Below are 70487 nucleotides of genomic sequence, written 5' to 3'. Positions count from 1 at the left end.
TTTCCGTAAATGTGAAAAGAAAACTCCGATTAGTCTACCACCTTGCATACCACGATTAACGTCTAATGGTGTCCGTGGCCGCCATGACCTCCTTCACTGCCGTGGTCGTGCGCCGGGTGAGCGTGGTAATCCACGCCGAGGGCATATTCGATCCCAATGGTTGCGACAAAAGCAGCGAAACCAAGCGGAAAACCCTTGAACAGAAATTTCACCAACCGAACCCGATGGGTTGACCACTCTTTCGCATTGTAGCGCCACACCTCGTTCCGTAGCCAGGGATCCTTCAGACCACGACGGGCCAGAGCGCGTTGCGTTTCGAGCAGCTCCGGTGCATCCTCGAGCTTGTAGATGGAAGCATCCGGTACCTTGTACGGGGGTCCGTGATGGTGATCGTGACCGCCTCCCATTTCTCACCGAGGAGCCTTTGGCAGTTCTATCTGTGCGGACGAAAGAAGCAGTAAACAAACCCGTCGGATTTGCTGAGGTTACATAATTGAAAAAATTGATTTTCAGGCGAAATTGATTTTCAGATCGTCTCTTGAGGAATAGAGTTATCACATGAAACCGTTTGTTTTATTGCTATTAACAAACTTACCAGCAAACAAATCTGCTGGAAAATGTTATTTGAAGGATAAGATTTTTCTTCACTACACTGCGTGATTCCGAAAGAAAAAGGTTTAAAAACAATGAGAGACTGCACTGACTGTTGGTTGGCGATTGGCGAAGATCGGAATTGATTGTCAAAAGTGGTGAATAAGGTGATAAAGAAATAATAAATGAGAAACAGCAAAACGTCAAAAAAGAGCGATAAAAATTTGGGGGAAAGGACACTGACTTGTAAAGCGTCAGAAAAGTCAGGAAATCCTCGAGAATATTGCTGGGAAATATTTCAAATTATCAAATGGTGTTTGTTTTTTCGGTATTTTCAATCAAATGTAGGTAGGGTACTTGATCCAATAGTTGTGGTAGTACCAATAGTTGCGCTACTATTCATTATTAATGCATATTTTCGTAACCGTTTAGATTTTAGATAAAACAATTACATTCATTATATAAAACAGGTTTTTAGAAGTATTGGTAGTTAGACTACACCATTTAAAATTAAAGCATTATTTGCTAAAATGCCCATTTTCCAAAATCCAACGCGCAGTTGGAGCGCACAACTATAGGCGCTCATCTATAGTTTTGCTACGATGTTTTTTCACTTAGCAACCTAGCAATGTATATGGAATACCACAATTAAAGGAACATCAAACTTAATTAAGGAAACATTAGCGCAACTGTTGGTACAATATAATTGAATAGGAAAATTCATTTTTTCTTTATAACGCTTCTCGTACAACGAAAACAATGGTCTTGCCTTGTGACAAATACCTTGTATTTGATAAATTTATATCCCACAAGCATTAATTGAATCATATACCTCAATAAACAAGCAAAATGAAGTTATATTGTGCTTAGTAGCGCAACTAATGGATCATCTACCCTAGGTATAGGAAGTTTAGCTAATATTTTTTCTCGTTTTTCTACTAATAACAATTATTTACGGAAATTTATTGATTGTGTAATTTGGGTAACAGACAGGTTCATTATTCTTTTGTAGTTTACCCCACAATCCCTTTTAATTTGACATCGACTGTAAAAGTACGTGTGTGTTTGTTTTGCTAAACGTTTGACGAATTTTGTGATTTTTGTTTACCACTTTTTCGTTTCTCTCGTATCTGCTTCTTCTACACTGACATACAGTACAGTGGCAAAAGTTTTTTGTGGTGGTTCTTGTTTTTCAGTGTGGTGTGAAGGTGCGACCGAGCTGTTCCCTGCGAAAAATCACAAATTTAATCGTGAAAAAAAAATCAATATTTAAAAGAAGCGGTCACCCGCAAACTTTGCCCGAGCATGTCCTGCTGTATTCGTGGCTGCTGGTCGCGCTACGGAAAGGACAAGGTGTCCTTCCATCGGATTCCCCAAAACAATGAAGAACGTCGGAAGCGCTGGATCGACATCGTCAACCGCGGGGACCAGATTAATTACAATTCGGCCATGATCTGCAGCCGGCACTTCGTGGGTGGTTGGCCGGCAAAGGTGCACGATAAGGCTGCGATCAACTGGGTTCCGACACTGTTTCTCGGTGGCTCGGACGACTCGAAAACTGCGGGCAGTACGGAAGCGGCAGCGAACGGTAGGTGGAGAGCTTTTTTTTTTTGGTGTGAAAAAATTGTACAGTAAATTTAAAACTTGCAAAATGGCGTCGGTTTCAGAGACAAAAAAAGAGGTCATTGAATTTTAAGGTGAAGAAAAATTTCGGTCTCCCCAATCCGAAGGTGGTGTCTTTTGGGCGGTCTAGCTGGGTTGTACCCTTGTTAAGTGAGTTTTATTTTGCCCTACAAAATAGGTTCAGGCCTTAATACGGCGCATAATTTAATGAAATATGCTGGTAATAATTTGCATAATAAAAATAATTCATTAATTGCTTGTATGTGCGCTGCAAAGGCTATTCATTGCCTGTATGTGTAAAGAATACAATATATAATCATTTTATATGTTATATCGCATACATATATTTTTTACCAAAAATTGAAATCATAAAATGCTAATTTTATGTGCATATTTATATGGTTTCCTTGTGTGCCATTTATTCCGCAGAATGTTATTTCTGCACTATGGAATAGTTACTTTGAAGAAAATTTTAATTATGTAGGAGGTCTGCGCTTCATAATGTGCTATGGGTTGTTTTCTATACCTTTTCAAATTTTTTAAATAAAGTCCTAAATTTTGGTGACTCCAAAATTATTATTTAAAAATAGATGACATTTTTTCTGAACCAAACAATGAAACCAAGGTTAGTAATTCACCTTGAATGAAACAAAATTAAAGTACTCTATGAATAAGTTCTTGTGTTTTGCCAAAAACTTTCACGATTTTTTTTTTAATTTACCGTGAGATGCTCTAATTCCGTGCCGTTTAATACACCCATTACAAAACTACTGCTAAAAATGAAACGTCTTGGCGCAGTGTACTTTACTTTGAAGTAAGTAAACGGTAGCTGATATGTATTCAATAAAGAAAATAGCAGGTATTCTACTATAGGCAGGGCTTCTACCGATCCGTTTTTCCTACCGCAGTCACACCACCACGCATTCAAATTCACACCGTCTATTTAGTGGTGGAATACGAATACGAACGCTATGCATAACGCCACTAGCAGCTTGCTTGCTGCCCAGTCAAGCCTCCGTTTTGAACGGTAGAACGAACGCATTTTAAACCTTTTTAACATTTTCGTTTCGATCAAGTTACCTTTACCGTTTGGACATAGTCAAATGACTGGCAGTCACCACGCTGACGAAAAGCAACCTGCTACCATAGAATATATCGAGTATGCCTTGCATTATAGTCACCATAGCAAAGTTAGAAGTTTTTGATTATCAATTTAGCTTCCTTCGAATAAAGACACTATTTTACTTTCCTCGTCAGTGTTTAATTATTACGAAGGTAACACAACAGCGCTATCGTATGATTCAATACTACAAAAAAACAACCACTACATGTGCCTGGAAGAAATCGGTTGGACTCCGTTTAATACAAACGAACATTTTGCTTGCCTCGGACCGACGTCCGGGTGACAAATTATTACTGTGAGCAACCGATTTGGAGACAAAAAGAGAAACCAAAAAAATACATGTACTTATGCTTTCAGTCAGTTTGCAGTTTAGATCTGAACGCGCAAAGCGGCAGAACGACTGTTAGCTTTCCTTGAGAGGCCGCATAAATTATAAGACGGCAGTAGCGCAAGCGGCAGATTGACTGGATTCAAAAAACAGTCAAATGATCATTCAAAAAGCGCAGGTTGAATGCGGAAAGGGTACGCATTCACATTCAACTTGCGATCCCTTTCCAAGCCCTGACTATAGCAGCATGCTCTGCAACTTCTTGCCCCTTCGGGCAAGATCGTTCAGGACCAGCCAGGAGGGAAGTCTTGGGATTCACAAAAAGCTGCTCGCAAAGAAGGCTGATTCAAGAAAATAGTTTCATCACGCTCGTCAGTTTCTGGAACAGGGATGACGTCCTTATGAGGAGAAGTGGCGTCTTCATCTGGAACCGGTAGAAGAATTGCTTGCATCTCGGGGTCATTTGGTGCTGCTGGTTGAACTACCGCTTAATTCGCTTCTATTAGGATGCTCCGTGATAGTTCGACATGTGGTAGAATTTGGTTTATATGATACCGGATTAGCCTTAGTAGTAATTTAGGGATGCTTTACGCTCGGTGATCATACCTGGTTCACAAAATTGCGTGATGTGATTGTATCATCATCTAAGGCTCAAGTAGCACACAGATTGCGACGTGATTGTAACTGATAAGGCGCACTGGGGTTAGGATACTTTAACCTTAAACAATGCATTCCACAATTTTTCCTCTGCCGGGCGACACGACAACTGAAACTTTGGCTTGTATACTTGACAGGTTGAACGAACCATTATCAACTCCCTCCTATATGGGGAGACGCTGGTAAATTGAAATGCCGTCTAGTTGTCGAGGAGACGAACTCCTACGCCATCGTATGCTGATCTAGGGACAACTATGCCTGCTGCCAATGAAATTGGTTCCTCTACCGCTATAGAAAACAGTCGGTGTGCTTCGTCGCACCCTGCCTATCGCTGTCACGCATGAGTTTGTTGACAGTAAGCTAGCTAACTCTATATGAACCGCACAGATCGTGAAGTCAGAAGAACCTTCCATCGTTTCTCAACCCGTCTCCCTATAGCCACTACCATGGGATCAAAGTATTCTATACCGGTGTTCGTGAAGGGACGAACGAATGCTGCAACACATGCATACCGGAGGATTTACCATCGTGGACAAGCTTTTCGCAACTTACAACGTTGACAGTTGGTTTCGATGACGAAACCTTTGATGGTAGTTTTCTACGGTGATCGGGTGGTGGTGTAGAACTATGATAGAGCTATGCGAGTTGATGGTTCATCCTCCGCCTCCATACTCCGTTCTCCTGTACGCCACCGAAGATCGTTCTTAGCACTCGTCGTTCGAAAACTCCGAGCACTCGCAAGTCCTCCTCAAGCATTGTCAATGTTTTATGCCCGTAGAGGACAACCGGTCTAATACGCGTCTTGTACAAGGTGCACTTTGTACGGGGACTTAGCCTGCTCGAACGCAATTGCTTGTGAAGCTGAATTCAGTTCATTAAAGCTGGCAATCAGCACACCTCCGCCATGAGATTTACTGTTGCTCTGTCCAATACGATCACATCTCAAGGCGAAAAAGGCACTTCCGAGCAACTGTTAGGCCAGGTTTCCTTTAAAACGCTTATCTGGACTGGGATTTTTGAAGCTTCTTTATGTACATTCACACGCAAGACCGGGGCAACAACTGTTTGCTGGTATGAATGACGCGACGGTGGTGGGAAAGTCGGGACTACCCTGTTCTGTTTCTAAGATCATTGCATTTCGGTGTTGCATAGATGGTGATATAGATGTCGGTAGTCACCGGGAGTTGAGCGCTGCGTGAACCGAGTTAGAAAGCCTGATGTGATTAATTTATATATTTATAATTTATTCAAGATAAGCAATGAGATACATGTGACCTTTAAAATAACCAAGGAATCGCATTTTCAGCACCCATTCAAGAAATCGACGGTGACTCTGCCGACATCCACTGCTTGGTGCGAGGTTGCGGGATGTCTAAGGACGAGAATCCTTCGCTGCTATTCTTCCCGATTTCCCGGGACCAGGAAGAGCGCGCCAAATGGTTGCGACAAATCGGAATACACAACGATCCTTCCCTAATGAAGACCGACAAAGTGTTGGCCGTGTGCGAGTTGCACTTCGAAGTACGTTGGTACTCGTGCATTACAAGTCGCAAATTCCATGTGATTTACGCTTATTTTCTTTCAGCTATCCAAGGATCTTCTCAATTATGACGATGTCATTTCATTTGGCCGAACAGCGGTTTTGAAAGAACAAGTTAAACCAACACGCAACATTCCCCTTTTGGTTGAACCCAAAACTGAAATCCAAGAAAATGACCACACAGAACCAGTGGACAATCACTCAATCAACACAGACGTTTCCTTTCTGCTACAAGAAATGAACAGAAACAAAGAGGAAAATAACTCCGACCTGCTCGACCAATATCCCCAGCACCTTCAAACGAACCCAATATTGGAAGAATACGTTCAAGTCTGTCGATCTTGCCTGAGTACGAATATTACGAATTTGGTGTCAGCTTTTGAGGATAACCTAAATGAAATATTCTACCAATTCACCTCGTTAACCATCGACGAAAGTGCCGGAATATCAACGATGATCTGCTTGGACTGCAAACAGCGGCTTTTAGAGATGCACTTTTTCCGCGATAATTGTATAACCAGTACGCAGATTTTATTTCATCGACAGCAGAAAGCCTACGGTAGCAGCACTGCCCAGCAGGCTGCAATCGAAGATGATGAAGACGATCTTCTAGTTCCGATGCATGAAAGTCACCATAGTACAGACTATACCGCAAACGGAAGCTCATTTAATGAGTCGTTACAAGCCGATGATCCAGAAGACCTACTAATGCCACAGAAGGAAGAACTCACTACCGTCAACACTCCTACAACCAATCGGAATAATACTCGACCAAAAGTAACTCCACCAAAAGCCCCAAAAGCTCCGCAACAACCTGTAAAATCTATGAAAAAGCGCTTCAAGTGCAAAATATGCCACAAGGAGTATAACTCGAAGGGAGGAATTGAGATGCACATGGTAAGCACCACCGACCGCGGTAGATAGCCAAAACTGAAAATTACATGAATCTATTTTATACATTTGCAGTCATCTCACGAAGGCGACAATCCGACTGAGTTCACGATTGAATGTGCACGATGCCATGTGCTGCGTCGACCTGGTGATAAGCACAGCTGTCTGGTGGAAACGATGTACTGTCACGTTTGCGGGGACAAATTCCGCAGCTGGTCCTATTTGAAGATTCATCTGGCTAAAACGCACCGAATAAAAACGAAACGGCGCGAGCTGTTGCAGAAGCTGGCGGACGATAAACATGTCGGGGTCACCTCCAGATTACTTAAGGCGTAAGTATTTTAAAAGTTTATATAATTTGGGGTGTTGTAAGTGTTGTAACTAGCTATTGAGTTTAAAATACTAAATCTTTTCGCAGTCCTCCAATCCGCACCGTTGTCGTACCGCAACCGCAAACAGTGCCCGACCCGGATCCGGCGGAAGTATCCAGCGAAAGTCAGGAAAGTACAATCACTCCTACAAACAAAATGCAGAGGTGTTCGTTCTGTTCGGCAAGGTTCAAGCATTCCGCGAGCCTGGAGGTTCATATGCGGTCGCATTCTGCCGTCCACCAAACGCAATGCCACGAATGCGGTGAAAATTTTGCAACTTATCGCAAGCTGGAAAAGCACTTCGATAAGCATCCAAACGAAATACTGGGAGCTATGTACAAATGCGCTATGTGTGGCAACATCTACAGTCGAAGACAAACGCTACTGATGCATCGCCAGTACGTTCATCAGGACCGGGAAGTGGTTCAGTGCGGAGGATGCTCGAAACTGTACGCACACACGAGACAACTGGCGGACCACAAATGTTTCCCTAAACGGCAAGAACCAACACCTGCTCCAGCTGTAGCTACCACCAGTACCAGTGAAAGTGCTATCAATGGTGATTTTGTTATCGTTCGTCCAGAATCAATTCTCAAGGGAGCGTATACCGATGTTATCGATGCAGACGAAGATAGTTCCCCGCCCGTCGCCATGCAGGAGGGTAACGCGGATCCACTGCTTGGTTTGGGGAACGAAGAAGTAATCGACTTAGGATCGGACGATGAATCTATCCCGGAGCCGGCTTCCTACAACTGTACCGTCTGCGATAAAACGTTTGACAAATCGGATGTTCTTGACCGACACATGAAACTACACCGTATGATGAATGCTGCCAAGGCCAATGAGATTGGCCACAGAAAGTAGAGCGAACTATATAATAGGGGGGCCATGCTAATTTCTGGGTGGTCTAACATGAAGGATAACTTTACTTTTGTCTGACATATTTAAGTTCCAATCATCGGTATCGTTGCCTTTTAAATTGTACTGAAAAATAATAGGTATATATATATATTTGTTTAGGTTGAACAGTGATATGTATCATGTATTCAATAAGAATGTGATATATCACTTCTGTAAAGTTTAAAACTTACATTTGATAGATGACGGTGGTCGGATATTTCCCATTCAAGCAAAACTATTGTGAAAGTTAAAATAGATAACTTATTCTGATAAATGTTTTGTTTTCACTAATTGTCAGTAAAACTGCTCTCGCAAAACTCGTGACCCAGGATGTGGTTTCGTGGGATAAAAAACTGAAAGTGGTATTAAACTTGAATTTTAGTGATTTGTATGGTTGAACGAATTTATTAGCAGCTCATTCTTTCCACTCCACTTTGGCGGAATATGAGAAACAGGTATAAAAGCGTTAAAAACCAAAAACAAAGAATGCTAGAATCAAGGACACAAGAAAATGAAAAGATGCTTACTATTCTGAAACAACTGCAAGGATGTATGCTGGCTGATTTGACCGATATCAAACGATCTTGAAGACGATCTTTGAGTCTTTGACCCTTGGATATTTTTTTCGTGTGTAGATCACTACGCGTCCGAACGAAAATGTAACTTAAGTAGCGAACGGCTTTCTCACTTTGAAGAAGTCCGGAAAACATACAATGTTTTGGAATTGACCGTAAATGAAATTCTTGAACAACTTTCAACATAGAATAAATAGATTATCCGCCAATCAAATCCAACGAGAACGTTAGACAACTGTGTTTGGTGAAGGGTAATTCCCTGCTGCCATGCGAAATGACTACTCAAATGAGTATTGGTGCTCATCAATTTTTTTACAATAAAGTACCTACTCCAAAATTTTTCGAACGAGTAAAAACTAGGGGAGAGAGAGTACTATCCCTACATTTTTAATTTTAAACCTGATGCAAAGTGTATGTTTCGTGCAACTTCTCGGTCATATCACAATTTCATACCAAAACCTAATTTCCCCTTGAATTTTCATTAAGCACCAATGTGCGTTGTTCTGTGAGTTCAGTGAAAATGGAATACATTTGAATTGTTTTCCGTTGGTAGTTTTTCCATTGGCAGTTGGAGAGGTAGCTACCGTCCATCCAAGCGTATAGTCAGTTAGTAGCAGCATAGGACACGGGTAGACATATAATCCTAGAATCCTCGCGATATTACTGACCCGAAAACGGCAATCAACATATTCACTAGAATTCTCCCCTCTTTTTCTTTTTGTTTTCTTTCTAGTTGTTCGTCACGGTGACTCTCACGTTGGGCGGCGACAGTTCAATCGTAGGCGATGAGTCATCGCGGAGGCCGAATTTGGAAACGAACAAGATAGATACAGGAAGGGAAGCGGTCGAACAACGACAAGGATGTGATTAAGATAAGTATAAAATTTCCTCATACAAATGTAATATAGTCAAGATATAGGGGCGTCTATCGGGTCCGAGAAAAGTCAAATTCTGTCATTTCTTCTATCCCATCATCATCACTTCATCATCAACTCATTATGGTGCTAGAGTTGTCCGCAAGAACTGTTACCATTATCGCTAACTCTTCTCAGCCTTGGACAGCCTTTGCTCTAACTGTCCCACCTCGTGCTGCAAACGGAAACGGATTATACAAGTTTTCCCATTGCATAAAAAAGGCGCTAATATATCTGAACAACACTAAATATATCAGCAAATTTATATATTTTACACCATTTCCTTTTATAATGCCCAAACTTATCATTATGTCATCAAGAAAAATATTACTCTGTTGTCCATGGCCCATTGTTAACCGTTTGACGCATTTGTTGAATTTTATCTGTGGTGACAGTCTTATTACCCTTATCTACTTTCAAGTAGAGAGCGGGGTTTTCACACAACTGTTTAATGGCTTTCATGTCTAAGCATTTTTTGCGCGCACTTTACTAATTGTACAGTCAATATTTGCCACCAGTTATTTTCGGTTCGAAGGTGTTAATTATGGCATACGTAAAATTTTTCAACCGCATGGTTGAAGCCCCTTTTAAGAACCTTAATAGTTTAAAACAATGTTATATTGATCTATGTTTGGAATCTTCCATTGTTTAATGAAATTAAAGATCTCACTCACCCTAACTTTCTCCTCCCACCAGGGCTGGTTCTCGTCTGGTCTTCGTTGTCCTTTCGGATTCCAGTTAGGTACTTCTCCGCAGATCTCACTACCTCCTCTCCTTAAGGTTTGTCCGATCCGCTTCCATCTACGTTTCCGAACTTCTTTTGCAGTCGACCGTTGATGAAAACGACGATGGTGTTCCTCGTTGGACACCCAGTTGTCAGCCACCAGGCACAAGTGATACATCTCTGGAAGTTCTTGCATTGTCTTCGCCGGCCGAGATGTGCCACGTTTCGCAGGCGTACAGCGATACGGATTTAAGGTTTGAGTTAAACATCCAGATTTTGGTACGTAGAGTAAACTGGTTTTAGTACTAATTGTTTCTCAGAACTGCAAAGGCACCCCTGGCCTTCCTGATCCGTGTGGCTATATCAGTCTTGGTACCACCATCGGAGGTCTGGTTGGCTATCAAGATATTGAAAGGCTTCAACCTGCTCAACTTGTTATCTCGCTAAATACTGTAAAGTTGGTGGGATTGTCAGTATTCACTACCATAGATATAGTCTTTTCTACATTGATTGTGAGACGCACTGCCTGGGAGCTCTCGGAAAGGTCATCTAACTTGCTCTGCATATCGGTTCGGCGTTATGCGACTAAGACAACGTCGCCGGCTAGGTCGAGTTCATTTAGCTGCTCCATTGTTAGAGGATTCCATGGCAATCCCCGATTTGGTCTACTGTCAATTGCTTCAACTAATACCTCATCCAAAACGATGAGAAACAACAGCGGTGATGAGATGCAAGATGCAGCCCTTTCTAACAGCAGCAGTAGCCCTTATAGAGTGGGACAATACACCATTATGCAACAACTTGCTCGGGAATGTCTCGGACTGAGCCTCGATGAGATGGACTAGCTTACCTGGAACTCATCTACGTCTAAGATGTTTTTGTGAGATGTAAGATGCCCCAGATGTTTTTGTGGTTGACTCGGTCGATCCCTTTCGAAGTGAACGAACACCAGAGAGTCCTGATGGAGTTCGTTGGTGTGCTCCAATATAATACGGAGCGTTGTGGTCGGCTAGCTTGCTGCCGCCGAAGAGTAACTTTGATTTTCTCCTGGATCCGGTTGAGGATTACCTTACAGAGTATTTTAAAAGTAATAAAGAGCAACGTCATGCCACGCCAAGGGTCAGCTTAAGACATCTCGGCTGAATGCAGTCTATCCCGGTCATTTCATACTTTTCATTGCTACTTGAATTTCGTCCAGTGATGACGCCTCCGAGTTGACGCAATTAATGCGACAAACTATTGGTGCCACGCGCTGTTAGTTTTATTTATTGATCGCTCATCAAGTTTCATCCGAAATCCACTCTCTCCGCCCGCTACGCACTTTGCCGATGGTTTCGTCACTGGTCGTGATGAAGGCTTTCTTGATGCCGGCTCATTGCTCTTCAACAGCTTTGCCAGGTGACAGCTTCGAGGCTCGGGTTTCTAATTGTTCGACAAAGACCATTTACATCTCAAGATTCTCCAATCGGTGGACGTCTTAACGACACTGCACTCTTTTCTCCCGTCATCGAACACATGCGTATCTCAGCGATAACAATTTTGGCTGATGCAGATGTGGGCAATTTGGCTGTTCTGACCGTCACGGGAAACCCACGGAACCTTCTGTGTTGGTCTATGGGGAAAGTGCGATCCACCAAACTTTGTAAGCACCTCTCAGTTTTCGCTTATCATTCCTAAGCCATGGCGTCCCATGATGTGTTGTTTGAGTCAATCTTCGCGTTGGAGTTCCCAAGTGGATTTGGATGTCCCCCTTCAGGATGTTCTCATTCAGCTAGCTGTAGAAACTCTTTCTCTTGCAGGTGGGTAGCATCTGTTGGCGCATAGCACTGGGACTGGATTGCTGTAAGGTTTCTAACCCGTCTTCTGAATCTGGCAACGATTATTCTTTCATTTATCGGTTCCCACTTCATCAGGGCCGCATGTGCTCCTGGGCTCAGTAAGAATCCAGCTCCTTTATCTCGAGTAGCATTTTCACTTCGAATGCCAGAGTAGAGCAAGACTTACCCGGATAATGTCTTGGGTTCACCCGGCCAACGAACCTCGCTCAGACCCCGGGATTCCAAGCTTCAAGCGGCCAGCTTCCATTGCAAGTTGAGCCAGCTTACCCTGCTGGGTAATGGTCAGTATAATCCATGTTCAGATTCATGTCCGTGTTTTCATGCTACAGGTCGTAACCAACCCAAGGTACATTTTTGTTCCATAGTAACTTATCAAACACTTGGTCCATTGGTCTTAGTTTTGCAATTGTTGAACAAGCTACACTTAAACAAAAATGTTTGTTGGGAATAATCCAGATCAATTTCTTGTTTCATTTTCTGTAATGTAGAATTTTCGGGTATAGTAGATTGTTAGCCATCCCGCCGACCACTGTGCCCTCTTCCCTGTTTGCTTACGACAACCGAGGTTGCGTACCCCAGCCTTCATCATATGGAGGTAGAGATAGGAGTTAGTAAACAGAGGTTATGGATTTGCACATGTTCATCCTTTGCCAACCCGCATGTTTCGAAAACCGAGTGAAAAATTAGCAATATAACATTTAATTCATATTATGGAATGACGAAATTTTCTGGATCAGTCAAGTGACGCAGTTTGTTGTTTGAGAATATCGATACTCAGCAATGCAATTCTTTTGATAACTCCTTTCAAACGATTTATACATCAAATAAATTTGACGACTATTAACAGGATATCGAATCTAAACTTAAAAATTAGCGAGGAAATCAGAATCAAGATTGTGATAGAGGAAATGTGCTCGAATATGCCAAATAATTTTTGCGTGGGATTCATTGGACGAATGCACAACGGCAAATATAAAGTGTTTCAGGGCACTAAATATAACAATGCAAGATTCTACTAACGATTAAAATATGGTTAGGTAGTGCAAAGGTTCGTCAATCCGAATTTTCGATATCTGATGCCGCTTCATATCCTAGCATCTCGGTTTCTACGTCTGGTACTAGTAACGCCAATAACGGATCACCCATCCCTACGGATACTCCAATTAGCAATCCTACGTCGTATCATGTTGCATCTAACGCCGCAATCATCCCTGCCGATACTCCAGTTTGCAGCCTTACTTCGGATCATAGTGCACCTAGCGCAGAAGCCTGTACATTCCATCGCACTCCTTCTGTGTACTATCAGAATGTAAGGGGCATGCGGATTAAAATTGCTCCACTACGATTATTGTTGTCCAGTTGTGAGTATGATGTACTTGTCTTTACGCAGGCATGGCTTAGAGCTGATATCGACAACTACGAAATATTTCCGGACTACGTTGTATTCAGACCCATATATTTGGCAAGGGTTTGAGACAAATTAATCATTTTGTCAACGTGAATGGCAGGCTCTTATATCTTGTATTTACCAATCTCCCGGAATGCTTTGACATAATTGTGCCATCTTCTTCGTTGTTGCCTGTCGATTGTCACCACGCACCATTTATTTTACTACTTGACGAGGTGGACGCACCGATTTCGGACGACCGAAGTGAACAAATCAAATTCGACTACTCTGCATGTGACTACGACATACTGAATTCAATTTTTGCAGACGTGGATTGGAGTAATCATCTTTCTGCTATTGGTTCAGTCGACCAGATGCTTTTAGATTTTTATGATTTGCTTTTAGACGTTGTAGCTCGACACGTACCCAAAAAAAGACAAAGATTAACTTCTAATTTCAAGCAGCCATGGTGGACTCCTGAACTTCGAAACCTGCGTAACAACCTTCGTAAAATGCGGAACCAATAACGTGAACGTGAGGCAGAGTACAAAGCCGTTCTTTCTACAACGCACGAAAACTACCTGCAAAGGATTCAGTCAGCTGTCAAACAGGATCCTTCGCGTTTCTGGGATTTTATTAAAAAACGGAAAGTCGGTAACAATGTTCCTTCGTCCGTCAGTCTCGACAAAACAACTTCTCACTCCAGCTCGGAAGCAGCCAATCTGTTTGCCTCATTTTTGAGAGGGTATATAGCAAATCATCACCCGTCCAGCGACAAAACTGCGTCGCTCACATACCGTTCCTAAATATCAATCTGCCGCTTATACACTTTTCTGTAGACGAAGTTCAGAACGCCCTGGAAGATCTCGACTCAACGAAAGGACCCGGAACAGACGACCTGGCTCCAATTTTTCTGAAAAACTGTGCCGTTTCGCTTGCGTTACCGATTGCCGCCGTTTTTAACCGCTCACTCCAGGAAAGGAAATTCCCACACATGGAAAATGGCATCCATAGTTCCAATTCACAAATCGGGATGTCATAATTCGGTTGCCAACTATCGGGGCATATCCATCCTTTGCTGCGTTAGTAAAGTATTTGATAAACTGATTCACAGAACTTTGTACAGAGCAGTGGTACCGATCATCTCGAACAGTCAGCACGGCATGAAACATCGCTCTACAACATCGAATCTAATGTTGTATGTAACAGCGATATCACATGATATCGAACTTAAGCGACAAGTGGACTCGATTTATTTTGATTTTGCCAAAACCTTTGATACTGTCCCACATAATCTCGTCATCGACAAATTGAACCACATGGGATTTCCATCATGGTTCACTGAATGGCTAGGCTGATACTTGTCTGATCGCAAAGCCTTCATTAAAGCTAATTCTGTGCACTCCAAAATATTCTGCATATCATCTGGGGTACCCCAAGGTAGTGTGCTTGGCCCTTTCACCTTTATTATCTTTATGAACGACTCGCTGGAACTGCTTTCATCATCAAAGCTTTCTTTTGCCGATGATCTAAAAAAATTTCGTGTTATAGCCACTCCTGTCGACTACGTCGCATTACAAGCAGATATCAACCAACTGCTTATTTGGTGTGATGACAACGGCATGCGTATTAATAGCAAAAAATGCAAAGTAATTTCCTACAGTCGCTGCAATACTGTTTCTCTGCATCAGTACCGCCATCCGGGGTGAGATTGGGCCAAAAACCAAAAATGTTTATTTGTGAAAATTTATTATATCTATAGAAACTGGTGACCTAAATTCAAAATGATGATGAAAATAACATATTTATTCATAACTTATAATGGAACACAGATAATATTAGCAAACTATTTAGCCTAAACAGGGTTTCAAAGTTCGCGATTAAAAATACTCGGAAAAAACGCTTATAAAAAATGTCCCCTATAGACCAACCCAAACAAGAAATCTCATCAACTTGCTATTTTGAAGGTATATAAACTAATCATTTACAATGTATTGAAAGGTTATTATGCGTTGGATAAGTATTTATTACGAAAATAATATTTTTCGAAACTTTGTACTTTTCGAGCTTCACGGGGGTGAGATTGTGCCAAGCCATAATGATCGATCCAATTTGTGGATTTCACATACACAACAAAAATACGTCAGTATACACCAGTACACTCACATTCTTTACTATTGAGCACACTATTTTGACAGATTAGATTGCATCATCCATTTTGGAGCAAACAGTATTATAGGTCTGCTAAATAATTTAAACTAATTTTTACTTTTTCTCTGGAAATTTCAGATGCTTTGAATAAACACTGTAATATAAGACGAATATATTATACCGTGTATAAACTGTCAGTTTTAAGGACGGGAGAGGGGGGTGGGATGGGCTACATGTTCTGCGGCCGCCGGTTCTCGAACGAAGTAATGGTTACTTTTGTTAAATGATCAAATAGGTATGCCCCCTTAGGATACACCCCTTCATATATCTCCCCCTTGTTAACCCTAGAAACGCTACTGGCTATATAAAGGCTGTCCATTGACTACGAAATCATTTTTAATTATTTCAGACCTCCCCGGGTTATTTTCGTTCATACTTTTTGTATGATGCGTTGTTTTTGGTCGACCCCCTGCCCCTGATAGTCCACTCAGTTCATGGACGGCCCCATATGAACTACTTTATACTGATATTTATGTGTATTGTTTATAAACATGCTAACGTTCACTGTTTAGGTTTTTAGCTTAACTTTAAGTTTTTGGCACAATGTCACCCCCTAGAAGGGGTGAGATTGTGCCAAACTTCATGCACTTCCAGTAAAATTAGGTTTCATTGTAACTAAACCATCTCTACGGTAGTTGTTAATTGAACAATTTAGTACATATTGACAGGTTTGAAATCAACTTAGTTCCTAAATTGTGTGTATACTGAGCTAAAGAACAAAAACATATGCTTTTTTGGCACAATCTCGCCCCGGATGACGGTATATAAAATGGGATCGGATTATCTGGAACGTGTCAACTTTATCCGCGATCTAGGAGTTACAATCGACTCGAAGCTGAGGTTTAACGAGCACATAAGCCTAATTACTGCCAAAACTAACATATTGCTTGGTTTTGTGCGGCGACATGCTTCTGGATTCACGGACGTTTATTGCCGCAAGACAATGTTTTGCTCGTTTATCCGAAGTATTTTGGAGTATGCATTCCCTGTTTGGGTGCCTTCTGAAATAACACAATCCTTTGCGATTGAGCGTATCCAGAAGAAATTTTTGCGATTCGCCTTGCGTCAGCTGCCTTGGAATGACACAGTTAATCTTCCAAGTTATTCAGAACGTTGTCAGTTGATTAACCTGGAGATACTCTCAGCCAGACGAGTCAAACAGCAGCGGCTGTTTGTCTTTTATCTAATAACAGGAAACGTTGAATGCTTCGAGCTCCTGGGTCAGATGCGATGGAATGTACCTCCTCGGCGGCTTCGTAATCCGCCATTATTTGTAATTCCGTTTCACAGAACTAACTACGGCTATAATAATTGTTTTAGTTTTTGTTTACGGTCTTTTAATGATGTTTGTAATGTGTTTGATTTTACGATGTCTAGAAATATGTTCAGTGTTAGAATAAGAGATTTAAATTAGCAATAAGTTAGTAATCTGTACGACCTAGTCGGAGATGGTACATAAAAATTAAAAAATAAAAATAAAATGATTGTGTTCTCAAATAGTTTTTAACATATTATACACATTAGATTAGATGATCAACTGCAACAGACGAAGTTAGATGTTGTCTTATGTCATCGATTTTTTTTTTTGAAAACTTGCACAACTGAATGGTAGGTACCTACTGGAAATTGAAAAATTAACGTTTTCACAGACATGTTTCTATCGGCAATGTGTTCGACGATTTCAGCAAAGAGCTAAAAACAATTAAGCGCTTTGTGAAAATCTGGTAATCAACTGACTGCACCAAAGTTGAATTCCTCATAAACATTCAAAACACCAAATTCTAACAAAGCTCATTCGAAATTTACAATTTGTGCACAGCACAGTATAATTTGTGGCAATACGAAGTTTGCAGAGTCAGCTAGTAACTAATAAATCAGACACCTTTAACCATTAGGACTATCAAATTAGTTATTTATGGCTGCGGCCAAAGTCCGATATTCTACACGAACTTCAATAACCAAAGACGGGGCGCAGAGTACCATGAACTTGTGACGCATGATCAATGCTATTTTTTATACAGCCATGCCGAAGCGACCCAAAGCGGAAATGAAGAAAAAATTCAACCTCTGATTATCCGCACGGCGGTGATTCCCCGATTTGTGTTGTACATATGCTGCGCACCAGGCTTTCGTTTCGAATAACAAAAGCAAACGCGATCATCGCTGGGTGGCACGCGTAGTGACCAAAGAAAGTTAGCTAAATAAATATTGAAAAGGATTTATTCCAATTCTTGTGAAAATCAATAAAATTATTATGATTTGTTTTTCCAACTTATGCAGTGTAATCATGTGTAATCATAGAAAAGAACAACGTCTACTTTGCGGCGGTTAAAGTGAGGGGAAATGAAATAACAGTTGGAACTGTGAACTATCCTGAATTCCACGATCTCATGGCAGAGTCATGTTAAAGTATCGTAAGAAGTTCATTCATATTATCAAACATTTGGATGTCTAGACGAAGTTTGGTTGCTTATCTTCCTTATTACTAGCACATGTGAACAAAACGGTCCACCTTCCAGAACTCTTAGATAACAATTCAAGATTGTAGCTACGCCCCCAGAAATCCATCTGTTTCGTATCCAAAACAGGGCTTGACAACCATACCGAACAGACAAAGACATCACAAGATAAGATTGATGAAGCCAACGCTCTGTCAGACATACCTAAATAGTGATAGAAAAAAATCGATTGTTCAATAGCAGACGGCCTTCGGAACGAGAAATCATTAAATGTGACTATCTTCGTGTACATTCACACTAACTATAATACTTTCCTTTATTTGTTTGTAACATGTTTCCTTTTGGAAACAAATACCCTAGATAAATATCAGTCTTTTGCGTGTGCCTCATCTAGGCGCTAGAGGAATACAATTTACACTAACTAGGCTTCTTGATAGTCTGGCAATGATTCATATGTAGGTGTACTTTTTTCACCACGATAAATAAATAATTTACTAAGTCATTCTTCTAAGTCATGTAATTGATGCTATTACTCTTCACTTGAACTATTGTTTCGCCGCACTGTCCAACTGCACTGCAGTCTTTCCTAGTACGGTCTCGAATACACGTAACTTTATCCGCTTCTATCGAAATCGATCCGATAACTGCTCGTGGTCGCAGATCCTGATTCTGGCGTTGTTTCCCGTGTAGTTCACCTTCATCGATTTGCTCTGATCACTCAGGTAAATCGATCCTTCATTTCCGATGTAGTTAATTTTCCCACGGTTACTCATAATCTTCACGTTGTTCAAATTGCCTATCACATTCAGGGTGCCATCGTTAGCTTTTACCAATATCCGGTTTTGATTGCCGATGATTTGTAAATTATTTTGGTTGTTCTCGATTCGTATCCTTTTTTTGTTGCCAAACACGTCCTTCGTTTCCGGAATGGGCACGACCATTTTTGCGCGTTTTCACCAACTGCGGTGATTCCCTGCTCACGTCCGACTTACTTAGCGGTTCGATTGTTAATACCAGTTTCTACGGCTCAACTATGCTGTATATATCAGTGAGAGTCCCACGCAGTGCTCCTGTCTGAGACAGGTGGTCTCTCATCGTGGCGCTCTTTTTCCGAGCTTTATGAGCGATTGCAGCGCGCGCCGATCGCCGTTTTGGACGGTGGTTTACCCGCACGGCTTACAGAGCTGTCTGGCGATTTCGTGCGATAGCTTAGCTATCGATGGCGGCGCATTAGCGTTAATCCTGCAATGTACTTGAACTTGGTGGGTAAGCATGTTTACCGATACGATTTATCGTGTGACGGAAGCATTATCGCGGTGATTACATGTGCCGGTATTCACCGGGGGTGGGTGGTGGGATGCGATTCATTAGCAGGAAAGTACTTCCGCTTGCCGCAGAACTAGGTGATTGCCGGTAGTGCTTTTAGTGCCGATCATGATTAAGCATTTTTATATATGTGATATTCCAGACGTACCGGCAAGTAGGTCAAGCTTCGTGGTGATTTTTGTAGCTTCAGCACGCGCAAGCGAGCTGAATGCATTTTGATTCATAACCGCTAGACATTTTCTTTGAATGGAGCGCCAAAATACGAAGTGTTTTGCTCCAAACATAGTGTATATGATTTCAAAGTTTATTGACCTCTTGAATGACATTGCGATTATCACTTTTATTCAATGCTGTAATACTTTAACTGAACTTAATTTGACAGCATTAAAATTCCGCTTGCAAAAATTTTACCAATCACTCAGCAGAATGCTTCCGAAACAATGAACCAGTTGCCAGCCAGTTGAATTTTATCAGAAAGCTTTTTGCGGGATGAAGGATTGTCGAAGCAAGATGATGTACAGATGTTGTTTTTATTTCGGGTGAATCCAGTGCTATTGAAGAAACAAATTGTGCAACAAACAGATTTAAATAGAGTTGATTGTCGAGAAGTTACAGATGTTTTCACGTAAAGAGGGTAGCCCATCTCGTCCGAAAATCACCTGGAAGATTGTGACCAGTCTCCGGATAATGCATTTTCGCTATCAGCTGGCTAATCTGGTGCAGCGAAAAAATCCAGTTTCCAGTTAGATATTGGTAGGTGAACGGTTGGATAATGCTTACCTGTCGACATATAATAGATCTCACAGTGGTTCTTAATATTTCTACCTTTTTGTGGTATCAGCCGGAAAACGAGCAACCTTAGTGGAGATCGTGTAACCAACATCGATGATAGCCAAGGTCGTATGCTACCAGGGTAGCGGACCCTCATGCGAATGCTAAGTGCTGGCACAAGAAATAACCACTACCACCACCAGCTATGAGCATTTGATTTCACGTCAGGGATAAATGATTCCTCTGCAAGGTGAAACATCCTATTGAGCGCCGGTGCCCCAGGTTAGGAGCGGCCCACAACAACGTTTGATCCAAAGTTACGAGCCAAAATGTGTCGGGATAAGAATGGCAGTATTATGATGGACGATCGTAAGTTGGCCAAAAGGTGGAAGCAGCAGTTCGATGAACATCTAAGTGGCGCCCAGGTGGATAACCATGGCGGCGAGAAAAGCAGTTGATGTGGTGCGACAAACGGAGAAGCGGTGCCAGTTCAACGATACGCGAAGTTAAGCTGGCTATCATGCATCTAAAGAACAATAAATCGGCTGGGAAAGAGCTTATAAAAGTGGGACCAGAAAAGCTGGCTACTTGTCTGCATCGGCTAATTGTTAGAATTTGGGATACAGAACGGCGAAGTAGTGGAAGGATGGGGTTATCTACCCGATCTACAAGAACAAGGCGACAAGTTGAACACTGAGAACTATCTTGCGATCACAGTTCTCAGTGCTGCCAACGAAGTGCTGTCCCAAATAATTTTCCGCCGACTATCGCCAATTGCAAAAAGATTTTTGGGAATTTATCAAGCTGGTATCGTTGAAGAACTGTCAACAACGGATCAAATATTTACACTGCGAAAGATCCTCCAGAGGGGCCGTTTCTAGAATCATGAACGACAACGGCTTCCCTAGAAAGCTGATCAAACTGACTCAATCGACGATGGATGGTACATAGTGCTTCGGATTGTGGTCGGATTTCGGGTGGATTGTCAAGTTCATTCGAAACATCCAGAGGGTTTCGTCAAGGTGATGGTCTCTCAGACCTGCTGTTCTACATAGTACACATCTACATTAGCGGTTCTTCGATGAGTATCTCAATACCGATATACTAGAAAAAGGTAGCAGAGGTCCGCTGTACTCTATAAACATGGCAAGTTGGCAAGGAACCGCGGTATTACGCTGATCAACGACACCGAGTTCGCCGTCGAATGCTGTTCTCTTCAAGGACCCCACCGGCACCAGGAGTGTAGTGCTAGATAGCACAACCAAATCGAAGCTGATTTGCGAGCGAGTATCGAGAAATTCGAAGATTGGCGACAAGCAGCAGAAGACCGAGCGGAGTGGAGACGTTACGGCACGAGTCACCACGATTCACGGTGGCCAATTAATCCTCGATTGTGCAGGTTGAAAATCAAGGGCCGGTTCTTTAATATAAGTGTAAAACGGATAGGGTAGGAGTATGAGAAATAACGCGAAAATACTATTAAATCGGTTTATTTTAATTAATAACAAGAGATATGAAATACGCGTGCGCGCGTCAAGGATCGGTTGAACAAGAATGAGTAACAAGTACACGGTCAAAAGTTTTTCTCTTTTCACAAGATCCGAGGGATAACCCTCTCGTCCCACACGGCCTTTCCTGGCTTCACTTACGACCCGGAAGTGACCATGGCTTCAGAAGGTCTCCGGCTGTTGATGTCTTCTTTGGGCCATCCACTTCATCGTCCAGCTTCCGAACTTCATATCGGTCATTCGGCAAAACGTTGACAATCTCGTACGGACCCAAATAACGATGTTTCACTTTCTGTCCTACTCCAAACTGCGTTTTCGGAATTGCGACGACATCTCCTACACGGTACGCTTTCGACGGTCTTCGATGCGAATTGTAATTTTTCTGGTTCTCTTGCTGCATTCTTTGAATACTCTCATGTGCCATCTGCCGTAATTCCCATCTTTCTCTTTCGAATAGCTCTCGAGTTTCCTCGGAAAGTAGTTCGTGAAGAATCTCGTCCTGTTTCGTACGCATTTTTACACCAAGCAGTAACTGGAACGGTGTCGTCTGTATCGCTCGTTGCCAGCTATTGTTAAGACATTTTTGAACAGCAACAACATGTTTAAACCATTCTTCGGGTTTCTCCACGGAAAGTTTAGTCAGCATCGGGATAATGATACGATGGACCCTTTCGACTTGTCCGTTTCCTCTGGGTACACCCGTAACGATCGTGTGCAATTCTACGCCTTCTTCTTCGCAAAACTTATTGAACTGGTTTGACGTAAACGCAGCACCTTTGTCACAAATGATTCGTCGTGGATTCCCAAAAATATCGGTTATGATCCGTAGCTTCTTGATCACTTCATCGGCAGACGTGGACTTTGTCGCAAACAATCAAACGAACTTTGTAAAACCATCAACTACTGTCAAAACGTAATTATACGACTTCCTGGTAGACGGCATTGGACCGAGATGGTCAATGTGCAAAGTATCCATCGGTATATCGCCTTTCGGAATAGGCTGAAGTTCTCCCTCCGGTTTGCCTCTCTTTTTCTCGCCGACAATACACGGAACGCAAGCAGCGATGCACTGTTGTATCTTCTTTTCGATTCCCGGAATATAATAATCAGCATCAATTCTTTCCCTGGTTTTCCTTACACCGAAGTGACCCTTCTCGTGAGCTGCACGAATTATTTCCATTTCCATCATTTCTGGAACGTAAACTCGTCGCTTTCCATCGCAATCTTTGTACAGGACACCATTGGATACGGAAAAACCATCGACTGTTCCGCTTTGCTCTACTGCTAGCCTAATCGCTTTCACCCTATCATCATTATCCTGTGCAGAACGCATTCTAGCATTGACAACAGCAGAGAGAGCTAAAACTGTAGCACGTGACAACGCGTCGACATGAGGCATTTTATTTCCAGCTCGGTGTTCTACTTCAAATTCGAATTCCGCCAAAGCTAAAGCCCAACGAGCTACACGAGCGTTGATTTTTTCTTATTCATGGATTCCTTGAATGCCATACAATCGGTGACTATTTTGAATTTACATCCCAACAAATAGCAACGGAACTTTCTAATCGATTCAACTACGGCCAATGCTTCCAAATCGTAGGAATGATAGTTTTGTTCAGCAGAGTTCGTCAAACGGCTGTAATAGTAGCAAGGATGAAACTTACCGTCGTCATCTGCACGTTGCATTAGAATTCCAGCTAAAGCCATCTTACTGGCGTCAGTATGAATCTGTGTTTCTGCATTTGGCTGAAAAATTCGCAGAACTGGGTAACTTGCCAGTACACTTTTAATACGGTCGAACGCAGCAATGGCTTTTTCATCAAACACAAAAGAACTTTCCCGCTTTAACAGATTTGAGAGCGGTCTGGCGATATCTGCGAAAGAAGGCACAAACTTCCTAAAATAGCTTGCCAATCCGTAGAAGCGTTGCAGCTGTTTAGCGGTCGTTGGTTGAGGAAATTTCTTCACTTTCTCTATTTTTCCCGGTGCGGGTTCCACCCGACCATCGTACACTGTGTAACCCAAAAACTCAACTCGACGTTGTAGGAAAGCACACTTCTTCCAGTTGAAAACTAGTCCACTCTGTTCTGCTACATTCAATACAGTTTTCAGTAACTCGAGTCCTTCTTCCTCGGTTTTGGAAGGTATGATCACATCGTCCACAAACACTATTATTGTACCGTTGTTTATCAAATCGCTCAACACCGTGCTGATAAATCTTCCGAATGCACTACCACTGGTGCACAAACCGAACGGGGCACGCAAAAATTCGTACTGCCCATCACTGGTAACAAAAGCAGTATATTTCCTGCTACTCTCTTCTATTGGCACGTGAAAATAGGAATTCTTTAGATCCAGCGTTGTGTACACTCGAGCATTACAAAGCTGATCTATTTGCTCTTCAACGTTGGGCATGGGAAAATTGTCACGGATCACCTTCTTGTTTATTTCACGAAAATCCACACAGACGCGACGTGACCCATCCTTTTTTGGTACGACTACCAACGCGCTAGCATATTCACTATCTGACGGTTGGATTATGCCATCTTCGAGCCAATCACTTATTTGGTTTCTTACCACCTCCTTTTCTAACGGTGCAAGACGCCGGGGATTACCACGCACATCTTCGTTGTCGACTAATTTTATCACTAAAGGATTCTTAGCGGTCACGGAAGATTTCGGCTCATAGTTTTCGATTATTTTCATCACATCGAAACGGTACTTGTGCGGCACTGTTATCTCATCACTGTACTCCTCGATTCGTCGGATCCATTGTGTATCACAACCTTCTTCGGATTTGATCGCTGGAAACTTTTTTATTCGTACACCATCGGGAGTAATCGAGAAATTCACACAGCTGAGGAAATCCATACCTATCAGCATCTTGGCGTCAATTGCGTTACACGGCACAACATAAAACTGGATTACGTAATCATCTTCATCGATTACTGAAGCAAGCGTTACTGTACCACAAACATTTTTCACTTCACCGCCGTATCCGCGAATTTTCATATCCGATCGATTTAACTTTGTGTTACCGTTCTCAATATGCAGCCACAGGTCCTCTCGTATCAAGCAGATTTCACTTCCCGTGTCGACTATAGCAAGAATCTCGCGATCGTTCACAATTACACTGATACCCGGTTGCGGAATGCTTACTTTCCCGATCGTGTTCACTTTTGCATTCTTCCTTTTCGAACTACGCTCTTCGTTTTTCTTCGCGCAATCTTTCGATAAATGTCCGAAACCGTTACAAGAAAAACACTTCGGGCCGTCTGTCTTTTGCGGGCAGTTATTTGCAACGTGTGTCAGATCTCCGCAGTTGTAACAATGTCGCTTCGTGTTTACATCGGTTTTTTCCTTTGGCCTTTCATCTCCTTTCTCACGACGATCTCTTTTCGGGAACGAACGGGCGTCGGTATGCGACTTTTTAACGGTTTTAGTCTGAGCTTTCTCAAACGTTAGCAACTTTTCTTTTAGCTTCGTGATGGTACACGCTTCGTACAACATGGAACGGTGGTACTCGTCGTCTGTGACGCCGTCAACGATGTATTCGCATACGCTCGGCTCGTCAAGGTCAACAGCAGAAGCAATTTTTTGCATTTCGTAGATATAGTCTCGAATCGGTTCATCCGTCTTCTTCTTACGTGCTGCCAATTTCCTATGCACGTCGCTCGCACGAACGAATGGGGCAAACTCTTTAATGAGGGCTTTCTTCAATTTAGCGAAGGTACTAGCGTTACGCAAAGTGAATACAAATCGTCTCGCGGTTCCTGTTAATTTCTTGCGTAGCATAATGACCTTTTGTTCGTCACTCCAGTAAGCAGCGGCACACATTTGCTCGAACTGATCCATCCATAGTTTGACGTCTTGACCCTCATCAGCACCGAAAGATTCAATGCTGTCCTCGATATCACGGAAAGAGTAAGGACGCAGAATTTTTCGAGAAGCTTTCGCACGTTGCGGAGTTGATCCTACAGCCGTAAGGAATCTTGAATCATCGTTTTCACTGCTGTTTTGCTCGTAATAATCTTCATCGTCGTTGTGTTGTCCATCAGCGCCATTTGATGAATCATCGTCGTTGCTATCATCGTTAGCATGAGCGTCGTTCACTCCGTCGTTAGCATCGTCCTTCGTTTCAGCAGACTGTGCGTCCACGTTATCATCGTTGTGTACGTCGTACTCCACATCAGTACGCTGTTCATCGTTTCCAGCTGTATTCGTGTTGTAGTTGGCAATTCGTTTTGCCATCTCCGCTTTACTACCACTTGTGGGAAGGCGTCGTTTTTGACACTCGCGTTGTAGACCAACTTTTGTAAAAGTGGCACACAATTCCACCACCGGATCCGCCATTTTGTTTTACGTATCAACTTATTCGCGACGTTTAACTATCGTAATTTTTAGTATTTCACGCATATTCTACAAAAACTCCATCCTGGTTGAGCCCCCATGTAAAACGGATAGGGTAGGAGTATGAGAAATAACGCGAAAATACTATTAAATCGGTTTATTTTAATTAATAACAAGAGATATAAAATACGCGTGCGCGCGTCAAGGATCGGTTGAACAAGAATGAGTAACAAGTACACGGTCAAAAGTTTTTCTCTTTTCACAAGATCCGAGGGATAACCCTCTCGTCCCACATAAGCATTATCAATGTGCACAGCCTTCTGAGGCGAGAGAAGTACCGATAACGACAAAGATGAATTTTACGCGCAGTTGGAGAGTGAATACGACTGCTGCCCAAAACATGATATCAAGATCGTCATCGGGGATTTCAATGCTCAGGTCGGCCAGGAGGAGGAATACAAACCGGTGATTGGAGGGTTCAGCGCACACCAGTGGGATCAATGAAATGGGCCTAAGACTTATCGACTTTGTCGCCTCCAAGAACATGGCCGTACGTAGTACCCTCTTCCAACACAAAATCCTACACAAGTACACCTGGAGGTCACCAAATCAGACAGAATCACAAATCGACCATGTTTTGATCGACAGTCGGCCCTTCTTAGACACTATCGACGTCAGATCCTATCGAAGCGCTAACGTTGACTCGGAGTGATGGTTAAGATGCGCCCAAAACTTGCCGCTCTGAACAACATTCGGTACCGACGACAGTCTCAGTTAGATCTCGCGCGGCTGAAGCAGCCAGACGTCGCCGCAAACTACGCGCGTTCACTCGAAGCTGCGCTGCCGGAAGAGGACGAGCTGGACGGAGCCCTTCTCGAGGACTGTTGAAACACCATCAAAACAGCCAGCAGCAGTGTAGCCAAGAGATCGATCGGGCATGTGACCCGGAATCAACGGAACGATTGGTTTCACGATGAATGTAGGAGGGTGATGGATGAGGAGAACGCTGCGCGGGCGGACAAGATGCGCAATGCCACACGTCAGAACGTGGAAAAACACAAACAGAAGAAGATGCAGCGAAACCAAATCTTTCGGGAGAAAAAGCGCTACCTGGAAGAGCAGGAATATGTAGAGTTGGAGCGACTGCATCGTTCTTAGGAAACGCGAAAGTTCTACCAGAAACTGAACGGATCCCGCAAAGGCTTTGTGCCGCAACCCGAAATGTGTCGGGATGAGAACGGCAGTACTCTGACGGACGATCGTGAGGTGACCGATAGGTGGAAGCAGTACTTCGACGGATACCTGAATGGCGCCCTGGTGGAGGACCATGGCGGCGGGGAAAGCGATTTTGACGGTGCAACAAACGTGGAAGAGATGCCAGCCCCAACGATAGGCAAAGTTAAGGAGGCCATCATGCAGCTTAAAAATAACAAGTCAGTTGGGAAAGATGGCATCGGAGCGGAGCTTATTAAAATGGGACCAGATAAGCTGGCCGTTTGCTTGCACCGGCTAATTGTTAGAATTTAAGATACGGAGCAGCTGCCGGAGGAGTGGAAAGATGGGGTTATCTGTCCGATCTATAAAAAGGGCGCCAAGTTGGACTGTGAGAATTATCGAGCGACTACCGTTCTCAATGCCGCCTATAAAGTGCTGTCCCAAATCATTTTCCACCGTCTATCACCAATTGCGAACAGATTTGTGGGAACTTATCAAGCACTATTTGTTTGTTGACTTCAAAGCCGCATACGATACCATCGACCGGAAAGAGCTATGGAAAATTATGGACGAGAACAGCTTCCTCAGGAAGCTCATTTAAAACTTCGATGGATGCTACACAGTGCTGTGTTCGGATTTCGGGTGGATTCCCAAGTCCATTCGAATCACACAGATGGCTTCGTCAAGGTGATGGTCTCTCATGCCTGCTGTTCAACATAGCGCTACAAGGTGTTATGAACCGAGCGGATATCAACACGCAGGGCACGATCTTCAACAAATCTAGTCAATTCGTTTGCTTTGCCGGTGACATGGATATTATCGGTAGAGCATCTGTGGCGGTGGCTGAACAGTACACCAGACTAAAGCGTGAAGCAGAAAAGATTGCGTTAAAGGTAAATACGTCTAGAACAAAGTACATGCTGGCCAGCGGAACCGATGCCGAACGATGACGATTGGGCAGCAGACGGCGATGAGTTTGAGGTAGTTGACGAAATGGCATATCTTGGCTCACTGGTAAAGAGTCAATGATACCAGCCGTGAGATTCGGAGGCGTATCATCAGCGGAAGTCGTGCTTACTATGGGCTTCACAAGGAATTGCGGTCGAGCAGACTCGAGGGCTCGAGAAGTCCCCGTACAAAGTGCACCCTGTACAAGACGCTTATTAGACTGGTTGTCCTCTACGGGCATGAAACATATAGACAATGCTCGAGGAGGAACTGCGAGTGCTTGGAGGTTTCGAACGACGAGTGCTAAGAACGATTTTCGGCGGCGTACAAGAGAACGGTGTATGGAAGCGGAAGATGAATCATGAACTCGCGAACCCAGTATCCAAAAGGTGGCTAAAGCTGGACGGATATGATGAGCAGGGCGTGCTGCAAGAATGCCAGACAACTACCCTGCAAAGATGGTGTTCGTTTCAAATCCGGTAGGGACAAGATGACCTGGAGCGCAGCAAACAAGATGGTTAGACCAGGTGGAGCGAGATCTGGCGAAGAGTAGTCGGTGCAGGAAACTGGAGAGCGGTAGCCCACAACCGAGTTATAAGGAGAAACCTTGTTCAACAGGCTTTGTCTTAGGACGGCAAGCCATTTAAGTAAGTAAGTCACCACGATTCGAAGCTACTAATAAAGATAAAAAGTTAAACTTGATCTTTTTAGTCAACTTTGTCAACTCCTAGATTGACTGATCCGCAAATATTTTTCCTACTAGGTAATTTCTACAATTGCCACAATTGTTGCCAAAAATCTTATACATTTTTCAATTGAAAATTACATACTACATAGTTCAAAACTAATGGTAAAAATTATTTATTTGACTCACATTATTGGACTTATCAGTGCCTGCCAACTACTTTAGAATCGCGTGAATACTATATGAAAAATATGTCCTATTGAGTTACTGTTTGACACAATCGAGGCGAGTGACCATAGTGGTTAAAGCCTCGTTAATAAAACCTAAGAAACTAAAGAAAAAACTGTTTGGCACATATGCTTGCCTCGTTTAAAGCGAGGAAGTTAAGCTGCATGGTGAAGGAAGCCATCTGACCTCACCTTAAGATGGGGAGGCGTTCAACGGGTGTTATCCTTCAAGTTGATCTCTACATCTAACTGGATATAAATGATGCACACGCGCGCGTTGTAGACTTCATTAGTGTATCATCAGACGTGTGGCTCAGCCATCAGCAGGAATCCCCGGTCCGCCAAAATTTACTCCTATCAAATAAAAAATCATTATCAGCGGATGGATAACCAACGCTAATTATCACCTGATGCCAGCTGGGCACGGTGTTTGAACAAAAAACCACCGATTTTTCGGGGACCTATATAAGTAAGTACCTATCAAGAGAAGGTTAAAAATAGCAACCAAAAAAATTCGGATCGGTATTAGCGATTTTTCTATTATTAATTAAATTAGATTAGATTTTCCGGTTTCTTGCTTGAATTTTTGTTTCAGGGGAAGTATTTTTGAAACGAAACCAATGTCTTGAGCTCTACACATGCATACTCAGTCGAAATTTATGAGGCACATATTCCTCAACAAACGAAACAATTGTTTGCTCTAGCTTTTCTGCCCCGTAGATGACTGATTGGACGGAACAAACAAACTCTTCGCATTTTGGCTAATTTCCATATAGGCTCACTCAATTTAAAATGACTTGGTGATGTTTCAATTCATCAATATTGGGGTGTGGTGGGAAGACAATATTTACATAGCGAAAAGTACCAGTTTCGATTCCCTGATACAAGTGACGCTCCAGTTGGAGGTCAATGCCTGGAAACTTCTATTCCCAATGTCAAATGACGGTGCTACGGTGGTGCGTAGCTAGACGTTATATAAAGTAACAAATTTGTAAATTCACGAGCCGCGCGACATAACGTCACACGGCAACACTAAACGTAGTGCAAACATCAGTCGATTATGAATATTAAATTTTCCTTATCTCTTCGCTTCGCCACCAGTCGTCTCAATTATTTACTCGTATGCAGTGCGATCGAACGAACACGGTTGTAAACAACAATAGTATTTTTTTGCCGTATATTTGATGTTTACGATAAAGTACAGCATCATCAGCTGTTTTTACTACAAAATAATTATTCGTACTGATAAATAATGACGAAGCATTTGACTGCACTTCGATGACGTATGAATCACAGCAATGCGCACGTGGAAGGGTGATCTGGAAGACCGCTTAAAGCAATTCATGCGAAATCAGAAAAAATAACATCTTTCATAAGCTATGCGCATTTTAGAATTGATTGAATGGGGAGCAAACTGCTTAAAATGTCAGTTAATGACATGTTCGCTCCCTGGTTAGTTGGTTTGTTTATGAAACTCCCATTCCTAACGGATGTTTGTTTCAAACATTTGGTAGAACGGTGGTTTTCAGCCTTATTCAAGAAAACAATATGCTGTCATCGGTCTTATGGCGTGTTGTCTTTGCTGCATGGAAAGGTGTTGCAATCGTCGGCTGGAGGTCGTCTGTCGAGCCGAGTCACGGAAGAACGTGAGTGTGTGCTTTGATGTCATGTCAACTGAAGTGAATTTACTAAACCCTTTTTTGCTATCGCAGAATAAAAGTGTAATAAAATAAAATTACAATGACTCACTTGTGGAAATTTCTAAAAAGTTGTCCGGTTGTATTTAGACCATTGCAAATTATGTTGAAAGCTTTTGTTACCCCTTTAACATTGCCTTTAAAAACGGGGGTAAAAACTCCCCCTACTTTATAAAATATATGTTATGACTTTATAGTTCATCAGAATCGAATAATATGAAACAAACGAAGCTCGGCCGTAATTAAATTCAACCTACATTTCGACATCCTTGCAACATGACCTGAATCTGAATATTACCGCCGTTCCATTCTCGTCGTATTTTTTTCTTCGGCTGAGAGAGACCGTTTAAGTAAATTCTCGGGTGCTTTTTGAAAATGACGTTTAAGTAACAATGAGAGATTCTGTTCATTCATTCAAGAAAACCACAACTAGGGACCAAGAGCTGAGGAGTAGATATTTAGGTGCGCTAAGCTTCATCCGGGATTACAACTAGCAGGCTCATCATCTGTGCACTTTAATGCGGCGTACGATTCAGTAAAACGAAATAAGCTGTGTCAAATAACGCTTGAACATGGTTTTCCGACGAATTAAGCTGATTTGTGCGACGCTTCATGGGCCAAACCCACCCTATTGGCATCTCTATATCGAGCTGCAGTAAGTGGCAGCGACTGAATGTCCCGGGCTCAAAATTTGACAGCGGGTCCAAAACAATGCCGAGGCTGTCGAGTGAAACGTAGCGACGAAGTGCTTTCTCATTTCTGCTCACGCTATCATGCTGGCACCCAAAACATGGTTGCCTGCCAATAGGGTGGTCAAACCCATACGTCAAAATAGCGGGCGACCTCGGCCGCTTTCGTGACGTTGCACTATGGGCAAAAACAAGCGAAAAAACAGACGCAATTAAGATACGGCCTGCAGGCTGATGAAATATAGGTGATCTTATGTAAAATTTTCCGGAGAATCTCGTGGTGCTAGCCCCTTTCGTGTTTGCTATCGGGAAGTGTCCCATTTGGCTCATTGTCCCCTATTTTTGACATTGTCTTACAGCTATTGAGCTATACCAAGCAAGGTTTTGAGAAAACAAAAGGTAAAAACTTTATAATTTTGTGTAAAAAAGTCTGCAGAATCGAATAGGGCTTATCCCATTTAGTTTAGAGCAAAATAAATGAACCGCTCGATCCGGAAGACCGCTGTTGAGCTGGATGTGTCGATCGAGACTGCCCAAACCATCCTGGCGAAGGACCTGGGATGCAAGCCGTACAAGAAACTCAAGGTTCACGGGGTAACGGAGGCTACAACGAAGAAGAGGCTGGACAGAGCAAAACTGATACTTTCGCGGCACGCTGGTCAGGAGTTCGTGTTTTCTGATGAGAAACTCTTCATCTTGCAACAGCCGCACAATGTCCAAAATGATCGGCTATGGGCGCCGACGTCGTCGGTGTCGGCGATGGTTTGGAGGTCGTATCCGTGGGAAGCTTCCACTGGTGTTTATCGAGAAAAACGTGAAAACCAACGTCGCGTACTATAAGACCGAGGTTCTGGAGAAGGTTGTGGCCCCGGCACTTCGTGACCTCTACGGGAATGATCATTACGTCTTTCAACAGGACGGGGCACCGGCCCACACGGCGAATATCGTCCAAGCGTGGTGTCGGGAGAATTTGACTAATTTTATCGATAAGATTTTGGGGTCTCCCAGCTCCCCGGATCTTCATCCCCTGGACTTTTATGGATGGTCGTACATGCTGGCCAAGCAGAGCGAACATAAAGCGAGTACTATGGACCAATTTAAGAAGCTCATTTCCAAGATATGGGACGAGATTCCCTTGGACCAGGTGCGTGCCGCGTGTGATTTTTTAAAGAAACGTCTCAAGTTCGTCATAAAGCACAAAGGGGGGTGCTTCCACCAAATATGTCGTAAAGGTTGTCAATAAACACTGCTTCAACAAAAATTGACTCAGAAAAGAATATCTTGTATTTTCATTCTTTAACCACATTTTTAAAGTGTTCGAACCTATTAAACACTCTGTAGATGAACTCTCCAAGTTGTCCGGAGTTTCGACCCATTGCAAAACTTTAGGCAATTGTCAAACAACGACTTCGACGAAGCGGAGGAAAATGAGTTCAAAGTGAAAGAAACATGCTGATTCGGTCGCTTTTTCAACTGTACAGGATTTGATGAGCTTCATTAAGAAAAAAGTTCGAGATTTTATCAGAACCAGAGAAATACAATAATGTAATACGTGGTAATACTATGACACTTAAAGCTGGATAGAAATTTTGGGAGACTCCTGTCCCGAATTATAGATTGTTGATTAATTCAGATTAATTTTAAGCCAGTCTTTAGCTAGTACAACAATGATAATATTATTAGGTAATAGCAATTTCTTTTTATTTAAGTTGATAAACAGGTCATTCGAGACTTCGATAGTCAGAAAATAAACACCTGGACATGACACGGTTAAGTGGTTATCAAACATAGCATACTCTTCTAGCGATGGCTCTTACTCCTGAACACTCCTCCTATAGTGAAATAGTCACTGCAAAAATCCCCGTTGATTGAACATTTACTACGCAAAAGTATCACCTGTTTTGAGCGCAGGTAAATTAGGCCATGCGCTGATGATGCGACACGTGCCATGTAGTTGAAAGGTAGAAAATAATGTAGGGTAATTTAATACTGTTACTGCATGCTTAATTAATTTGGTTTCTTGAAATGTTTACATGCAAAGACCGGAAAATTAGAAGTTTTTAATGATGTTTTTCAGGTTGTTTGGTAATCTATTTCAATTCAAAAAATTTGTCGATCTTGTTGAATTTGAATATTATTGTTTAGTGTAAAGCGGACATCACGGTCAAAAATTGAACTAAAAAAATCGCAAGATCAGCTTTTGTTGCCTTCTGTGAACAAATTTTAAGCCCGTTTTTTTGTACCAAAGATCTCGAAATCAATGGGCTTAAAGTAAACAGATTATTTCTAGCTGTACGGAACGTATTAGATGGCAATAGAAAAGAAGATTGGTTCTATAATGCATGACTAATGTATTCAGCAAATAAATGCAAAATTACTAGTATTTTGGGGCTAAATGTACTTGATTTAGCAATTCTTCGTTAGTATAATCCTCATTTAAACGTTGTTCGCAATTTTCGGAGATATCCTGTCTTACCTGTAGCATTTCGGTGAGCTTTTCAACATTCATCTGGCAGTACGATAAAAAAAATCAATCCAATGCGGGACACCTTCCGGGCATCAGGATAATCCGGGACAAGGCATCAAAACGGTCCCGCAACTCTTGTCAGCCTAATGAGACTTTGAGGATTCCAATTTTGTTTTCCGAATAGTCATCCATTCAACTAGGTTTTCTTGTCTTTCCTAAAGAGAACGGATTTTGTCGCACCCTGCGTCGTAACCGGTTCACCGTAGCTTTCCAATTTTCACCAGGTGCACGACGGGAATTTCTCCAAGGGGTGACGGGTGACTGTAGTTTTTGGTTCATCCGCCTGTGCCACTCTGCAAATATAGTCCACGGTGACCAGAGATCACAAATATATCATCTCGTCGATCAGTTCGAGTTCATCGTCGTCAATAGTCATTGTACGTGGAAGGCAAACTTGTCCTCTCTTGAGTCTAGACTTCCTATGTACTTGGTTTTCGATGCATTGATTGTTAGCTCGACTCTCCTAGCTTCCACTTTTATTCTGGCGTAGATTGCATCTACCGTTCCACCGTATCTAGCGACACAGTCAAAGTCGTCCGGGAAGCTTAAGGGTTGCAGGCTCTCGCTTGATAATGCCATGGAAATGGCCACATCACTCGTTCCAAAGCAGCAGTGAAAATTTCATCTATGAAGTCCGTCTGGTATTGTCGTACGAATTCTTCTGCTATTGGAAATAGACGACGTAACAAGATCTTGGAAAGCATCTTGACGGTGGCATTGAACAGCGTAATGGCTCTGAAATTACAGCAATCAAGCCAATCACCCTTTTTGTAGACAACCACTATTTGCATCCATTCTTCCGATAGTTTCTCCTTCACCCAAATTAATTTCTAGGATTGATACAATCCTAGTATCGAAGTGTCCTTGCCATGTTTAGAGCGTTCTACGAGGAGCTGGTGTTTTCCATATGTAACTGCCCAATTTCTCGCCGAATCTCTACGAAATCGAAAGCTGGGACACTTACTTACTTAATTGGCTTGCCGTCCTGAGACATAGCCTGATGAACAAAATTTACTCGGTTATGGGTTACCGGTCTTTAGTTCCTTTTTTAGACACCGTGTACTCTCCGCCAGAGCTCGGTCCAGGGTCTAACCATCTTGCTCACTGCATCTCTGGTCGTCTTTTTTCATGCTGGATTTGAAGCAAACACCATTTGTGCAGGGTAGTAATCCGGCATTCATGCAACATGCGCTGCCCATCGTATCCGTCCAGCTTCAGCCACCTTTTGGAGGCTGGGTTCGTCATAGAGTTGTGCGAGTTCATGGCTCATCCTCCGCCTCCATACTCCGTTCACCTGTAGGCCGCCGAAGATCGTTCTTAGCACTCGTCTTTCGAAAACTCCGTGCCGAGCATTCGCAGGTTCTCCTCGCACATACTGACTCCGTACCACGTGACCGATGGAGCTCTCAGCAACACTGCTAATGGCTATTTTGATGGTGTCCCAACAATCCTCAAGAGGGCTTCATCCAGCTCGTGCTGTTTCGGCAGCGCAGCTTCCAGTGAATGCGCGTGGTCTACGGTGACGTCTGGCTACTTCAGCCGCGAGAGATTTAACAGAGGCTGGCGTCGACACCGAAAGTTGTTCACAACGGACAGTTTTGGGCGCATCTTAACCATATCTAGACAGTGGTCCGATTCAACCCCAACCAACATTCTTGATGAATAACAGCTTATTAAGCGCTTGTTACCCGGTAATTAGCTGTACAATGATTGACTATGCTACTAATCTTCAAAAATGTTTGTTGGGACGTTAACGCTTCGATATGATCTGCTGTCAATGATATCTGAAAACTACTGGTAATCGATCAAAACGTGGTCGATCTGTGATTCTGTTTGATTAGGTGACTTCCAGGTGTACTTGTGTAAGAGTCTAAGCTGGAAGCCCAACAGTTTTGTTTAAAGGTAGCTTATTCAACTATTGTATAGCTAGAACAACCGATGGATAAGCTGCAATACAACAAAAATGTTTCTTGGGTGAAACTACTACGTACGGCCACGTTCTTGGAGGTGGCAAAATCGATAAGTCTTAAGCCCATTTCATTGCTCCGCGGGTGTTTGTATCCTTTACCTTCTCGTAGTAGAACTCTCGCGTCTCATTAACCCGGAATAGTTGTCCCAATTCTTCATGGCATGTGTCCTATTTTTGGCGCTTGGTCTAGGTCAACTGATTCAGCGTTCGTCTCGATATTTGGCCAAATTCTCCCTCATGGTAATGGTCAGATAGTTTTTAAAGGTTCTTTGTTTTCTTCCCCATCGCTGGTTAGTAATTTCCGTCAAAGCAGACATTTTATGCTCTCGGGGCTTTCTTACCCAGCATTATGGTTACGGTCTTTTCATGGCAGAGCGCATCCTACCCCATATGTCTACGAGGTCCGCGGCAACTCTTCAGTTCAGAGCAAGATAGAGCCTCATCCAACTGGCGGGTGTAGCTCTCAACAGTTTGGTCGGAAAGAGAGGCTTTATCGTGACTTGTGAATAGTATGACGTTGTGTTTGAGCGCACATGTAATGCTAGTAGGTAATGGTCCGAGCCAATGTCTGCATTCGGTAGGGAGCCTAGGTTTGTAATCTTCTAGAAACACCAGCCGGACGCTTTGGTTTCGTTAGTCAGGTGATCTCCTTGGTGATGCTGAATGTTCGGAGCCTTATTTTGAAGATTCTTTGTAGTCATTATTGTGTTAAGGTAAGTTGCGTTATTAGGGCCACGCTATCCAGTCTCGGAGAGAGGGGAATTTGCCATGTTGGCTTTACTGCTGCCAGTTTCGACTCTCCGACGAGTCTTCAAAAGGCTCCAGTCTTGGGCCAACTTCCTAACATTCTACACCCTACAAAGAATGAATTGTCCTAAAACCCGAAACGAGATTTTTTTGTTCAGATTATAGTCACTTTAACCAGTTTTGGGTCATTCGTGACTTCTGCGGGGTTGGGGTATGTTGGAGACGTGGACATCCCTACATCGTTATTGTCGGAGACGTCGACATTCGTGACATCGTTACGGCCAAGCTCTCTGGTCACAGTGACAGCTGTCATCAGTTGATGCTCGCCAGTGCTGACAACAGGACGTTCCTGTTCCGTTTTACTGCGAAAATGAGACTCGCACAATTGTACCTCGTTATTGTTCAATAAAGTAAAGTTTTAATTTGTTTAATGTACGGGTCGTGTTCATATTCATCATTTCGGTCACCTCCGAACGCGAACCGTAACAGTGGCGACGCGAACGTAACAGTGGCGACGAGTAGTGAAACGCGGAATTTACTCATCAGTCAAAATTCCCTCACCCACGTGGACAATTAAGCGGGTTCATCAGAACATAACCCCAAACAGCAGCAGCAACCGCCGGGAGTTACTCAGCAGCAAGGCCTATTTCAAGCAACAGTAGGTCAAAAGCATCCCACAATGCAGCAGAATGGTGCAATTCCACCCGGACAGCAATCTCCAGATGCACCGTTCGCCCAGTTCTTCCAGCAATTGATACAGCAGCAGCTGATCTTCATGCAACAGCAACAGCAGCAGCTAATGCACCAGCAACAGGAATTCTTCAGGAACGTTATGTCGTCCATACATGTCCAAGTTCTATCAAACCCTGAGATAATTCTCAATTCACTGGCGAATAACATGCAGGAATTCCACTACTGTCCAGAGCACAACAACATTACCCTGGAACATTTTGCGGAAGACTGCCAACGGTTGATGTGTTTAAAACGGGACACGGCAATGATAGAATCAACACCGACGTCAACAGTTCAGTATATCGGTCGGAAACAGCAGTTCTCAAATCGTCCGTCAAAACCTTCAGTACATTCTGGCAGCAGTGCCGAAAACATACCAGCTACGCCTTGTTGGTATTGCGGCGCTATGCACTTCGTCAAAGATTGCAGTTACAAAAGTCACGAATGCGAAGAGTGCGGTATCATCGGGCACCGTGAAGGTTATTGTTCTAGTGTAAAACAAAATCGGAAAGCAACACACCGTAAACGCCAGCAGCCAGAGAGGTACGAGACAAAAGTAGTAAATCTATCATTGAATGCAGCAAACAATAGGCGCCGATACGTACAGTCGCAGCTCAACGGTGTGGAAGTGCAGCTTCAGTTGGACACAGGGTCCGACGTCAGTATTGTTTCAAAACAAACGTGGGAGAGAATAGGCAGACCGCCAACATCGCCTGCTAGGAAAACAGTAGCGACAGCAACAGGAGATCCCCTGCCGTTCCTGTTCAAATTTGAGTGTGATATCTGCATTAATAATATTCATCAGCAAGGACAGTTTTATGTTGTGAAAAAACCAGTTCATCTTCTTGGCAATGATTTGCTCGATGCGTTCTCGTTATGGACAGAACCAATCAGTGAATATTGCAACAACATTGTTAGCCAAAAACGGCATACTCAACAGTTCTACCCCAGGAAAACGATCACCAGCAGAAATCATATCCAGAACCAGTTTGGAATAGCTTCGTCCACCGTTAATAATCGAAAAAGTGACACTGGAGTAAATCGTCAGTACAGCAGAGGTGATTATGTGTACACTAAAATTTTTATCAAAAATCAATGGCACTGGACATCAGGCAAAATTTTGGAACGAGTTGGTCATGTAATGTATAATGTCTTGGTAAACGATCGCAAGCTGGTACGATCTCACGTAAATCATATTCGAGATTGTAATACACACAGTAAGCCAGCATCAAAGGAACGTAAGCAGCTACCGCTCAGTATCCTGCTAGATGTTTGGAATACCAGCATTCCCGCTAGTGTCAATTCGCCAACACAGTCTACACAGTAAGCTAGCAATCATCAAAAGCACATGCTGAGGCACCGATTGTTCCAGAGTTATCAACATGATCTTCATCGTCAAGTTCGTCATCCGACTTCATGTCTGCAACCGAAAGTGAGTCAGCTGTTCAGGTTCCTCGCCGCTCTTCCCATGCACGAAGGGCTTCGCAACGGTTCAACCCTTACCAGCTGAATTAGAGGGGAGATGTTGGAGACGTGGACATCCCTACATCGTTATTGTCGGAGACGTCGACATTCGTGACATCGTTACGGCCAAGCTCTCTGGTCACAGTGACAGCTGTCATCAGTTGATGCTCGCCAGTGCTGACAACAGGACGTTCCTGTTCCGTTTTACCGCGAAAATGAGACTCGCACAATTGTACCTCGTTATTGTTCAATAAAGTAAAGTTTTAATTTGTTTAATGTACGGGTCGTGTTCATATTCATCATTTCGGTCACCTCCGAACGCGAACCGTAACAGTGGCGACGCGAACGTAACAGGGTATGAAATGGGGAAGGCAAATGAGGAAGCGTCCATCATAGCTCCAGTCATCCCAAGCCCCTACCTAACGCCTCCACGTGACCTTACTCGGTAATGCTCTATTGAGCAGCCAAGCTAGGAGGTGCGATGTTGGGTGGTTTCCGGCTGCCTGATCTCAAAACTGCAGGTTTGGATGACGGCTGAGCCACACGACCTTGTTAGTAGGTAAGCTTAACCTAAGTTATTTTAATGTTTTTTTTCTTTTTAGCTCATGGAGCAAGCACCTTCTACTGTACAGTGAAAACTCGGGCCGAAGAAAGTTTAAATAATGCTCATGGATACCAGAAGAAAAAATTAAATTAATAATGGAAGCACTCATGTAAACTCAAATGATGCAACTCTATTCCATTCGAAGGACTGCAGGTGAGATTGTTCTGTTTTTGTCAATATATCTTCATATAACGGAAATAACCGGAAGTCTATGCTGGAAGGAGTGTCTTATATCTCGTGGAATCATATAAGCGACATTGCTTATAGATCCACTCTACCCCTTTTGGTCCTTCATGAACAGCATTGACATGAAAGTTGCTAGGTAGATAAATTCGATTCTGAAGTAATGCAGTAATTCTACTTGCATACAATGGGAAACCCTTGAGGTGATGGTGGCTACCTCCATACATACATACATACATTCGTGACTTCTACGGGTTTGGGATTTGAACCTGCGTCCTTGGCGTGAGAAGTGTGAATGCTAACCACTACGCCGGGACTGACCCCGATCGAACTGAGATAAATTTGATTGTGGTTATGGCATGATTTATATCTAAAAGTTCCCTACGATAAACCTGAACCTTGGCGTGGTGTAGGGCTTTTTAACTAATTAGAAAATGAACAGCGGTCACGTTTACTTCTGAATCTGGGTATATTTAATTCACAATAACAATATTTCTAGCGGTCGGTTTTTGTGGTTTGGCGACGGATTCCCATTATAAATACTCGTCTTAGCTCTTACTTAGCTCGTTGGTCTCGAGGATTTGGAGGCGGGTGCGACTCTATGGTTTAAAGCTTCTGTCGACTACCGGGCACGCCCAGGTTTTGCTGTGCTCAATTTACTTTATAGATCTATCTTGGGACAGTCAGGGGGATCAAAAATGATATTTGTTGCATGGGTCGAGCCCTGATAAGTTGTAAAATACTGATGGTCCGAGATTTGTCTTCCTATTGGTTCATTTGTGGTGTGCTCGGCTAAGGACAACTGGTGATACGCGGGGTTGACGAAATCTCCACTTCTTCGCTATACTACACTTTACAATTCAAGTAGTGCAAAATAACCATTTACATCTATTATTTTTTCTCTCATCATCATCATCATCATTAAATCTAAAATATGACATCTCGGCCGTTGGCAGATCTGAGAGTCCGCCTACGATAGGCTGACCAGACGTCCGCGGGACGCGGGACTGTCCCGGATTTGGATGGCTTGTCCCGGATTACTAAGCGTCCCGGAAAGTGTCCCGCATTAATTTTTTTATCGAAACAGTTTCTAAGAATGGGACATAGGAAATTATGTTACATTGCATGAAAAAATTTACTGCCGACACCGCTCGTTAGCGTCAGTCACGGCCCCGACCAGTCGGCACCTCGAACTCCTCATGTGACCAATGTCGCTGGTGACTGCTCTCGTCATCTTCAGCTCTCGTTTCATTATCCCCAGTTTTCAATACTGGACGAACCCGGGGACAGTTTGGTGCACACAGCTCTTTTGAGATGAACTGAAGTCCATTCTACATTGTAGCATGCATGCTGAAACTGCGGCAGGCTATCATGGGACTTAATGAAGGGCAAAATACGCCTGGTGAGGCACCTACCCCTGTGTATACCCGAGTTCCTATCCATCACAAAACACTGGTTTTTACACGGATGTGAAACAGATCCCTTGCCAAGTCATGACCTTTTAGCACGAACCCATCCCTAAAACTCATCTCGAATCAGTTACAAACCCTACCGCGAGCCAGAGTATGAAGAATTTAATGCCTGGTTTTGGCTGAAATCGGCGTTCTCTGAAGCTTATACATCACCGAGTCAGACACAAGCCTCGCGTTTCGTCACCACCCGGCCGCACAGTCCACGAGACCGAATTCTAACCTTTGTTTATTTTTTAAGGTTTCTGTTAGGCTCCCCACTTGCTCAGTAACACTTGTAGCCATTCCGAAACGGATTCGCCGTTACAGCGGTCAGTATGCTGTTTTTCGCCAAAGCACAATTCAAGAAAGAAAGAGTTCAACTCCAACGTTTAGCCTTGCGGACAGCTCTGAGAGTTTCCTTGCACCCCTCAATTACTCACACCATAGTTCTTTTAAGATAATTTGTCAGTCCCGCCGATGGATTCTGCAGGTGACCGTACACAATTACTTTCATTTCTCCTCCTGCATGATGAATATCTTAAAACCACGTTATACCTCTGCGAAAAAAAATATACCGACCAGAACTGTTTACAAATGACATAACGCTGCTATCGCCAAAATGATGTGGCCAATTTCTAAATGATTCCATCTTTACTACCGAGCCGATTTAGCAAATAAACCATTCAATATGTCCCGCATTGATCCAAAAAAAATCTGGTCACTTTACCTACGAGCATAGGCGTGTCGGCTAAAAACCAGGTAGAGTTTTTAGTGGGCGACATTGCCTGTCAGGTAGAACGGGTGTTTGAGGTATCTCTGATACTCTAATGGTTGACTGACAACACAAAAGGAACCGGCATAGAGTTTTATACGCTATTGAGCAATCAGCTGGATAATCCAAAAAACGGACAAAAAAAAAGGATTTAAACCTAAAAGTGACGGCATGTTTAGATGGAAGATTGTCATTCGAAAATGGCACTAACATAAATTCAACAGTGGTACTAACACAATTTTATTTATGCAAAATTCTAAATTTAAAAAATTACAATACTAGCTAAAATACGTATCGGAAATAAATTGCAGGAACGACAAGAAATGGCATAAATTTCCTAAAACCGCATTGTTGTCCTGAGTCGAATTGAAAAAAATCCTATCCTAACAATAAGATATTCGCCGCAAAGAGGCGAAACAAATCTCATAAATTCAGCCGTTGTCTTACAGTCTTATGGAGCAACCGGCAAGATGTTGCTCGGCGGACGTCGCCGTTTTGTTGCCCGTTCGGTTGGGCGTCCAACCGCTGCAACACTCCGATTGCATCGAAACATCAGTCTCAAAGTAATCAACAGTCTCCTGGCTTCCGCGTGTTGTTTCATCTTCGTTAAATCCACTATCCATGCGATAAATGTTACCACGATTGTGCTTTCCATCGCGTTCCGATTTGATACCGGCGACTTTTTGTTCGCTGTCACTAATGTGAAGCAGAACATTTTCCTTTCCCACAGTGACGGCACTGAAGCTTCGTTGCTGTAATACATGTGCTTTTAATTGGTCCTCATCATGATCCTGTTCTTCTGCGAGACGATCCTCGTCAGAGTAAAGCAAAAACGAACGAGACAAATTTTTCCTGTTGCAACGTTTCTGCCTGCTGGTGTGCCTCAGCGGAGTGGTGGGATGCTGGGACATCGATGACGTGGATTGGGATGAACCGAGCACCTTGTCTTCGTAGGATAACTCTTCTTCGGTAAATTCGGTCGTTGTATCAACCAGTTTGTCGCCTGTAAAAGAGGAAGCAAGCAAGAAAAAACAATTGAAATTTTAGTTAGCGTTGCTGGACTAGAGCATGTTGAATATCAATGAAATCAAAATCATTCAAATAAAACCTATGGTTTCTTTATTGAACAAGAAAAGCTTATAAATTATGATATTTACCGCGCAAACTTTCGCTTAGATCGACCGACATGTGATGACTGGTACCACTGCAATTTATCTGACTGAGGATGCCTCCTGTTTTGGGTTTTTCGGGTGTGCTACGGTATATAGCATCGTGGTCACAGTCCGATCCAGGCAATTCGGTTGAATTCGTGGCAGGCCCTTTCAAGGGCGAGGGCGACGTCGAGCTCTTAGAAATCGGAGACAGCGCACCGAACGATTCCTTATCTCTCTGAGCAACTGAACTGTCGGCTACGACTGGACTGATAGAAATATCCCCTGGAGAAATATAAATTTCTTGAGACCCGAAACATCGCGATCGTTTCAAGTTTTGCACAGATTCTCGATCCAGTTCAGGGGTAACCGGTGCGGGGCTCAAGGACCGCAGGTCTATTTGGTCAAGAGAGTCCTCCCCGTCTGATTCAGAACCAAACGAACCTTTCATACAGTTAAAAAGCTTCCGCCTCAAAGAGGCATCTCTTGCGTCGTGATCAATGCTGACCTCCGATTCATTCATCCTCTCATTCGCCTGTTGTTGGTCCTGTAACAGAATACAGTTGAAATAGTGCAACCGCTGTTAAAAATGTTTGACTACTTACATCGTGATAAGTGCAGAAACGGGCCAGGAGTTCTTCCATTTCTTTGGGTAAATTCGGTGGGAATGTCAGTAAGGTTTGAGCAATTCCATCTCGTTTCCGTTTTGAATTACGGCTGTCTATGAAACTGACGCCGGAAGAACTTTCACTTTTTAGTAGTATTTTTTGCTTACGTAGCTGGCAGTCTACTGGACTAGGAACTGGAGAGTAACAAAAAAAAACGACCGTTAGTTTAAAAAATTCTTCTGGATAATTACGTACTCGGGTTTACAATTGCATACCTATATTATGCTCTTTAAAGTAGGTACTAATTGCCGCTTGGGCTTTAGCTTCCAATACTGGATCGGGAGTATCCATGAACTGCGTTTCATGCGGTTCTACGTTGGCGGGTCCCAGATACGAAACCTCATCTATTGTCCATTCGAACTGCTGAGTGCTCCCACTCTGTGGGGTACTGGGTCGATGAAACAGTGACGGGCTGCAGATTAATGGCAAATGCAACCGATCCGTTAGATGAGCCTCGAACGGATTTATTACCTTTCCGTTTACCAATCTGGAAGGCGGGGTTTGAATAACCGGCAGTAAATTGAATCGGCTGCTATTGGCTGCCGACCGGGACAACGAGGTAGGAGTGTACACTGCTACCGACGGGGAACCAGTGGTAGATTTACGTGCCACGTTAAAGGCATTCTGGAATATCTTCCGCGGGGTCAAAAATTTCTCCTCATCCATTTTGACCGTTGAACACAACTAAAGCTTCCTAATATTAAACTAAACGGTTTAAAACTCGTAATCACAGCCTTTTCATTTGCAGTTGATAAATTATTCACTACCTACTTAAAACATTAAGATTCAATCGTTCGTTCGTTCTTTGGCTAGCCGCGCACTGAGAAAGTCGTTGCCGTCGGTTGTGATTCGAAATCAACTCAACTGTAACCGAAATCCGTTTGTTCTTCAGAACGGATTTTCCCGGCCTTTAAAGAGACGAAGAAGAAACATATCGACCTGATTGATTACCTACTGTTTTGACGTTTGTTAATCGACGAAATAAGCCGAAACGGTTTTTTTGAAAACAGGTTTGTCGACTAATTTCTTTCCGGCGCTATTCACAAAAGACGCTCTTCAAGTAGTGTGAAATGTCGACTAACATTTGAAAAGGGCGGATAAGCCAACTGTTAAACAGAACGAGTGAGTGTTCATTTTCCTATGCTGCTCCAGCAAAAAATAACTCTCACTCGTTCTGTTTGACAGTTGGCTTATCCGCCCCTTTCAAATGTTGGTCGACACATGTATCCAGCTTTTTACGAGTCATAATGGCGGACGTGTTCGCAATATTTGAACAGCATTTTTGACATTTCCCTAATACATCGCACGTTTTATTTCTGTACATTCCTTTAGTTTTACCGTGAACACACGGAAAGAAAACTTGCGATGTATTAGGGAAATGTCAAAAATGCTGTACAAATATTACGAACACATCCGCCATTATGGCTCGTAGAAAGCTGGATTGCTGTTGCAGCTCAAAACCGTAATAATCCAATGAGATTTAAAAAGGTGTGGCAGATGAAGACATTTGATGGTGTTAGTAGCGAAAAATCAGAAAACGACGTCAAACTACACTCAAAAAAATATAAACGTATATGCTATTGGGATACACTAATAAAACGGTGCAATAGATTATACCCGTTACAATTTATTATGCTACACATACAAAGTATTATTTTCTATGCATCAAATTGACATGACGTTTAACCATGATCCTTATGTGTTCCACACATAACGCAAATATGCTTTACATTTATTACGGATTACGTAACATCTCATCACCTATCACATAAATATTTACCTTTTAATGGGTATCAAAATTAATATTACGTTTCCGTGCATATAAATACAAACAGAATTTAATATAATAAATTATGAATTGCAACGTAATATTCAATGATTAAAACGATAAAATGTAAGTTGATAATTCATTTGCTGTATGTAATATTACATTGGATGTGATATTAAATTATAATAAAGAATAAAAATATAATTTAATAAAATATAATTATTAAATATTATTTTTTTCTTTATTTTTGGGATATTATCAATAAATTAATATATAATTTAATAAAATATAATTAAAAACATAATTTATAACAAGGCCACTCCAATGGTCCATATTGGTGGGCTGCAATCTTTTAATCAAAGCACTTCGATCAAGCTGGCCACTTTAGCTTTGATGTCCTGTTATCGCAGGGACCTGCTGAAGATTGTGCGGAGAACGTAGCGGGCAACTTTATACGAGATGTGCAGGATGTCTTTGGCGGAAATGATACCATTGCCTACGATTTTCCCGAAGTATCACCACATAGTTGTGGAGATGTAGCATACATTCCACCATTAAAGTTGTATTATAAGACTGTGTGAGAAAAAAGAGATCAAAATCATATATTTTCCTTCTGGAGATAAAATTACTTACCTGATGATGAAACTTGTGATAGGATTTGCTGCTAAAGTCATTAAACGACGGTTGATTCTTAATTTGCGATGCTACCGTGTTGGATTGGTATACATTCTCCCATTTTCATCATGTACTTGTACTTTTTGGTCCTCTAGGATGTTTTTCTGTACGTTCGTCAACAGTGCATTTTTGGTGCGCACACAATCAATTTTGCTGGCAAATGTTAAATTTGTTTGGTTGGCACCTGTTAGCACAACGAATTAGTAAATCTATTATCTGCGGTAACGTTCCGGGAGTCCTCCAAATTTCCATGCCAGTATTACATTACTCATCCAGAGCACTAGCACTGAAGAATTGCCTCCAAGAAACATCACTTGAATCCAGAAAATGACAAAAGAATCAACAGCTATTATACTGAAAGCAGCAAGAACAACAAACCGGAAAGTCGCAGGGCACCACGGACCAAAAATGAATTTTGATTAGTTATTTTTAAATTATTATTACCTAAATCAACCTATCAGCCCGAATGAGGTTGCTGATTGATACAAGAGATGTTTTACGGACAATCCGAAACCGAAATATTGACGAGGATGTATTTTATTTACAACGCGGGGAAAAACGGAAAAGCACTGACTGTACTCGCGCTGCGCGGTCTGACTTGACAATGACGTTTTCGGTAACCCTTTAAAAAATGTGGCAACTCAATTCAGTAGAAATGGTACCGAATGAATTGGATTGGATTGGCGATAATACATTCCATAGATGCCACACCGAGCCACACATAAGATCAATATGTTTTAAACCATTGCACGGATTTGTAATGATTTGCTAATAATAGTTATAAGTTTAGTCAATTAAACTATATGCCTTCATGTAAAATGCTATTTAATACCATAGGCATTTAACTAATATGTTTTATGGCAATTAATTATTATTTGAACAAAAGAAATAACGATAATTTGTTTACCAAATGCATTCTATAAAATGAACTATTAACATGTGTTTCATAGTGAAAATAAGTGAAAGTTATAGCGATGTACTTATAGGATGCATGTTTGTTTTGTTTACGTTTAATATTCATTACTACATACACTCAACCCCCGTTAATGTGAAAAACAGCTCGTTCATATTGGGCGAGTTCATTTTTAATCTGAATATTTGGTAACTCTATTCATTTTCACACACGCGCAAGACGCACACCCTATGAACTTGTTTTGATTTGACGAAAACAAACGTTTTGAAAGCATTTCAAACATGCGCGAATTCTAAAGGTTCGGTTTGTAGAAGACGAAATTGGCTAGGCAGTTTTGACTAAAATGGTCTATTTTGAGTGCTGGAGAGAGGTAAGTTGCATATGAGCTATATTGTCAAAGCTCCTGAGCAAGAGGAAACGCATTAAGATTTTTTGCTTTTTTTTAATTTGCTGGTCTACTTTAACGTCGATTGTGTGTGACGCTTGATCGGTTTTTAATGTGAACGCATTCATACCACCGGGGTACAGATTAAAAATGTTCAGATTAAAGAAGGTCATACCAACGGGGGTACACGGTATAATGTAAAAACCAATGTAAATAAATCGTAATATTTTTCCGGTATGCTTTGAATGTTCCGTGCATTATTGATTTCAAGAAAAATAATAATAATTGATGTGTTATGGGAATCATGATTCAAAAGTATAAGGGGGATGCTTTGAATTTATATGTAGTAGGATTACGGATTAAGTAATTTGTCGGTATAAAACATCCCAAATCTTTCACATGAAACAGATTACACGTTGTAACATGAATAAAACGTTTCGAATTTTTTGAGTGTACAAAAACAAACCGCGTCGGACAATGGGGTTTGTTTTTGGAGTTTGACGTCACGCTTCATCGTGATTGGTCGATTTACGATTCCACCCACACTATGATGAAATTTCATCATTGCACTAACACCATTTAACCAACTTTGCCACACCTGTAGATATCACCTTGGTAATAATCGACTAGCGACATTCGGTTTTATTCACGGTCCTGCTAGGCAGTCATGTTTTTACAGTCAACATCTAACCATTTGCGTAAATGAAACCGCGTGTTCACGGTAAAACTAAAGGAATGTACAGAAAGAAAACGTGCGATGTATTAGGGAAATGTCAAAAATGCTGTTCAAATATTACGAGCACGCCCGCCATTATGGCTCGTAAAAAGCTGGATAGAGCTTGCTAAATTGCGGTTGTGTTGGTGATTTGTTTTCCCCCAGTTTGAAAAACGTCATGGAAAAACCAACAGCAGCAGCAACAAATCGCGTGTACGTATACGCGGCATAGTGTGCGTACGGTAGCTGTCAGCAATCTCAATGTGTTTGACCCTAGTAGCTGGTAGGCAGCCATGTTTTCGATGCCACCATGTTAGCGTTAACGTAAACGAGAAATCATATATTCGCCACTCTTCACACAAGTTAGCTCTTCAGCTGTCAATGGGGCCCACGACTCCTGAGCCCGCCTGATGTTAGCTCTCGTCAACGCAAAGCAAACGAGATAAACGTGCCAGTTAGCTGGTTTGACCGTAGCCAACATCTACTGCCGGCGTGGGTATTACAGCCTGAATTCGTTAATTGGGCCACGACTGCACTCCAGCTGATTCGCTAATTGGGCCGACTGACAGTTGTTAGAAATTTCTAAACTCGAAAATTCCATACAATTTTGACATTCAAGTTGTCACATAGCCCAATTAGCGAGCACCCAATTAACGAACCGCCCAATTAACGAACCACCAATTAACGAAACTTTGCTGTATTTGCAAAAATCTGCCTAAGATTTAAAATAATACCCATCTGCTAGTATACCGGCTTTGCAGAGTGAAAGGAACAGAACGTTTTGCGGTGTCACTCTGTCTCATTTACGCAAATGGTTAGATGTTGACTGCATAAACATGGCTGCCTTAGCAGAACCGTGGGATTAACGAATTCAGGCTGTATCTGTTTTTATGGCAGCTCTGCTGGGGAAACATCGAAAACATGGCCGCTTGACAGTTTGATTACAAGATTTTTTACCGTTATTCTATGAACGAAGCGGACTCGTTCGAAGATTCGATTTCTTGAAATTTTACGTTAAAGATTGTTATGTATGTAACTTATACAGAGCTTTGAAATATTGGTTGCTTACAGAATTAATATTCTCAAATAATGAAAAAAGCTAAACCATCAAAAATGAAAGTTAACTTAGCCGAACGGCTAGTGATGGCGGCGCAAGCAGACAGGAACTGCATTTGCAATCGAAAGTCATCTAACATTCAATGTCAAAAGTGTAATTTTATGGCCATTGGCAGAATACAAAAAATATGCCCGTCTCACCCAAATGTAAGTATGCCCGAATGGATTGATTCAATTTTTACTGATTCCGCTTGGCGGCTTCGCGTTTCCGCAGGTTCTCTACTTAATGGATTTCGCGCATTGTCCGAAATGTTTGCAAAACGTTCGTTTTCTTGCAGAAATGCAATCTACACCTGACAGAGCCAGTACCATTCAAACCATTCAAATTTAAACTTTCAAAATTTCGTTTCAATGGAACTTTTCGGTTCATTTGAATAAAGCACATACAGTGCATAATTTTCTATTAAACTCTACTAGCAAATGCGTTTATTTTATATTGAGAACCAGCCGGGGGTACCGGGCCTGTGCTTGTTTTTCTCCAGATACTTTTTGTGGTTCTTCTTGGCTTCATCCAGCGATTTTTTGTCGTCCTCCAACTGTTTTTTGGCTTCCTCGGGAAAGAGATTTGGAAATTCAAACTTTGTATCTTTGGGCTACAACCATGAAATAATACAGGAATAAGTTTTTGTTTAACCTAATTCATCAACGCATGGTAGAACTTACCAGTGTAACATAAGCAAGCTTGGTGTCCTCTTCCTTCGTAACATAACCCATCACTTGGTCCCGTTTTGATTTGCCCAGTGCTATCCGCGTCCGGACGTCCACCACTGGAACGTTGTAGATCTTCTGCAGATAATTCTTTACGTCGTATTTGGTCATTTCCATAGAGCAAGCAAACTGTACCACGTTTGGTGGTTGCTCGTGTTCCGGCCGAATCAGTTTAAGCCAAAAGTTTGGTAAAAACACTCGCAGCTGCGGATTGCCTCGCTGATAAATCGGATACCACCGGGTGGACATGGTCGGTATCGAAATTATTGGGAACTAAACTATTGGTAGATATTGAGGTATTGAATAACAACTTTTTTGTTTATGTCTCTGGCTGTGACACTGTAAAAAAAATCAACACTATATGCTGACAAGTAGAAAATGACAGCTAAGGGATTCTATAATGTGCCGACAAAAGCGATGAAATTTAAGCCGACAATTCAAGAGCAACATTTCAATAGGGCCCAAGTACAAAATATAAAAAAACTGGTTTTTTGGTTATATTTAAAGCTTTTTTAAGTATCTATAATAATACCAAACATCATAGCGATTTGAAAACTTTATGAGTCTTAAAAAGCAAATTTGAAAAAGCCTTATGTGAAAACTGGCAACAAAGTTTTCATTTTGTGCCTTGGGCCTTTTGTATGAAAAAGCCTATACGCAGTTTGTGTTTTGTTTTGCATTCGGCCCTATTTTTGTTGTGGGATTTCTACGCATAGTGGCGAATAATCACTGGCCATCTCCGGTTAAGTACGTTTAGTAAGTAATAAATACACAATTTTTGAATTTCCGTTGGTAATCAATTGTTAACAGTGCAAATTAAATATTTCAGAAACAGCCAGTTCTGCAGTTGCTGCTGCGAAGATGATCCCCGCCGTACAATTGCGCGAGAGACTCGACGGACGACCGAAAAAACAATACGATGCTACCTCAAGGGGTCGGTCACTCGGCACAGCCGATTTTATGTTAGGCGACTTGAAACGAACCGAGCTGTGCCGATGCTGTACCGAAAGTGCCGAACTGCAAGATTTGTTAAATTCGTTAAAATCTGATAGATCTGGCAACCGTGCGAGATGATTTTGACAACTGGCAGTGCTCCCATTTCATATGTAAAATTGAACCGGAGGTGTGTAAAGCCCTATAAATGTTATTTTTATAAGGCTTTAGAGGTGTGCCGTTTGATATCTCTGCAGTGCCGGGGCACTATGTGCTGAGTGTCCGACCCCTTGTGCTACCTGCATAAATAACACGGTCATTCACAGACACGACATGTTTAGTACTTAAGCCTGCGCGGCAACAAAAATTTAAGTTAATTTTCGGTTTACACGAAAAAAACTATTTCGCTGTATATATATATATCACCTGTGGAGGAACCGGACAGAGTTCGTTAGTAGCGCGCCCGAGACGTTTACTATCGCTGAACTGCCAAGGCGTGATGCACTTGCACGCTGTGGTGAGTTAGAAATGCTAAATGAATGAACTGCTGCTGCTTCACACTACCAATAGCGACTGCCGCACTGCCGCACCTCACGGGTAACACGTCCCGCTTCACAAACCTGTTGAACGGTGGCAGATTTGCCGATGAAATTAAACCCCAACTTTTCTAGTAGAAATAATAAAGCTGATCGGTGTCCCAGTTACGAATTTTTAACCTTTTCTAGCCATTGCGCTTCAAAACAACGTGATAAAAAAAGGCCAAGCGCGAAACGCTGTTTAAAAACTGGCCCAACACCAAAATCATATCACCACTGACAGTAAATAAAAGCCTCATGTCAAAGGCCCCATCAACAATTGATAATCAAATCAGCCTTATGAAAAAGTCGTATTACCGAATGATCTCCGAAAACGGCCAAACGCATATTTTTGCAAATTACAAAGTAAATCAATGTTTTTTTCTGCTAGTTGTTGCATTACACATTAAACTATTATGTTTTTGCATCATAATGTGACATTCAATTCTAAGCAACACTGTTTATATCAAATAAGGAGTTAAAAAATGATGCTCAAGTTTCAACATCGATTTTCTCGAAACTGTCAGTTTTGACTTCGGCCTATTTGAAATGTTGCTCTTGAATTAGTCGAGGTATACCGTTTTGGGGGTAGTTTCAAGAAGCCGATACAGGGAGCGGGACACGGTGCGAGATTTATGACTGTGATAATCATTGAGCTTGCTGACGTTTATCGTACGCACACATCGACGCGCGATTTGTCGTTGCTGTTGTTAGATTTTACATTGATTTTACACGTTTGTTTTTGTTTTTCCCCAGTTATACCCCGGTAAAAAAACATACGTTTGAGTGATAAACGATCAGTTTTTGTAGCCTTTTGCACTGGGCTTAGCAAGCTCTATGGTAAATCGGGGTAGTCTAAACTACAGATGGTAGATAATCTACAGACGCGCAAAGAGCGTGACATAAAACACCAATCGAACCGACAAATCAAGACACCAAACGAGCAAAGTAAACAAACTTGTGTTTCGTATAGGCAGAGAAGACTACGTTTTGTAATCTACCTGAAATGTTAAAACTTAAACTATTGATTTACTAACAACATATGAATTAGTTACCCTCGATATATCATATAATACTTTAAAAAATTCAATTGTCTTGTTCAATTTGCAAAATATGTGTCGTAATTCGCGAAGTTCCACGGAACATACCTCGCGATTCACGCAACTTACTGCTGATTATAGGAAGATTGATCCAATTCTGACTGGTTGCCAAAACTGTTTAAATAAAATAAACAAAAAAAGTGTTGCCGAATTGGTAATTTTTCTCTTTGCGCGTCTGTAAATGGATCATTGTAGGTAGCTTTTGCTCATGCTCACCGCTAGATGGACACTAAAGCCGCACGTGGCATATTTAGAGTAAACTTTAAGGCTGATACAAATTACACGTCATAATTTCTTGCCGTTCCGTTGTTGTTGACGGTTGATAACGGTTAATCTGAACCGGTCTTTTTAGGTGGACCAATCAGATTGCAAGGCGGTTTGACAGTCGGTCATAGACGTTCGTCGAGTGTGTTCTACAGAACATGTCTATGTTGGAGCCATCTGTGAAATTTTTTAGCTTTTTCAATGATCCATTATCTACCGTCTGTAGTCTAAACAGGGGCAAATGTGCCAGAATTGCTAATGACCGGATTGTAGAAGACAGAAAGTCAGTTTGAAAATTACAGGTAAAAGCCAATTTTGAGTGCTGAAAATGGGTAAGATGCATATGACTTATATTGTGCGCGCATTCCCTTACTGGACACGACGGTTGAAACAGTCGTGTTTCTGAACGGTCGTAAAAAGGGTCGTTTTTAGCTTTTGACAGATAAAATGTCAAATTGTGTCATCATCGCTGTTTCATTATTGGAACCAATCGAGCAAAGTAAATAAACCTAGGAATTACCGTTCTATCAGAAGAAACGGAATGAAATTCAGCATGAAATGAATTTGTATTTTTAACGCCGGTTTGCCGAAATTTCATAGTGAATAAAGCGTAGTTTATCCTTCATTATCCAAACAAGCAATAACAAAGCAATAACGTTCGTATTCGAAAACAATTTGTTTAATGCTTTTGTATTTTGTTTAATGCGTTTGTATTAACACGAAGTCACGATTAAGGTTGCGACAGAAATGCAATGAGCCTGTGTTGCCAGTTATGGCGATAAAACATTACGAACTGTGTTGCCAATTTAGTCATTTTTTTACCTTTGGAACGTTTGAAACAGTACCTGAACTCCCCTCGGAATCCATCGATCAAGTAAATGCACAATAGCGAATTCATAAATTAACCTGGCTCAGGTCGATTAGCACTCAGTTTTAATCGCAGTGCTATCAAAGCGTTCATAAATTAACCGAGATTGCATTTCGGTTAAACTGACAGCATTCAGTTTGAAGCGCAGGTTAAAACTGTCTAGCGTTACGGTTTACGGGTCGATCTGTCAAACTGCCCGTATCGTTCATAAATTTCGGGTACGAGTTAGCACGAACCCAGGTTAATTTATGAATTCGCTATTATATTCACTCAATTTGTGGTCCAATTTTGCGGTCGTTCTCGTTTTGAGCCCACGACAAATCCTATACCTCAGATAAAGTTTTCGTGACGCGTACGCACTAGCTGAAGTTGGTAACCAATAGGTGAATATGTATTATTGTGTCTTGCAGCAATTTTACGAGTCCTACGCAAATTCATATTTTAATAATACGTATCCTATACTTACCAAACACATTGAAAATATGTTTGTGAAGCGAGGAGAGGTATAGTGGCGAGACAAAGATGACTAATTGATGGTTCAAATAGCTAAATTGCGAACGTGTGGGACACGCAGAAAATAATCAATCCGTAATGTTAGACAGTTTTAACTTGCGCTTTAAACTGAATGTTGTCGGTTTAACCGAGCTGCAATCTCGGTTAATTTATGAACGCTTTGACAGCAGTTCGATTATGACTGAATGCTAGTCAACCTGACCCAGGTTAATTTATGAATTCGTTATAGTTTCAGCATGTAAAGCGGTAGCGAGGTAGCGAGCTGTGATTCTCGTCACATAAATATGGTTTCCTGTCATTGGCTTGTTGAAACCTCATTGCTGCTTGGCAAGAGAAAACAAATTTCACTTTTTTGCTTATTTTTTATCGGGAAAACTTATTTGCCAATTGGGTACCATGAACGATGGTAATAAATGAGCGCCTACGATTTTTTCTCGAGCTGTTTTCTTTAATGCTGTGAAATGCTATATAAAGCATTTTACGATGACAGCAGACACTCTTTCCTGTGTTGGTACTTGACATAACGCAAGGAGCCACACGAGAAATCAATATCAATATCAGCAGTTGAGTTTGCTGACGTTTGCCGCACGCACACATCGACGTGCGATTTGTTGTTGCTGTTGTTAGATTTTACATTTATTTTATACGTTTGTTTTTGTTTTCCCCCAGTTATACCCCGGTAAAAAACATACGTTTGAGAGAAAAACGATAAATGTTTGTAGCCTTTTGCACTGGGCTTAGCAAGCTCTATTTTGTCAGTTCGTAAAATGCTCCTTTCACAGTACAGTACCACCCCGCTAATCCGACAAATTTATGGCCGGATTAACGAATTTTGACTCGATAATCCGGCAGTCAAACTAACGTCAGTGGGGTTTTGAGATATCGTGTTGTTTACATCCAGACGTAAACAACTTTGGAAATTTCCGAAAAAAATTGTCGCAAATACGCAATAAATTTGTGTTGTACTAAGAAATGCTCAATTTAGTCTATAAAATACTTTTGAATATTTGTTTAGCTTAGAAATGAGCGCAAGATCGTTAATCTTTTGAGAAGAGTGATGAAAAATGGTGCTCCTGGCAAAATTGAACGCAGTTATAAGGAGCACCATTTACCCTTCCTATTTAGTTGGAATGAGTAACATCTTGACTCAAATAAAGACACCCAATGAAAGCAGTGTTCGGTTGAATGAAGCTATAAGTACAATGCTTTTTTATTCGGAATTTCCAGATTAGCGAGATCCGGACTATCGAGTCGTTGGATTATTGGGTGTCGGATTAGCGGGGGGATACCGTACTGAACTCGCCTTTCTTTTGAACGTTACGTAATAAATCACAGTGACTCAAATGTGCCGCAGCTGTTTTTCGGTATAACAGGCAACCCCAATTGGCTTATTTAAACGTCAGTCAAATCGTAGTCAGATTTTGCGAAGAAAAGGTTTGTAAAAGATTGATTTACAAAATATAATTTTCAGAATAAATAGGACTGTTATATGAATTTAAAAGCAGATAATTTGAACGTTTAGTTGTTCAATTCCCAGAAATAAAAGCGCCAAGTGATATTTTTGAACCCTTTAATTTGTTGTGATTTGGTTATGTAACGAAGTTCTCTTTTCCAGCCGACAGTTCTCCAGCAAACGATTGTCATCAGCAATGGGTCATGGATTTGGCGAACTGGCTAAGGTGCGCGGCATCGTAACCCACAAAATTTCACCCTTCGAGCAAAGAGTGTTTGCTAACTACTTCAGCAAGACGATTCCCAACACGCTCCGGCGGATTCGCTCACAGATCTTCATCGTAACACCGCGTAAGAATCGCACTGACAGATCATCATTGTCGCTCTTAGTTATGTCGCTTCTTGTTTTTACTTGCAGCATTCATTATGGGCTATATGATTTACAATTATGTGGAAAACCTGCACACCCAGATGAATCGCAAAAACCCAGCTGATTTCGAAAACGACTCGTAAATAATTAGCAAGCTTAGTGACGCAGTGGAACTTTTGAATTGGAGTTAGCTGGAATAAATCGAATGATCTATTAACAACTGTTTCTTTCCAACTTATATTTATTACGGCAATCAAAACAATTTGTTTATCGCTTTACCAAACTAACATATATTCGCCAATCTTTAATTGGTTCCAAGTTGCCACGGCCTTGTTTCCAAGTTTTATATAGTTGTTGTAAAAGCAGCCCATCAAAATGAGGACCTAACGAAGCATCTTCAATAAGCAATCGAAAATACTTTGCGGATATTTTGATAAGCTTATGCATTGCTGCAAACAAAAAAGCCAGATGCTTTGCCCCAGCTATTAGTTCCGATGGATAGCGAATAGTGTGAAAATCATATTTTTTAGTATTGACCATAAAAGCTACATAGAGCAGAAGATCCGCTTCGAACAGGTTGATTGTCTTATTCTCTATCAAGCAGTACAGTGTGATAACTGTGAGCAGATAGGGTTCCGGAATTTGCTGCAGTGTTTTATGGTTCAGTGTATCTGATGTAGTCCAACACAATAATCGTATTTTAGTTTCCTGTAAATTGGCTTGATCCTTCTCGTCAACGGAAAGAAGTTGGTTCATGGGTGGAGGAACATCCTCGGGAAACACAATTGGGTGTTTTTGGAGAACATAATCGGCACCATGATGCATTTTAATGAACACATCCCAATTACGACGATCGCGTTGGTGGTGATATAGGATTACTCCTGCCTGTCGCGACGTAACCTTTATAGCTATGCTTGGAAATTTAGCACCGACACAAGGTAGACGTAAGTCTTGAAAGTTTAAGATTATTTCTACCGGACGTCCACTTAACAACACTTGATAGAGGAATGGTTTCGACGTATCCAAGAGATCATCAGCGTCTTCAGAACTATGTGCATTTTTTTGATAATAGGTCTAAATAACAAAAAAATTAAATATTATATAGATAGATAGATTTTAAACTGCCTACCTAATGTTGTAGTAAATACTTACCAAATCGTAGAAATCTAAGCTTTTCTGGACGCGTTGACGTATGTCGTTTTCAGGGCTTGTGAAAACTTTCTTTACACAATTTTCTACCCATTCTTGTTCGTTTTCAACGCCCGGTAGATTTCGCACAAAATCAGCCAGATTGTAAAACTTTCTAACGTTTGGCCCCAAACTAGTGTGGAAATCTTTCACTTCTTCATACTGGACCACATCGTTTCCACCAAGTGTTGCGAAAAGTGCCATTTGTTTATAACTTATCTGTAACTTCTCAATCAGTGCCCTCCGATTATATTCACAGGTAGTGATATTTTCAAAATTGATATCTTTTGATGACCAGAAACGCCAGCTACCTTCGAAAATCATAAAATCAGTATCATTCGAGATGACTGCCAATGCTTGAACGGAAGTGGCAAAGGCGGCCAATTCTTGGTCACATTCGCGATCCATCGCCGTACGAACAGGACCAAATCGTTTCGCTATTAACTCGTAGGGATAATCTGAGATGGCCGGAATTTTGGTGCGAAACTTTCTAACCAGATCATGTAGCCTAATCGGATACCGCCCTCGTTCAATGGCATCTATTATCTTAATAGTATATCCCAATATTTCTGATTCTGGCGTTTGAACCATGTCGTAGTTTTACTCTCCTGTACTGGACCATCACGATAGAAAAACAGTTCTGCTCCGAATTCTTTCAACCTTGAAAAGAAACATTCCAGCATGAAGGCGGCCTGGTCATAGCGACCGCCACAAAGCACCCCGGCTAAGTCCCGATCACACACGGGTTTGTACAGGGACATGAGATCTATAACAATCACCGGAGCTGAACCGTTGGGGATATCTGAGGATTCGTATTTTCTGTAAATAAACAATTTTATTAATTTATTTCCCGCCACTTAATCGAAAATAAAACTTATTTTGCTCGGTCAATAAACTTTTTATGTTTTAGGTAAGATATTTGAATTGATTTCGTACATTACCTGATTTCATTTTCGATACTAATTTCAAAAATACCATTGGGAAGCTCTCGACGAATGAACGTGTCCAACTGTCTTATTCCCATCGTAGGTGAACTTAATAGAATGTAATGCGAAGAATATTGGTTTTTCCGTTAACTAGCATTGACCACAAAATTATCAATTTCCTTAATTATCAAGATGCTTAGTGCTCTATACTTATCTCCTTGATTTCCTTATCTCTCTGTTTTTCTTTGTTTGCATCATATCAAGTGTTTACTTCCAGGTTCTATATAGAATTGGAAGCGTATCCAGCTTTTTACGAGCCATAATGGCGGACGTGTTCGTAATATTTGAACAGCATTTTTGACAATTCCCTAATACATCGCACGTTTTCTTTCCGCGTGTTCACGGTAAAACTAAAGGATTGTACGGAAAGAAAACGTGCGATGTATTAGGAAAATGTCAAAAATGCTGTTCAAATATTACGAACACGTCCGCCATTATGGCTCGTAAAAAGCTGGATAGGGACAGTGTGAATATTATGTACTGCAATTTCTGCAGCGCAGTTCAACTCAAACGTTAAATTCGTTTTGCTGTTAAATTTGCCTGCAAATTTCTGCTGTTTCTACAGAATGGAATTTATGGAGAATCAATCAATAAGGCAGGCTCTAAAATTAAGACTCCAAAATTTTAGACTATCGTTCTTTCCGAATTGTTGATACGTTATGATCCTTGTTATTGCGACATTTGCCCCTATTTAGACTACTCCGATTTACACGATTATCACAGTCATCTCGCACACGATTTCGCTCAAAGAAAATAAAGTGAAAAAGAAGGGGAAGAAGGAAAAAGAAGTCAAACTCATCAGTAGTAGAGTGACTATATACAGAGTGGCGACAAGTCATCCCAAATGTATGCAATGCGGGTTTTTCAAGGCTTTTCTTTCTCTTTCCTGCATACGCGTTGGATAGGTCGTCTGCTCGATTGGAATGACACTGACAGATAATTATCATTCCAATTTTGACATTGTCGCCACTCTGTATATAGTCACTCTAATCAGTAGATCAAACTAAAAGCCACTCTAGTGTCAGATTAACAGTGAAAAATGCGGTACGTTGCATTAAATGATTATCACAATAGTCTAAATAGTCATAAAAGGGGCAATATCGTTCGTATGATGAACTCTCGCAACACGTGCAAAGGAATTTCAGTACACTGAAGCAAATAATTTAGTTTCAATAGGTTTATTTTCACACTGATTCATCTAACTCGGCACGTTTCCTACAATCCTGATTGCAGGTGATTTCCACCCAGGTAACCGCTAAGCACTGAATTAAGCTTGAAAGCTGCTCTAAATTTGCAAGTTACATGCTGCCAGATATAATTCAGCATTGTCAAAGCATAGCAGCTTTAAAATGGCATTCTCAATGCTGAATTAATATTTACTTGAAGCATTATGAAAAGCTGATTAGATGCTCTAAGCAAGCTTTATTGCCGTTACCGGCATCAAAAGAGATTTTGAACACTGCTCACACTTGCAGGAAATCTTGCGAACGTACGCGTGATAACAGAAAAAATGCTTCCCTCTCTTTTTGTCTTACGCAAAATCCTGCACTGCCGATTGAATAAACATCAACACGAATCTATAGGGCATATGCATACGGATAATATGCAAGAAATATTTCTATACATGTATGCCATCACATAAAAAGAAAATAAAAGGTAGGTAATTCTCCCAAAGCGCAACTTATGGAAGATATGTGAAAAACAAAATCTTTCCCTCCATTCCGCCTTGATAAGCAAATCAAACATCCGAGTTAAGAATTTCGGTAATTTAAGTAGAGCTATTGGCAGCTGACTCGCAACTACCGTTTACAGATCAACTGGTAAAGGCACAGGTCTGCTAGGCAGCCATGTTTTTGCAGTCAACATTTAACCATTTGCGTAAATGAAACAGCATGACACCGCTATACGTTCTGTTCGCTTCACTCTGCAAAGCTGGTATGCTGGCAGATGGGTAGTATTTTCAAATCTTAGCCAGATTTTTGCAAATAATACCCACGCCGGCAGTAGATGTTGGCTACTGTCAAACACATTGGGTAGGGATATAGGGTTGCCAGTCCCTTGGGTTCAATTCTAACCGAAAAAGAAAATAACAAAAAGCAATCTTGAAACGTCAACAAAGTACGCCATATACAAGCATAACAGAGAGGGAAGATAAAAAGGATGTACAATATATTTTTCGCATTTTTTTTTTGACGTTTTACCGTTACGCAACAGGCGTTACGTTTTATGACTTTTGTAAAGCTCCAAGCACTAATGTAGCCGGATATTTCGCCAAAACTGGCTTTCTAGCAGCTTTTTATAGGCATATTGAACTATGCTGCACGATATGGTGTGTACCATAGGCTAATAAAAAGCTAGATTTCTGCTTCTTTAAGTGCTCACTGGTTACTTGGGCAGTAACGGTTTCGAACGCTTCAGTTCTTGAACGGCATAAATATGGACGACTCAGAAAGAAGTGCCGGGCTTTATTTTTGCTGTTATCTATTTTCCGAAAAATGGTTTTCGGATGCAGTTTCACTCTTGAAACCGATCATGAGCCTTGGCTGAAGATTTTCGGAAGGAAAGAGGGTATCAGTTCAGTTCAGTTTACACTGCAAATCGTCTCAAACGTAGGGTATTTAAACTCCTTTTCTACGAATGCAGCATCCCAAACGACTGGATGTTCCAAACTGATGAATTCTAGCAACAGATCCGACGAAGACTACGTCGTCGGTACTGTACGAATCAACTCGGATATAAAAGCAATCCGCTCTTTAAAAGGACTTGAGTCTGTTGTGCAAGTTGGCTAAAATACCGAATATCACATTGGCGATCCTACGCGAACGGAACATTTTTGTTTTGTAGTTGATGCGGCGATGAAGGTTGTTGAGGTAAGCAAAATGAAATTATGGAGCATGAATAGAGAATTGAGATTTGCAAGCGGTTAAACAAAAGCAGTGTTAGGCTCGTTTGCATATCGAATGCAGGTTTGCAGAGAGTTTTGACGCAAGCATAGAAACCATACTCATATTTATAAATTTTCTAATTCATATTTATAACGAGATTAAAAATCACTTATTTACCGCACCCGCAAATTAGCATATATTCGCCAATCCTTAATTGGTTCTAAGTTGCCACGGCCTTGTTTCCAAGTTTTATATAGTTGTTGTAAAAGCAGCCCATCAAAATGAGGACCTAACGAAGCATCTCCAATAAGCAATCGAAAAGACCTTGCGGATAGTTTGATCAGCTTATGCATTGCAGTAAACAAAAAAGCCAGATGCATTGCCCCAGCTATTAGTTGTGATGGATAAGGAATAGTGCGAATATCATAATTTCTAGTATTGACCATAAAAGTTATATAAAGCAGAAGATCCGCTTCGAACAGGTTGATTGTTTCATTCTCTATCAAGCAGTACAGTGTGATTACTGTGAGCAGATAGGGTTCCGGAATATGCTGCAGCGTTTGGTGGTTCAGTGTATCTGATGTGGTCCAACATAATAATTGCATTTTAGTTTCTTGTAAATTGGCTTGCTCTTTCTCGTCTTTGGAAAGCAATTGGTCTACAGGTGGAGGAACAACGTCGGGAAACACAATTGGAAAGTTTTGCAGAGAATAATCGACATCATGCTGCGTTTTAATGAGCACTTCCCAATTACGACGATTATTTTGTTGGTGGTACAGGATTATTCCTATCTGCCGCGCCATAACCTTTATAGCTATGCTTGGAAACTTAGCACCGAGACGAGGTAGACGCAAATCTTGAAAGTTTAAGATTAATCTAACGGGGCGTCCAGTTAACACTTGGTAGACAAACGACAGTGACGATGTCATTTCCAAGAGATCATCAGCGTTTGCAGTATTATTTGCACTTTCTTGGTAGTAACTCTAAAAATAAGACAAATAAATTTGAATCTAAACTACCTACCTGTAGTAAATACTTACCAAATCATAGAAATCCAGGCTTTTCTGGATGCGTTGACGTATATCGTTTTCAGAGCTTGTGAATATCTTTTTTATACAATTTTCTACCCATTCTCGTTCATTTTCAACGCCCGGTAGATTGCGTACAAAATCAGCCAGATTGTAAAACTTTCTATTGTTTGGCCCCAAACTAGTGTGGAAATCTTTCATCTCTTCATACTGGACCACATCGTTTCCACCAAGTGTTGCGAAAAGTGCCATTTGTTTATAGCTTATTTGTAACTTCTCAATCAGTGCCCTTCGATTATATTCACAGGTAGTGAAATTTTGAAAATTGATATCTTTTGAGGACCAGAAACGCCAGCTACCTTCGAAGATCATAAAATCAGTATCATTCGAGATGACTGCTAGCGCTTGAACGGAAGTGGCAAAGGCGGCCAACTCCTGATCACATTCCCGATTCATCGCAGTATGAACTGTACCAAATCGTTTCGCTATTAGCTCGTAGGGATAATCTGTGATGGCCGGAATAATGTTGCGAAACCTTCTACCCAGATCATTTATCGGATATTTTCCTCGTTCAATGGCATCTATTATTTTCATAGTATTCCAATATTTCTGATTTTGGCGTTTAAGCCATGTTGTTGTTTTACTCTGTTGTACTGGACCATCACGATAGAAAAACAGCTCTGCTCCGAATTCTTTTAGTCTGGAAAAGAAACATTCCAGCATGGTGGCGATTTGGTTATAGCGACCGCCACAAAGCAAACCGGGCAAATCCAACTCACATATGGGATTGTACAAGGACATGAGATCTATAACAATCACCGGAGCTGAAGCGTTGGGAATATTGGAAGTTTCATGGTAGTTTCTGTAAAATAATGCATATATCTATTAATTAATGAATACGTTATCGTATAAGCGACATAAGCAAAAAATGACCTGGTTTCCACAGTTAACCAATTCTAAAGATATTGTATTTATTTAATTAAGTACATTACCTGATTTCATCTTCAATGCTAACTTTAAAGATTCCATTGGGAAGGTCTTCACGGATGAACCGGTCCAATTGTCTTATTCCCATCGTAGATTGACCATAAAACTATTGATTTAAACGGTGCTTGAATATACCTTTACAAGCACTGCTTATTTCCTTATCTCTCTGTAACTGTTAACTTTATTCTTTTTGAGTGTTTACCGTACCGTGTTTATATTTTTATATTTTATTTTGATTTTGCAATTCTACACGCTTAAAAAATTTAACCCGCGAATGAATAAGATTAACTCAGAAATGAGTGACTTTCAACTCCAAAATGAGTAAAAACCGCCTCATTTTGACAAAAAGTGGAACAGCCCAAAAATATGAGTAAAGGCAATTTCTCAATTCTGAGTAGTTTAGGCACAGAGAACAGACATTTATCTTCATATAAAATTTTGCTCAAATAGTGTGTAAACTTTTGAATAAGACACTAGCGACATCTCTCTTACGGTGCACCAGTCGCGCAACATCCGCGTTGCCAAATTTTATATAGTTTCTTGTTATATACCGTGTACCCCCGTTGGTATGACCTTCTTTAATCTGAACATTTTTAATTTGTACCCCGGTGGTATGAATGCGTTCACATTAAAAACCGATCAAGCGTCACACACAATTGACGTTAAAGTTGACCGGTAAATTAAAAAAAAGCAAAAAATCTTAATGCGTTTCCTCTTGCTCAGGAGCTTTGGCAATATAGCTCATATGCAACTTACCTCTCTCCTGCACTCAAAATAGACCATTTTAGTCGAAACTGCCGAGCCAATTTCGTCTTATACAAACCGAACCTTTAGAATTCGCGCATGTTTGAAATGTTTTCAAAACGTTTGTTTTCGTCAAATCAAAACAACAAGTTCATAGGGTGCGCGTCTTGCGCGTGTGTGAAAATGGATAGAGTTACCAAATATTCAGATTAAAAATGAACTCACCCAATCTGAACGAGCTGTTTTTCATATTAGCGGGGGTTGAGTGTATTACATATTCGAAATACTGGCAACTCTAACGTCAGTTACCGTAGTAACGGTTGTTACGTTGCTCGACTTTGTTTATGTTATTATTTGTTGAACTCGGCTAAAGATTGTTAAAAGAAGCCAGATAGCGTTTCAAGTATTTTTTATTCTGATAACCTAGGACAGAACGTGCCATCTGGCTTCTTACTCTTCTTGTCATTATGACCGCCATCCCGATCGAATATTCTTTGTACACTCTGCACCACTGTTGCCTGCACATATTGTTTTGAAAATAACTTCGTTTGCCGAAAATCAGCTCCCGAATACGCCACAGTTAATGCGACCAAAATCATGTTTTGCATTTTATTTTGAATATTAAAATTCGTGTACAAACAAAACTAATATAAAACCAAGCATAGAACTACAGAATACAAAAGAAATTAAAATTCGGAAATAATAACTTATTGGCGTATTCCCACTAATGAGTTTCAGCAACACTGAAAGCGATACCGCGTCATATTTTCCAGTCAACGGTTGCTCGTTACTATCAGCCAATCAGAAATTGGGTCAATTTTGGGCCAACGCCGCGGTTGACACTTGGCACGTCCTGTCCTAGCTGATAACGTGAACGTGATAATTCCGCATTGCATCGTACCATTCTTTTGTTAACACCGTCTAACGTCCCCGAAGCAGCACTTGCAGTAGCTTTCTCTGGGCACCTTCCAGAAAACTTTCCGTATTGCTGCGTCGATGTCCGGTGCTGCAGCCTTTGGATTTATTCATTGATATCTCGGAGCTGGCAATCGCTTTATTCATGGCATTTTGTCAGTCTGTGCAGTGTACAGCAATGACTCTTGACGCAAAATTCGTAACCGCAATCACCCTCGGCGCGGGCGAACGGAATTTACCATTTATCGGTGTTTTTTCGGTCTAAGAACCAGTATTAAATTCGATTCATTGGCGAGAATCATGTGCAAGCAATTTCGCTTCCTCCATTTTCCTAGCTTCATTTTCCGAAAATGTAGAAAACTGGTTATTCATAAAAACAGTTTGTCGAAAGGGTTAACAAGGAATCATTTAATCGTTCAGTATTCAACAATGTGATAAATGCTGTTTACTTTTATTTCAGGTTTGATAGATTGAGTAAGCAATATGTTAGTTACTGTAGCAACTGTTGAATGCTTTATAGAAAATGTGTTACGAATGCTTTGATCAGCAATGCCTTTCTGTGATGTGAGCGCCACACAACGGGAGCATTACCACATACTTTCAAAATGGCGGCTGATCTTTACACACCCTGGGAGATCAAGATGAATGTCTGTTCTCTGTGGTTTAGGTCGACCTCATAACTGCGTTAAATATACTCGTAATTTGTGTAAGTACTACTCAGTTTTGGGTGAAATGGCACTCATTTTTGAGTAAATATCAGGGGCTTGCGATGGTTGCCATGTTTTTGTTGCCAACATCTCAGCACTACAGAGTGGCGACAAGTCATCCCAAATGTATGCAATGCGATTTTTCCAAGGGTTTTCTTTCTCTTTCCTGCATACGCGTTGGATAGGTCGTCTGCTCGATTGGAATGACACTGACAGATAATTATCATTCCAATTTTGACATTGTCGCCACTCTGTATATAGTCACTCTACTCAGCACATCTCGAGAAGGTTGGCAGCAAATTTACCTGTCAGACGGGCGCTTTTCTTGCAATAGCGCCCTTCGTTAAGTCGACTGTCAAACACCGTTCGTTAAGATAGGGATAGCACCCCGCTGGTAAATATTGCTCATTAATGAGCTTCCACGGTGGAACTCATAAAAGGAGTAAGAGTTACTCAAAATAGTGTGTAAAATATACGCATGTTTTGAGCTGTTCAACTTTTTGTGAATGTGGGTCAAATTTTTTAAGCGTGTAAGGCAAAATAGGGATGTCAAACTTATCGATAGTGTTGATGTTTCCGCGAGGTAACAATATCGCTATAATTTTTGGATTAACGATAATTATCGATATTGTCAAGAATTTGGACTGACCTATTGGAGCAAAAACTGCCGCCGTGGCGGTACCTGCTGCGATGGTGATAAAAGTGATAAAACGAAAACAAATGTCAGATGCGGTATATTTCTCAAAAAAATTTCAGTAAATTTAATTTTTAACTAGTTTTCGATTGAAAACCAAACGTTATTAAATTTTCATCAGGTTTTGTAAGAAATTTGCTGTTTTGCAAGGTATTTTAATAATACCTACTTTTAGAATAGTGAATGGATCATTGAAAAAGCTAAAAAATTCCACAGATGGCTCCAGCATAGACATGTTCTGTCAAACACTCTCGACGAACGTCTATGACCGACTGTCAAACTGCCTTGCAATCTGATTGGTCCACCTAAAAAGACCGGTTCAGATTAACCGTTATCAACCGTACAACGGAAAGGCAAGAAATTATGACGTGTAGTCTGTATCAGCCTTAAAGTTTACTCTAAATATGCCACGTGGGGCTTTAGTGTCCATCTAGCGGTAAGCATAAGCAAAAGCTACCTACAATGATCCATTGAAATAGTATAAATTTGAAGAATACTTTGAAAGCTGCTGTGGCTACTTAACTAGTCGAATACAACAGTGATCCTTAATCGGTTTTTGCGCATTATTGGAATGTTTTTCTACTTTGCAAAACCTTTATATGTACTTGTTTTGTACCGATTCAAGTCAAAGTTCTAGAGATTTTATCTTTTGTAGTTACAACGCTATAGGGCTGCAATGCCGTTGATAGCAAAAAAACGCTCTTTTTGCTACCAACAGGGTCGCAGCCCTATAGCGCCTTAAATACAAAAGATAAAACATTACTTTTTTCTGCAATATTGCAGATAAACTAATTCTACAAGTGTCCCATACACCACTTTTTCAAATTTTGCTTGGCTGAGTTGCTGTAATCAAAAGAGCAAAATCGAAGCGAAAAGTGTATGCCAAGTCTGCCTATAACCAGAATACTCGAACACTTACCATTAATTCCAGCATCCGAAAAAAAAACTACGGAAATGCATCATTTTTCGACCTTCTAGGGTAGGGTCCGCTCTTAAAGAGGTGTGGAAGAAGAAGACAATTCATAGAATTAGAAGTGAAAAATCAGTAATGGACGTCAAACTCAAAAACAAACCATCTCAGACAACTGGATTTGTTGTTAGAGTTTGCCATTCCTATATCCACATTATACAAGTATTACCGAACAAGTAGAGAGTCCAAACGAAGCCTGAGTGTGCACTAAATTGTCCCCAGGTCCATCGAATATTGAAATACTGGGGGATAATCGGGATGATAAAGCGAAAGCAGTCACCAGCGACATTGGGCACCGGCTCATGAGCGGTTTGAACAGTAAAATGAATGAATTTGTTCGATATAAATATCGAGGAGGGGTATGTTTTAGTTTTGACGTAGGACTACGTCTTATGGCAAAGTTTGGCTGGGTAGGGTGTCATTCCAAATGATCTTTCTCGAAAAGTGGTCAGGTTTTGAACGCTAATAGCTTAGCGGTTAATGAGATTTCGGATGCACCAGGAGAAGAGAACGCGAACTACTTTTATAGTTTTATATAATAGGAAATCACGTTAGAAATATAATGCGTTTGAACACCTTTAAAGTTTTGAAACGAATGAAAAGAATTGACATTTGTCATTACGCAGTACTACCAATTGTACAGGGCAAACCTAGAAATACTCAGAAGTGAGAGATACGCGGAAGCAGCCATCTTGGGAGCCAATCGAGCAGCGAGAATTGTCAAAAGGGAGCCAATCGAACACGCATACTGTTTGCTTAAATGTTTGATTAACAAGTATTGAAATAGTTATGAAATCTACTTAAGCTATTGTCACGCACCTTGAATATTATACTCGGACACAGTGTGTATAAAGCTTTGCAATGCATTTTACACTGTTTAAGTTGAAAGATATATCGCTCTATTGTGCAAAATTGATGTGAATAAAACTGAAGCGGATCATGTTGAAAACAATCAAATCACACTGCTACAGAATTTTGCTCCGCAGCAAGTGCTGGCAGTTTTTGTACACTGATGCCAAATCGTTGGCTTTAGTTTCCGCGTATCTCTTACTGTGAGTATTTCTAGGCAAACCGAGCAGTGGTTGCCATCTCAACAGCGGTTTCCCGATCAATTTTCAGTATTTTTGCACAAATCGATCGGAACATCTTCTAAGAATTGGCTCAAATGAAGAATGCTATTATTTCGTAAGTGTACACTTTTGAAAAACTGAAAATAATGATGCATTGTCCAACTAGAAATCCTCGCACCCTGATTGGTCGAAGAAAAGCCAGCATGGTTTGCACGTGTTATGTTTGCTGTTTGTAGCAAGAATAACACTAATAAACTCTAAACGTCCAAGTTCTTTCCTTCCTCCTTTTCTTCGACTCCCGTTAGAACTCTACAAAACTGGTAAGGAACCATTGACAAAGACATCGCACTGAATAATTTCCAGATTTTGGGAGGAGGAGTGGTTGGCAGATGTGTTTTGTCCCATATACAGAAAGGGCGTTCGGCTCAATTGCATCAATTACCTCGACATTACGCTGATCTGACCACCTACAAGGTGCTCTTCCAGATCTTGTTACGTCGCTTATTCGCAATGGCAAGAGATTTCGTAGGGCAGTATCAGGCGGGTTTAACGGGGACTAGTGTTGCTACGAAGTAAATTTTCATTCTCCGATAAATCATCCAGAAATGTCGGGAGTACGTTGTGTAGCCATGCATCATATTTTTATGAATTTCAGGGCAGCATACGATACTGTCAAGCGCAAACAGTTATTAGAAAGATAATGCACATCGATCGCCCAGTTAGCGTCAAGGTACGATGCTGGTATAACAAGCCTTTCGTCGGATGTTCGAATCTCGGTACTGCTGGAGTCAGCAGGATCGTTGCATTAGCCCCGTAATTGCCTTGTACTCTAATAACCAGCAGCGAAGTTGGTCGATAAAGAAGCGTCAAGTCTTAAAGACGTTTATAACTCAAAGCATTTTTCACGAGGGGTTCGGGACAAAAATACGCAGTTGATCAAAGCTGCCTGACTGTTTTGCGTTTGCGGGAATTTCCATTATCAAAGAGCATCGTTGGTTTAATTATGATGGTAGTTTTGTCTCAGAAGTTCTGAGTTGTTGAATTACTTGGCTATTTTTTTAACTGCATTTCTTTAGTTCCAAGGTAATCCACGATTTGGTTTACTATCAATGACTCAAATTAAAATTCCATCCATAACGATGCGGTTACAGTTGCGGTGAAAGCGTGCAACCATTTCTCACTGCACTAGCACTTTACAACGTCCGACCAATCACCGGCGGCGTACCGAACTTGCACGAAAACTGAGCCTCGATGAGATGGACTTTATCTTATCAGGGACTCCTTTAAGCCTTAGTTCGCAGTGGGCATAATATTTCGATAAAAAAACGTGACTGCATGATTTTTGGCATGTCATTGTTTTATCTTAGCAAAACTTGAAAATCATTTGGGTAAAGTTACTATTTTCATATGACAAAAGCTTTCCTGGCTTAGGCGACCTGTTTGCTCGTATTTCTGCTGGTACCTCGAGGAAAGAAGAAATAATTGATTGCATAGAGTTTGACTAATTTAAGGGAGCATAGTACTTGTTCAATTCTAAAAAATCGAAATTTTTTATTGTTTATATCGAAAGATTAACATTTTGAGCATATGTGTTTGGAGCCGTTTCGATGAATTCCAAAAAATGACAAAGTTGCAGCTATTTGTATCGCGCAAGTCTGGAGCGATTGCACAGCGAATAAAAACTTCAACACCGTTTTTCTCGAAAGCAGGTTTTCAGAGTAGGTACCATAAATATCTCAAGAACGGCTCAAGCAATTCACTTGTTTCTGTTTTTGTTTGAAAACCTATAAAATTATCTTGTCTTTGACCTATCCTTTTTTCGATATTGTAATTTCTGTATTTTTTAGTAACGTTTAAAGTCAAATTTTCGACTAAAAAACTGATTTTTATGTTTGAATATCCGCAATTTTGTTAAGCATTCGAATTTTCAAAAAAGGATGGGTCATAGACAAGATTATTTAATATACTTTCATGTCGTTTTGAAATTTTTCATTTTGGATATGCCCCCGAGCGCCAATCCATGGTACCGCAATTCATGTTTTTTTTCGAATGATCATGTTCAAGGAGCCGTAGGAAAAGGAGGAGGAGGTTCCCACATGTAAAGAAAATTGTAAATGTTAATACCTACAAAATGCAATATTT

General features: G+C 41.3%; 7 protein-coding genes and 1 pseudogene across 8 annotated transcripts in view; 2 read left to right on the top strand and 6 right to left on the bottom strand.

Annotated features, from left to right (window-relative positions):
- LOC128734379 (NADH dehydrogenase [ubiquinone] 1 beta subcomplex subunit 3) overlaps positions 1 to 710 on the bottom strand; it is a 742-nt gene extending 32 nt beyond the window's left edge. Inside the window, exons 1-2 of the mRNA XM_053828551.1 lie at positions 596 to 710; positions 1 to 437 (exon numbers count right to left, since the gene is read on the bottom strand). The exon at positions 1 to 437 is cut by the window's left edge and continues 32 nt beyond it. Coding sequence (XP_053684526.1) covers positions 63 to 407 — 345 coding nt within the window. The 5' untranslated portion in view covers positions 408 to 437; positions 596 to 710 and the 3' untranslated portion in view covers positions 1 to 62. The remainder of the gene's footprint in view (positions 438 to 595) is intronic.
- A 1138-nt stretch (positions 711 to 1848) lies between these two features.
- On the top strand, positions 1849 to 8107 carry LOC128736932 (zinc finger protein 354A-like). Its single transcript, XM_053831443.1, has 5 exons — positions 1849 to 2179; positions 5629 to 5843; positions 5908 to 6759; positions 6829 to 7085; positions 7172 to 8107. Exons 1-5 carry the CDS (start codon positions 1897 to 1899, stop codon positions 7986 to 7988), a joined length of 2424 nt encoding a protein of 807 aa, XP_053687418.1. The 5' UTR covers positions 1849 to 1896; the 3' UTR covers positions 7989 to 8107.
- A 10385-nt stretch (positions 8108 to 18492) lies between these two features.
- On the bottom strand, positions 18493 to 19073 carry LOC128737995 (eukaryotic translation initiation factor 2-alpha kinase PK4). Its single transcript, XM_053832787.1, has one exon. The coding sequence runs from the start codon at positions 19071 to 19073 to the stop codon at positions 18756 to 18758; it is 318 nt and encodes a 105-aa protein (XP_053688762.1). The 3' UTR covers positions 18493 to 18755.
- Positions 19074 to 42440: 23367 nt separating this feature from the next.
- Positions 42441 to 44607, bottom strand: LOC128735145 (protein aurora borealis). Its single transcript, XM_053829641.1, has 4 exons — positions 44032 to 44607; positions 43754 to 43950; positions 43170 to 43695; positions 42441 to 43000 (listed from the first exon to the last, which is right to left on the bottom strand). Exons 1-4 carry the CDS (start codon positions 44480 to 44482, stop codon positions 42441 to 42443), a joined length of 1734 nt encoding a protein of 577 aa, XP_053685616.1. The 5' UTR covers positions 44483 to 44607.
- Positions 44608 to 49796: 5189 nt separating this feature from the next.
- LOC128737541 (probable 39S ribosomal protein L23, mitochondrial) lies at positions 49797 to 50400 on the bottom strand. The gene is made up of 2 exons (XM_053832208.1): positions 50052 to 50400; positions 49797 to 49981 (listed from the first exon to the last, which is right to left on the bottom strand). Exons 1-2 carry the CDS (start codon positions 50343 to 50345, stop codon positions 49820 to 49822), a joined length of 456 nt encoding a protein of 151 aa, XP_053688183.1. The 5' UTR covers positions 50346 to 50400; the 3' UTR covers positions 49797 to 49819.
- A 5365-nt stretch (positions 50401 to 55765) lies between these two features.
- LOC128737536 (cytochrome b-c1 complex subunit 8) lies at positions 55766 to 56385 on the top strand. Of its 2 annotated transcripts, none has more exons than XM_053832204.1 (3): positions 55766 to 55783; positions 55965 to 56152; positions 56220 to 56385. In XM_053832204.1, the coding sequence occupies exons 2-3, from the start codon at positions 55999 to 56001 to the stop codon at positions 56312 to 56314; spliced, it is 249 nt and encodes an 82-aa protein (XP_053688179.1). In that variant the 5' UTR covers positions 55766 to 55783; positions 55965 to 55998; the 3' UTR covers positions 56315 to 56385. The 2 variants fall into 2 exon arrangements, with proteins under 2 accessions (XP_053688179.1, XP_053688178.1); XM_053832203.1 differs by lacking the exon at positions 55766 to 55783 and adding an exon at positions 55810 to 55901.
- A 53-nt stretch (positions 56386 to 56438) lies between these two features.
- LOC128735144 (uncharacterized) lies at positions 56439 to 58402 on the bottom strand (annotated as a pseudogene).
- A 2960-nt stretch (positions 58403 to 61362) lies between these two features.
- LOC128737480 (uncharacterized) lies at positions 61363 to 63334 on the bottom strand. Its single transcript, XM_053832122.1, has 3 exons — positions 63251 to 63334; positions 62271 to 63120; positions 61363 to 62213 (listed from the first exon to the last, which is right to left on the bottom strand). Exons 1-3 carry the CDS (start codon positions 63331 to 63333, stop codon positions 61404 to 61406), a joined length of 1743 nt encoding a protein of 580 aa, XP_053688097.1. The 5' UTR covers position 63334; the 3' UTR covers positions 61363 to 61403.
- Between the last annotated feature and the right edge of the window lie 7153 nt (positions 63335 to 70487).

This window comes from Sabethes cyaneus, chromosome 2 (assembly GCF_943734655.1).
Source record: "Sabethes cyaneus chromosome 2, idSabCyanKW18_F2, whole genome shotgun sequence".
NCBI classification, from domain to species: domain Eukaryota; kingdom Metazoa; phylum Arthropoda; class Insecta; order Diptera; family Culicidae; genus Sabethes; species Sabethes cyaneus.
The sequence above is the reverse complement of the archived record's forward strand: the minus strand, read 5'-3'. Positions and strand labels throughout refer to the sequence as shown.

What these genes read in the sequence shown, in the direction of transcription:
- LOC128736932 (XM_053831443.1), top strand. Translation starts at nt 1,897, where the DNA reads ATGTCCTGCTGTATTCGTGGCTGCTGGTCGCGCTACGGAAAGGACAAG. An exon ending in TGTGCGAGTTGCACTTCGAA is followed by an intron (nt 5,844 to 5,907) that starts GTACGTTGGTAC and finishes ATTTTCTTTCAG; the next exon opens with CTATCCAAGGATCTTCTCAA. An exon ending in GAGGAATTGAGATGCACATG is followed by an intron (nt 6,760 to 6,828) that starts GTAAGCACCACC and finishes ATACATTTGCAG; the next exon opens with TCATCTCACGAAGGCGACAA.
- LOC128737995 (XM_053832787.1), bottom strand. Translation starts at nt 19,073, where the DNA reads ATGGTCGTGCCCATTCCGGAAACGAAGGACGTGTTTGGCAACAAAAAA.
- LOC128735145 (XM_053829641.1), bottom strand. Translation starts at nt 44,482, where the DNA reads ATGGATGAGGAGAAATTTTTGACCCCGCGGAAGATATTCCAGAATGCC. An exon ending in GTTTCTGCACTTATCACGAT is followed by an intron (nt 43,696 to 43,753) that starts GTAAGTAGTCAA and finishes ATTCTGTTACAG; the next exon opens with GACCAACAACAGGCGAATGA. An exon ending in TCACATGTCGGTCGATCTAA is followed by an intron (nt 43,001 to 43,169) that starts GCGAAAGTTTGC and finishes CCTCTTTTACAG; the next exon opens with GCGACAAACTGGTTGATACA.
- LOC128737541 (XM_053832208.1), bottom strand. Translation starts at nt 50,345, where the DNA reads ATGTCCACCCGGTGGTATCCGATTTATCAGCGAGGCAATCCGCAGCTG. An exon ending in AGCTTGCTTATGTTACACTG is followed by an intron (nt 49,982 to 50,051) that starts GTAAGTTCTACC and finishes TCATGGTTGTAG; the next exon opens with CCCAAAGATACAAAGTTTGA.
- LOC128737536 (XM_053832204.1), top strand. Translation starts at nt 55,999, where the DNA reads ATGGGTCATGGATTTGGCGAACTGGCTAAGGTGCGCGGCATCGTAACC. An exon ending in GATCTTCATCGTAACACCGC is followed by an intron (nt 56,153 to 56,219) that starts GTAAGAATCGCA and finishes TTTTACTTGCAG; the next exon opens with CATTCATTATGGGCTATATG.
- LOC128737480 (XM_053832122.1), bottom strand. Translation starts at nt 63,333, where the DNA reads ATGGGAATAAGACAATTGGACCGGTTCATCCGTGAAGACCTTCCCAAT. An exon ending in AGCATTGAAGATGAAATCAG is followed by an intron (nt 63,121 to 63,250) that starts GTAATGTACTTA and finishes ATTATTTTACAG; the next exon opens with AAACTACCATGAAACTTCCA. An exon ending in GCCTGGATTTCTATGATTTG is followed by an intron (nt 62,214 to 62,270) that starts GTAAGTATTTAC and finishes TCTTATTTTTAG; the next exon opens with AGTTACTACCAAGAAAGTGC.